Raw genomic sequence first — 72,089 nt, 5'->3', positions numbered from 1 at the left:
TATACAAGATAGGTATCTGGTGAAATAGTCACCAGCATAAACCTGTCGAGTAAATAAGTGATCCTTTCACTAGCTTAGATAGGATAGGTGTGTGATGACTAGTCACCAACATAACCTTCCTCATGACCATAGAGTCATAACCCTGGAACATCATTCCCTAGCCATGTGACAAGCAGTCACCTAGGCCTTAGGCCTTGGCTTTGAGTAACTAGTCCTAGACTAGCCAAGCGCTTATAAGATTCATCGACCTTAGGGTCGGTCCAGCATTAATACCCCATATGAGTCATTCAACACTGATATCGATTAGATCTAATCTTCATTCGGCCCTGCGTTCAGGACGCTTATGCCGTTTCTGACTCTTAGGTCAGTATCCCTGACTAGTCAGTACCATAGACAAGTAAGCAATGCCACCAAACATATGTCATATATCCAATATTTGAATACCAGGCATTCAACATGCTTACTTAACAATTACCAGCACAATTAGGACCATGCATAAACACAGAGGCTCAAGCTCTGAACATTCTCATATTCAATAATCATAGCATGCCCTAATCACAAATTTCTCGTGCATCACATGCATCATATTTAACCACTTGACATGCCTCAATCATAATCATGCATGTCACATAAACACAGGGTGCAGTTTTCTTACCTCAGATTCGAGCTAGAATCAATATAAGAATGACCCTTGAGAACGATCAACCTTTAAGCCCTTAGCGGTCACCTAGTCATAACCAAATATGGGACACCATCAATAAAAATGAGCAACATAGGTTCCCAAACCAATATCTAGCCTCCGAGACATTAATCCAAACTAATCCAAGTAGTAGGAACAATCCCGAGGCCTAAAACTATATTCCCGGGGTCAAAACACACAAACGGGCTCAACCCTGCTCAAGGGCCGCGGCCCTAGCACCCTAGGCCGCGGCCCCCAGCAAAACCTGAAACAAGGGCCGCGGCGCCCAACACCAAGGGTCGTGGCGCCTAGCAGGCACAAAATTGCTCCACCTGCTTCTTCGAGCTAAGGCCGCGACCCTCAACCCAGAGCCATCCCCAAACATGATTTCCAACATCCCAAAGCCTCCAAAATCATGCCTAAACATTATCAAATCATCAAATCAAAGTTCCCAAGCTTCCCAATGATCCAAAACCATCAAATTCCAAGGCTTGAACAAACCAAAAACTCAACGATTCACAAAAGCCAATTCTAAGCTTAGAAACTCTAAAAACTCAAAACTTAAACTTAGATTACCTTCAATTGGGTTGTTTTTCGTCGAATCCTTCGGTTAAGAAGCTTCTAATATTTCCTAGGATCGCTATGCCTCGATCCTCGCTTGATTCCGACTCCTAGAACTCGAGATTTCTTCAAAAAGGCTTCTAACGGTAAAATGAGCTAACGAAGGAGAGAGGAAATGTTTTCTAACGTACATTCTATCTGACAAGCTACTTCAAGCTTAAGTAACCTCAAATAAAACCAAGTGCTCGGGGTCCCGAAAACACCCCCGAGGACATTATAGTCAAAACTTCCAGAATTTCATCCTGACCTCAAATACTCCCAATTTATCATCAAATAAACATTCTTATTACCCAATATTTGACCCTGTTATGAAAAAACCGCTAACTCATAATATAAGATCGTCTCATGCTGATGGCTCGAATATATCTCCATAATAATGAAATCTCATTCACAAATTACGATATGCACCCAATTTACAAATATGCCATCAACAGACCAAATTACCAATATGCCCTTATAATTATAAATACCCCTATATGCATGCATTTATCATCATATAATAATATAATTCACATTAACATGCATATGATCATTTAATATCATAATAAATCAATTATGGCCCTCCCGGCCTCCTAATCAAGGTCCTAACCCTTATTAGGAAATTCGGGGCATTACAATCTTGGAAAGGCCAATGTGGTGGCCGACGCACTAAGTCGGAAGGGCCCAGGACAGTTATACAGTTTGAGGAAGATATCATATATATTAGCTAAAGAGATGACCATAGCAGGTATTGAGTTGGTAGTTGGACAGCTAGCCAACATCACTCTTCAGTCTACGCTCCTTGAGAGGATCAAGGAAGCACAGGGGGAAGATCCCTAGTTGAGGGAACACACAGAGGGAGTCTTAGTCAAAGCGGCTAAGGACTTTTCTATTTCAGAAATGGGTTTGTTGATGTATAAAGGTCGAATTTGCGTTCCGATGGACTCCGGTATCCGGCGAGAGATTTTAGACGAGTCTCGTACCACTTCCTATCCCTTACATCCAGGTACGACAAATATGTACCAAGATTTGAGAACGTTGTATTGGTGGTTGAGAATGAAGAGGGGTGTGGTGGATTATGTGGCCAAGTGTTTGACTTGTTAGCAGGTAAAGGCTGAACATCAGAGGCCAGCAGGGTTGTATTGGTGGTTGAGAATGAAGAGGGATGTGGTGGATTATGTGGCCAAGTGTTTGACTTGTCAGCAGGTAAAGGCTGAACATCAGAAGCCAGCAGGGTTGCTGTAGCCTCTAGGGATCTCGAAGTGGAAATGAGAAGATATCACCATGGACTTTGTGGTTGGATTACCGAAGACTCTGGGACAACATGATTCAGTGTGGGTGATTGTGGATAGGTACACCAAGTCAACCCACTTTTTGCCTGTTAGGACAATTTATACAGTGGAGCAGTATGCTAAACTGTATGTGAAGGAAATTGTGCGACTACATGGGGCTCTAAGGTCGATAGTATCCGATAGGGACCCCACCTTCACTTCCAAGTTTTGGGAGAGCCTGCAGAAGGCTATGGGTAAATAGTTGCGGTTTAGTACCACTTATCATCCTCAGACGGATGGATAGTTTGAGAGGAAGATTTAGATACTAGAGGATATGTTGCGAGCCTGTGTACTTGATTTTGGGGGATCTTGGAGTAAGTATCTCCCTTTGATTGAGTTTTCATACCATAACAGTTATCAGGCAACTATCAGAGTGGCTCTGTATGAGATGTATATGGGAGGAAGTGTAGATTACCCATCCATTAGGATGAGACGGGTGAGAGGAGGTATTTAGGTCCTGAGGCTTTTCAGAGGACCAATGAGACGATTGAGAAAATTAGAGCTCAAATGCTCGCCTCCCAGAGTCGGCAGAAGAGTTATTCTGACTTGAGACGCAGAAGCATAGAGTTTCTAGCCGGTGATCACGTGTTTCTTAGAGTTTCTCCCTTGAGAGGGGTGAAACAGTTTGGAGTAAGGGGCAAGTTGATCCCTAGGTTTGTTGGCCCATTTGAGATTTTAGAACGGGTTGGAGAGGTAGCTTACAGATTGGTGATGCCTCCAGCTCTATTAGGGTTCACAATGTGTTTCATGTATCCATGCTCCAGAAGTATGTGTCAGATTCTACGCATGTGCTGAGTTATGAGAACCTAGAGTTGGATCAATATTTATTGTATGAAGAAAAGCCGGTTCAGATTCTAGACCGAAAAGATAAAGTATTGCGGAGCAGGACCATCGGCTTAGTGAAAATGATGTGGAGGAACAACAGAGTGGAAGAGGCGACTTGGGAGCTTGAGACAGATATGCGGGATCGGTATCCCGAGTTGTTCTGGTAATTTCGAGGATGAAATTTTTGTAAGGAAAGGATAGTTGTTGTAACGCCCCAATTCCTGGGACAGTTACGGTGTGCCTTGTAAACAGTGCTAAACTCGCTAATCGAGTCATTTGGCCAAAATCGTGAACTAAGTACGATTAGCGGTTTAGGGATTAAACATTTTGGATAAGATGTAACGTTTCACTAGAACGTTTAATATATACATTGGGATCCCGAAAATATAATTTCAGAGTTTATTACAGAAAATATTTACAACAGGCCATTCTAAGCGGCAAAACAGGGTTCAACCCTAGTTCCACTTTAAACCTCGGCCGTGGCGGACGAGCAGCTGCATATGTACACGTCGTCACCTGAGCTCTCCAACTCAAGGATGGTCCAACTTCCTTTTGCCTTTACCTGCACCACGTAGCACCCGTGAGCCGAAGCCCAGCAAGAAAACATAATATATCATGATATAATATCAAAAATAACCAAAGTAACCATTCAGAACCAACGGTCCATACAGATGGGTGACAATAGCCAAAAGTCACAATAATGAGCATCGCTCCCTCTAGCCATGTGACGATAGGGTCACCAGGGCTCAACTGATAAGTGATTCTTTCATAAGCTTGGTTAGGACAGGTGCAAGGTGATTAGTCACCAACATAACCTTCCTCACGACTCTAGAGTCGAAACTATGGACAACGTCCCTTAGCCATGTGACAAACAGTCACCGGGGTCATATACCTTGGCTATAGTCATCTGGTCGTAGACCAGGCAAGCACTTATAGTTCTCATTGACCTTCCGGTCGGTCCAGCACTAATACCCCATATGAGTCATTCAATGCCGACCTCGATTAGATCTAATCTTTATTTGGCCCGGCGTTCACAACGCACTGCCACCTCTGACCCTTAGGTCGGTAAAACACGACCAATGCTCAGCCCGTGGTGAACTTAACTAATAAGTCACAGCTTCACAGACGAATCTGACACCATTGTCGATTCTGACTAATAATTCAGCGCCATACACAGGTAAGCCATGCCACCAAACATATATCACATGTCCAATATCCATAAACAAGGTATTCAGCATGCTTACTTAACAGATATTAGTACAATTAGGACTATGTATTAACACAGAGGCTCAAGCTCTGAATGATATCACACCCAGTATACAAAGCATGTCCTAATCACATGTTTCTTATGCATCATATGCAATATATTCAACAATCCAACATGCACCAATAACAGCCATGCATGTCACGTTTAATAGTCAGCCTACATGCATCAAGAATAGCCATGCATGTCATACATAACAATCAGCCGACATGCATCAATAATAACCACGCATGTCATACCCAGTAATCAACCAACATGCATCATAATAGCCATGCATGTCACATATACCAGGGTGCAGTTTTCTTACCTCAAATCCGAGCTAGAACCAATATAAGAACGACCCTTGAGAACAGTCAACCTTTAAGCCCTTAGCGGTCACCTAATCATAACCAAACATGGAACACCATCAATAACATGATAACCAAAGGTTTTCAAACCAATATCTAGCCTCCAAGAGATCAATCCAAACTAATCCAAGTAGTAGGGACACTCCCGAGGCCCATAGCTAAGTTCCCGGGGTCAAAACGAGCAAACGGGGTGAAAACAGGGCAAGGGATGCGGCCCTAGCACCTTGGGCCGCGGCCCCCCATAATTTCCAGAGGCAAGAGCCGCGGCGCCCCACACAAGGGCCGCGGCGCCCAGCGAAACAGAAATGCCACCTGCTAACTCGAGCTAGGGCCGCGGCGCCCAAGAACAGGGCCGCGACGCCCAACCCAGAACCATTCTCCCACGTGTTTTCAACACTTCAAAGTCCCCAAAAACACACCTAAACATTCCCCAATCATCAAAACAAAGTTCCCAAGCTTCCCAATACCTCAAAACCCTCAAAACCCAAGGTTCAAACAAACCGAAAACTCAACGATTCACAAAATCAATTCAAAGCTTAGAAACTCGAAATGACTCAGAACTTAAACTTCAATTACCTTTGATTGGGTTGTTTTCCGTCAAATCCTTCGGCTAAGAAGCTTCTATTCTTTCCTAGGATCGCTATGCCTCGACCCTCGCTTGATTCCGACTCCTAGAACTCAAGATATCTTCGAAAACGCTCAAACGGTAAAACGGACCGTCGAGAGAGAGAACGAGAGGTTTCCTAACGTACGTTCTTATCTGACAAGCTACTTCAAGCTTAAGTAACCTCAAATAAAACCTAGTGCTCGGGGTCCCGAAAACACCCCTGGGGACCTTATAGTCAAAACTTCCAGAATTCCATCATGATCTCAAATACTCCCAATCCACCACCAAATAAACATTTCTATTACCCCGAAATTGACCCCGTTATGACAAAACCGCTAATCCACTATACATGACCGTCTCATGTCGAATAGCTCGAATATATCTCCATAATAATAAAATCTCATTCACAATTTACAATATGCACCCAATTTACAAATATGCCCTTAACAGGCCAAATTACCAAAATGCCCTCATAACTAAAAATACTCCCATATGCATGCATTCACCATCATATAATAATATAATTCACGTAAACATGCATATAATCATTAAATACTATAATAAATCAATTATGGCTCTCCCGGCCTCCTAATCAAGGTCCTAAACCTTATTAGGAAATTTGGGGCATTACAGTTGTAGCGTCCCAAATTTGTTAATAAGGCTTAGGGCCTTGGTTAGCGTGTTAGGAGGGCAATAATTGATTTAATTATGCTAATATGTGAATTAAATGATTATGTGATTAAAAATACATGTTTAGTTGAATTAAATATGCATGTGGGCCCCATCTAATTATTAGGGGCATATTTGTAATTTTAGCTCGTTGAGGTTATAAATGTGATATATGTGTGTATATTGTGATCGATACCACGAGTGAGTGGCGAGATATTTGTGATGCACAATCCGAGACGGTCCTAGGGAGCAGTTTAGCTAAATAGTCACTACGGGGTTGAATACCCGGCTCGGGAGGAGCCTAGGGGTATTTTGGGAATATTATATGTGTTCGGGAATTATTGGGTAATAGATAGTAATGTAACAATTATTTGGGCATGTCGAGATTAAATGGAGATTATAGGAACACTTGAGGAATTAGCGAGATATGGAAATTGATGGGATTGCCCTTAGCGGTATCAAGGATTTAAGATTTACCTTAGGGGTAATTGGGTCATTTTGTACTAAGAAATGGTTTAGTCAAGGCTGAGTAACTTTAAGAAACCACTGGAATTAGGAAAACAGTAGAAGGAAACATAAGTCTCAGCAGTCTCTCTCTATCTCTTGGTTCTCTCTCTCCTTCTCTTTAAGGCTTAAGCAATCTTTGAGAAACCAAGTTTTCGATGCCAAATCGATGCAAAATCGATAATGTTTTGATATTCTTGCGATGCAATCATGAAAACTTAATTTTTGGTCAAAATGATGAAAAATCGATGCAAAATCGATGTTCTGCGCTAAAATTTGATAAAAACTTTGGAAGTTCGTATCTTTTCACTCAAATGTCCGTTTCAATTTTTTTTTAGTTTTGGTATTTTTTCAAGATCTACAAAATTAGATCATGTAAAATCTTAAATTTTATATGTAGAATATATAATTTAGAGAGAGAAATAAAGAATGTTAATAGGAGGGACAATTTGGCCAAATAATTACAAAATGTCATATTTTGTAGTGAGATAGTTATAAAGGCATATATAATAATTAGTAAATATTATTATGCATAATATCTGATATTTCACTTCTACAATCGTGATTGGGTAGAATAACTTGATTAAACTATAAGAGACATGCCTGCCATTGCTATAAAAAAAACCTATAAGAGATATATATACTTATTTATTAATTTTTTTTAAAAAAAAAATCATACTTAAAGTGAATAAATATTGAGGTGGCCAAAATCAAAATGTGAAAAAGGGCGAGGAGACCGTTTTATTTAATTAAGTGACATATGTTAATTGTTAACAAGCCAACCAACCAGGCATGACCCATTTTAGGTATTAAATAACAACTCAACCGGCCAAATGATCAAATCATATAATAACTTTTTTTCCTTTTTCTTTTCTTAATGTGTGCATTGGATATAGGAAGGATTAAATGATGTTACATCATCCTATTTTATTCTAAAATAATGTAATTAATAAGAGTGTGGCCGTTGTCTACAACTTTCACCAACTGGACAGACACCCGTTGACAGCGTCAACAACACTGCTGGATATTCGACATATACTGCCGTTAAAGTGTGGGCTGGGCTGGGGCTACTTTAGTCATTTTCATCACCCAACTTTTATACCGCCCGTTGCTTAACAATTATTTAGGTGAAAACTTATTAATATTTATAGAGAAAATATTATTTCCATAATCTGCTTTTTACATAATATTTAGACTCAATATTTTACAAAATATATCAAAATGATCACTTAAATTCGATTCCGGTCAAAATATTTTTAATTTTAAAATCAATTCTTAGGTCTTTGGTAATGTGCAAACTTCAAATAAACAGAGAAGGTAATCGAAGAGTTAAGAATGAAAAATTATATTTGAAAATATTTTAACAAAAATCATGTCTATAGTACTATTTTAATTTATTTTGTAAAACACAAAATATAAATTATCATTTAACAAAACACAAAATTGATCAAACTGATATTTTCGCATGTTAATATCATATATTTCTTCTCATTTTATTTAGTGGACCACACCAACCAACTTCATAATAGAAAATTAGTAATGATTAAAATATATTTAAATTGCACACACTAACACACAATATATAATCAATCTCAACCATATAATTAAAAATGGCATAGTCTCTACTTAAAATTATTTATATTTAAAATTTAGTGCGCATCATTGTGTATAAAAATATGTGCAATTTAAATACGTGTCTAGCATTACTCAATAGAAAATAATCATTTCATTTTTTTTTAACATGACAAGCTCTACTCCTTGTATTAATTTTTTTTTGTTTTTATGGTCGGAATATACTGATAGATGAAGTAAAAACTCTCACTTATGATTTATTTTGTAATTTACATTATCCATTTGTTTTTGTTAGCTAGGATATGTGATGACTTGTTTATAAAGCCAGATTGTTTCTCTAGCAGATATTATATACCAATTTTCTTGCTTTATGAGAAACAAACTCTTTTTAAAAAGATAACACAATTGATTATTATTTTTTAAACAACATTATTATAATAAGCTTATAAATGTCGGTACCATGTCCCTCTCTGCCTTTCTTTCCCTATTATATTGAAATTAGTTTTTATTTTATTTTTTCCTATATTATTTAATTACAGGAGATTCAATCACAACAAAAGATAACAACATAACAGAGTAAAACTGAAATTACCTTTACGTCCCTGCTCCTTTTAATTGGTTTTATAGCACTAGAGAGACTAGACTTTCTCAAATTCCAAAAACACCCCTCTTCTTCATAGTTTGTCACTCTTCTTTATGAGAAAACCAAGGCACCGTTATCTTCCCCCAAGTCCCAACACTGTATTAGACTGTTGTATTCATATAACGTCTATATATGTATATATATATATGACTGAAACTCAAGAGCCATTTCCCATCTATATATAACCAAAGCCTAGAGAGAGAGCGAGAGCGAGAGAGAGAGAGAGTGATATCTGTGATTATTATTAATGGGAATGATGAAGGCATTGTCGTTAAAGAAGATGCTGAGCAAAGAGCTATGGCCATGGAGATTCTCGGGGTTCAAATGGAAAGGAAAGGAGTCTCAGTCTCAGGCTCAGGCTCAGCTAAACATCTTAGACGACGTCGTTTTCAAGATATTATATGTCGTTGAAGCTGTCGTTCTTGTCTCCACACTCTGTTTTTTCTTCCTCTGTTGTGGCTGCCACTTCTGACTTCTCTGAAACTGTTAATTCATTCCTCATTCCTCAATCCTCACATCTAATTTTCTTATTCGGCTTAAACAAGCTTGTAACAACTCCATTTTTTTTAGCAATTAAACTAGGACTTGGGAGATTTATATATTTATTTTATTATTTTGATTCTCTTAATTTTGTAATTCAATGAGTGAAACAATTTAAAAATATTTTTATGTTTTCTGTTTTTGCTTCAACTTTTGATCAAGAGCTTCCTGCTTGGAAAAACCTCTGAAATAAGCTTTGTCGTTTATTGAGTTAAACGACATGCTTTTTGATGCGGTAAACCTTATGTCGTATCCGCGTAAACTTTGTCGTTTAACAAACATTATCATAACCACTGTCGTTGAAGCTATCTTCATGGGCTAAAGGCACTTCCACTCATAAGTATTCTATTCTATCATTTAAAAATATTTTATTACAATTTTATTTTTTCTGATTTATCTCAAATTTTTACATTACACTATAAATTAAATTATTTATATTTTTTCTATATCATTTAAATATATTTTATTAATTAAAATAAAATAATTGAATATATATATACATTATATGGGAAAGGAGAAAGCTTATAAAAAAAATATTAAAAAATTATATAAATAATATGTAAATGTAGTTATTGTTTAATTGAAGTTTGTGTATAACTATTATAAATATATGTATAAAAAAGCTCGTAGAAATTTTTTGTGCTAGCTAAATATTATAAAGAATTTGTATTATGAAGACAAAATTGGGGGTGCTCTAATTACCCTCTTATAAGGGTTAATGTCAATAAAGTTTAATCATTGTTTTAAAAGGGGAATCAAGTTTAATCTTAACTGCTTTTATTAGCCTTAAGTATTAAAAACAAGTTCATTTGAAAAAAAATAAACATAAAGCCATCAAATTAAGAAGTAGAAAGTCATAATTTAGGTACCCAAATGAAATTATACATACTCCTTACTTATTTGGAAAGAATTATATTGTAATTTTTTTTTCAAAATAAAAGCAAAGATTTTAATACTTATGAAAAAAGGAGATAATTTTAGTACTATCCCATAATTATGGTGCTGTATTTTACTGTTTTAGGCCTCAAATTCCTTTTTTTTTTGTTGGTGTATTTTGTTTTTGCTTTCTAGTTTTTATGTTTTAAGCTTTAATAAAATTATTGAATGATTTTTGGCTTTTACCTATTGTTTGAATTTTGAGTTAGTATGTCAATACTCATCTTTTAGCTATTGTTTACATTGCTCCATACAAAAGAGAAGTTTGGTTGCTTAGGCCTCTATAGATTTTTAAGTTTTTGTATTTTTTCTTTAGAGTTTTAGACATTATAAACAGTTTGGTATATTAATATTGGACATTTTTTTTTGGGATATTTATCGGATCCAATATTTTTAATCCTCAATTTAATCCAGTTAAAAGTTGAATGTTGGAAATCATCATCCAATCCAATCCAATTTGATCTCAAAATTCAATCTAATCCAATCCATTTGTAATTGGTCAAATTTGACCTCAAAATCCAATCTAATCCAATTGTAATTTGATTGTAATTGGATTGGATCATTTATTTTATATTTGAACCTATATTTTAATATAAAAAGATTAATAAATAAATAAAAACATACAAAAAATTAAACATTATTTAGTAATAATACTAAATTAAGTCATTACAATTACCACATTAAGTCCTTGAACTACTAAGTTTACAACACAACCATTCAAATTAAAAACTAATGTCTCAAATAAACTAATGACTAAAGTATTTAAATAGTAACGAAACAAGAACACAACAACAACATCTCCAAAGTGCTAACATAACATCCAAAAACAACAACAATCCAATGATATACATATATATATATATATAAGTTTATACTTTTTTGGACCTTGTGTTTTGTCCCATTACCTGTTTAGACCATGTGTTTTGACAAATTATTTTTTTGACCATATGTTTTGTAAAAATGGTTCAAATAGAACATTAAACTCGATTTTGGTCAAAGTTTTCTCAACTAAAATCACAAATAATTCATCAAACTAACAATTCAGAACAAAAATAAAATAATTCTGCTTAAAATCTGTGTTGTTATATTTAATTTTTTCTTCATCAAAATTGAATTTAGGGGTCTATTTGAACCATTTTATAAAATATAGGGTCCAAAAATATATTTTTTAAAACACAGAGTCCAAATAGATAATCGAAAAAAACACAGGATCCATAAAAGTATAAACCCTATATATAATATATATATATATAATATTTTAATTGTAATTAGATTGGATCTGTTCCTGATTAGATTTTCACAGTCCAATCCGCCAACTAATCCAATCCAATTAATATCTAACTTTTCAAATTCAATTCAATCCAATCCAATTGTATTTGGATTGGTTTGGGGCAATTGAATTAGTTTGGATCCCGAACACTCTTAATATTTATATTTATTTTTTGAGCATTTTGGACTTGTACAGGACTATGTTTGATTAATTTATTAATAAAAAAATTTCTTTATAAATTGTATAAGATAATATTTTTAATTAATTAATTTTTTTAATATTAAAAAATAATTATTAATTCATTAACTAAACTTATATTAGAAGTATTTTGGTTATAATAAAAAATATGTTGGTTTTATTTTTATAAAGAACGTAGGAAGGTCCAAATTAGTGTAAATAAAATATAAGAGAACCAAATTGTATAAACTCTTTTAAATATCTTCTATATAACAAGTGTTTAGATAACGAAAATGATTGGTTTTAACGGTTTATTTTTAAAACTAATTAAAAATAAATATTTGTTAATTATATTAATATAAATTCAAATATTATAAAATATCATTAGATATTATAAATTTAAATGTTATAAATATCATTATTATAATAATATTTATTACTAGACTAGATATATATTAATTATAGCCATATAAATTCAAGTGTAATAAAATATTATTATTATAATAATATATAATATATAATATTTAATCATAATTTTTATAAATTTTTGCTAGAATAATATTTAGTAAGTATATTAATATAAATTTAAATATTATAAAATATTATTATAATAATATTTAATACAAAACTAAATATTTAATAATTATATTAATATAAATTCACATGTTATAAAATATTATTATTACAATAATATATAATACATAATAAATACATTATATATAAGTTTGTGTACAAATAGTATGCATGTATAACTAAATAAGAAATTAAAATAATATTTATCTTCTATCAAGAATAAAGAAATTTATTCTCTAATCATATGATTTGAATAATATTATGAATGCGTTGTACTAAATAGGGTAGTTTGTGATCTAAATGATTATTATTTTAAAAAAAAAACCATAAATAATATTTTGGTTTTATTATTTTAAAATATATTTATGTTATATTTTATATATAATATTGTTTATTTATTAAAAATTTATATGATAATCATAAAAATTTAATAAAAATAATTTATAAATTTTATAAATAAAATTAAGTCTTGCATGTAGTTACAAAATGTATAAACTTATTATAATATTATCTTCAAAACGCGCAGTCGTTTTCCAGTATTCCTACAAACGACACTCGATGACTGGTTCAGCAAAAACTAAAACTCGGATAGGCATTTTGGACAATTAGTTGTGTCCGATCCGAGGAGAGCCTAAAGAGGCCCAAACCTCCAACAAACTACCACGACCACCGTCTCTGGTCTGGTTTAAACCATCGCCAAACTCTCCTATGGCGTCGTCGGCGGTACCCATGCAACGATCTCCCACTTCTTCCTCTTCCCCTCTCCAACGTCTCTCTACCTTCAAAAACGCATCCACCCCCACAACCACTACTACTACCGTCACTGCCGCATCTCCGCTCGATTCCTTCGCCTCAGACCCAATTTTCTCAGCTTTTCTGTCATCGGACTTTTCTTCTACCTCCTTTTCATCCGCCGCTCTCTCTTCCGGCTCGCCAGCCTCCACCGCCGAGAAGCTTCACCAAGCCATCCGCCTGCTCGAGTCCCAGCTTCGCTCCGAGGTCCTCTCCCGCCATGGTGAACTTCTCTCCCAGCTCTCTTCTCTCCAGCACGCCGATCACACTCTCGCCACTGTCCGATCCGCCGTCTCCTCCCTCCAGGCTTCACTCCGTCGCGTTCGATCTGAGCTCTCCGATCCTCTCAAATCCATCCAGACACAAACGATCCAACTCTCCAATCTCCACCGCTCGACAGAACTCCTCCAGCATTCTATTCGCGCACTTCGCCTCTCGAAGAAGCTCCGTGATCTAATCTCCGTGTCCGCGGCCGATCCCGATAAGCTCGATCTCGCCAAGGCCGCTCAGCTACATTGTGAGATCTTGACACTCTATAATGAGTACGATCTCGTGGGCATTGATGTGGTTGACGAAGAGCTCAAATGGGTCAGAGAGACTGGTGACAAATTGAGGAGCGAGGCCATGAAACTGCTAAACAGGGGAATGGAGGGTTTAAATCAAGCCGAGGTTGGTACTGGTTTGCAGGTTTTCTACAATCTGGGTGAACTAAGAGCCACTGTGGAGCAGCTGATCGAGAAGTACAAGGGTATAGGATTGAAGAGCGTGAGTACGACATTAGATATGAAGGCAATTTCAGCCTCTGCTGGAGGTGGCAGCGGGTACGGGCCCGGAGGGATTAGGGGAAGCGGAATGCCGCAGATTGGAGGTGGACCGAAGGCTAGGGAGGCTCTTTGGCAGAGGATGGCGGGCTGTATGGAACAGCTACATTCGGTTTTGGTGGCGGTTTGGCATTTGCAGAGGGTCTTGTCGAAGAAGCGCGACCCTTTCACGCATGTGCTGCTGCTTGATGAGGTTAACCAGGTCAGTGAAATTTGCATTTTGGGTACATGTAATAATTGTTTAGCGTACTCTTATTTGTTTGATTTGTGTATGGATCATAATGAAAGAAGCTAAATGACACTTGTGAAATGTTTAATTTCATTGTCTGGCATAGTGGGCTGAAGAGTCAAATTAGCGATTTCGTTTGTGTAGACTTGAGCTGACAGAACAATTACACAAACTAGTTATATTTTAGTCTAAAATATGATTATGTGAGCAGTGGTATTTTTACCACTTGAACTGAGCTCTTTAGTAAATATGTCGATATTATAGTTCACTGACTGATGATGCTAATTTGTTTTATCAGTGTTATTTGTTTACATTTGGAAATCATTTTTTTCCCTTTAGCTTACATCTACTTTTACTTGCTTAGGAAGGTGACACTATGTTAACAGATCGAGTCTGGGAAGCCATTGTGAAGGCATTTGCTAATCAAATGAAGTCTGCTTTCACTGCTTCAAGTTTTGTGAAAGAAATTTTCACCATGGGGTACCCAAAACTCTTTTCAATGATAGAGAATCTTCTTGAAAGAATTTCACGTGATACAGATGTCAAAGGAGTTTTGCCAGCTATTAGTTTGGAGGGGAAAGATAAAATGATTGCAGCTGTTGAAATATTCCAGACTGCGTTCTTGACGCTTTGCTTGAGCCGCCTTTCAGATCTCGTGAATTCTATATTTCCAATGACCAGCCGTGGTAGTGTCCCCTCCAAAGAACAAATCTCAAGAATCATATCACGTATTCAGGAAGAGATCGAAGCTGTGCAGTTGGATGGACGGCTGACTCTTCTTGTATTGCGTGAAATTGGAAAGGTTCTCCTCCTTCTGGCACAACGAGCTGAATACCAGGTAACTTTATGTTGTTCACTTGGGAAAAAAATAATTTATTTTAAAGATATAGTTTTTAGTCAAGTATATATTATAATATTATGGGACTTTATGAAAGAATCATGCACTTGTAAAACTCATGTCTTCACTTTTTGCCCAGCTTGAAGGTACTCTAAGTGCATTGAGTTTCATTTTATGAAATATGAAATCTATAGTGTCGAGATGTTAGTTGTAGATTGGGTGCAACCATTGGATTTTTAGTTTTAGAATCTAATCCAATCCAATCATTTGTTTATATCCCATCTAACCTTATTCTGACTTACTAAAAGTTTGTACATTGAAAAATATTCTATGACAAAGCTGAATGTAGAGGGTTATTCATTGGAAAAATAACATAAGAGTGTGAGAAGCTAAATGAAGAGGGTTATTCATTGGAAAAATAACATAGGAGTGTGAGCAAGGTTTTAAAAGGCGAAATCGCGAGGCGAGGCGTTTTCTCTTAGTACCGCAAGGCGTAAGCCTCGAGGCGCAACGAGGCATACGCCTCAACTATAAGAACAAATAAAATTTTAAAAATATAATAAAATTCATAAAATATCCTAAAATTCATGAAATTCCATAAAATTCATAGAATTCATAACAAAGAACACATAAGTCCATATTAAAGTCATAAAAGTACTAGTTATATAAGTCTTAAAATCATATAGATAAAATGCATTAATCGGTAGATGCTGCTGTGAGATGATGGTAGAGAAGAAAAGTGTGAGGGAGAGAGCATAAAATGCATAAAATGAGTGAGGAGTGAGCTTCTTGCGTGAAAAGGAGAGAAATGAAGAGTGTGAGGGAGAGCTGAGATGAGATGATGGAGAGATGCTGCTGTGAGATGATGGAGAGGGGAGAAATTAGGGGAGATGCTGCTGTGAGATGATGGTAGAGAAGAAAAAAGGGGATTGCCGTGAGAAGGTTAGGAAGAAATTAGGTTTTTTTTAACTTAAAATCTGATAAAATAAGGCCAAACTTTAAGCCTATTTAGTTAAAAGAAAAGCCCAAAACACTATTTTAAGAAAGTCCCACGTGTGAGGCAATAAAACAGCCAAAAAGTGCAGAAACATGAGGCATACGCCTCAGCCCGCCTCGCCTCAGAATCGTCCACCTCACTCATGTGAGGCGTGCGCCTCACTGCCACTCTATGAGGCGGCGCCTCAGAGGCGTTTTTTTACTGCCTCGCCTCAAGGCGCGCCTCGAGGCGTACGCCTCAACCATTGAGTGTGAGAAGCTAAATGAAGAGGGTATTCTATTAGAAAATAAATAGCAAGTGTAGGTTTAAGTGGTGTTTGAGAGTAACGCTTACAATACTTAACATGTTGACTGTAAGTGGTGTTGAAGAGTTGAAGGTATAGAGTGATGTGTATGGTGGACTTTAATACCATTTTATTGAGAAATATAGCATGTAATAAACTATATGTTAATATTAGTAAATTAACTTGTAATAGAATTATATTTTTCAAATCACGCTGGCTTGGATGGGGTTGTATTGGAATTTTAAAACTTTTATCCAATCCAATCATTCACAGAGTTTTCAACATTGGATATCCTATTCTTTTCTTGATTAGATTGATGGGTAATCCAATTGATTTGTATAACTTGTGCACATGTGATAATTTATCACTTAAAATTGAATTGTGAATAGGCAATTAGATGTTTACAAATTTAGGGAGAGAAAGTTCTTTGGTACATGTAATATGTTCTGCCATAAAATTTATGCATAATTTGTCTCTGAAAATTACACGGGCAATATAAAAAATACTAATGTTATTGTCTAGTAAGTAATTTTTACACTAGTGTTGAGTTTGATTCATATTGTAATATATCTTACTGTACAGATATCTACTGGTCCTGAAGCTCGGCAAGTCAGTGGTCCTGCAACTTCAGCGCAACTCAAAAACTTTGCACTGTGTCAGCACCTGCAAGAAATTCATGCACGTGTGTCGACTATGATTACAGGACTGCCTTCTATTGCTGCAGATGTGCTGTCTCCCTCTTTAGGTGCAATATATGGGGTTGCCTGTGACTCAGTGACATCCCTATTCCAAGCTATGGTTGATCGTCTTGAGTCTTGCATCTTGCAAATTCATGAACAGAATTTTGGTGCGCTTGGTATGGATGCTGCAATGGATAACAATGCATCATCTTATATGGACGAGTTGCAAAGCTGTATTCTTCACTTCCGAAGTGAATTCTTATTTAGGCTCTTGCCTCCAAAAAATGCTGCCAACGTCGGGGTAGAAAATATATGTACTAGGCTTGTTAGGAGCATGGCTTCAAGGGTTCTAATATTCTTTATCAGACATGCTTCTCTTATCAGACCCCTTTCAGAATCAGGAAAGCTAAGGATGGCTAGGGATATGGCTGAGCTTGAATTAGCTGTGGGCCAAAATTTGTTTCCCGTAGAACAACTCGGTGCACCATACAGAGCCCTTCGAGCATTCCGCCCTCTTATTTTCCTGGAAACATCTCAACTGGCATCATCTCCTCTCCTTCAAGACCTGCCACCAAGTATCATACTTCACCATCTCTACACCCGAGGTCCCGAAGAATTGCAGTCGCCACTTCAGAGGAACGGACTTACCCCACAGCAATATTCGTTGTGGCTAGATTCTCAAGGAGAAGATCAGGTCTGGAAAGGTATAAAAGCAACTCTGGATGATTATGCATCCAGAGTGAGGGCCAGAGGAGACAAGGAGTTTAGTCCTGTATATCCTCTTATGCTTCAATTAGGTTCATCCTTGACAGAAAATGCTCTTGCACCCCAAAAGCAGAAGCATTGATGGCTGCTGGTATATCTGTAGAGTGCTATTGTGGAAAGGGACTGCCAATTTCAAGTTCTTATATTTAGGAAGATTTTTTTGTTGAGAGTAGCAGATAGATGGGCTAGTTCTATTGGCAGCTTTTGAGGTACATGACTAGTCCTTTCACATTTCAGTTCACTTTTCTCCATTTAAATTTGTTTTGCAGCTGAAATTACTTCTTATAATCTTGTCAGGTTTGTGGTTAATTTTAACCATGTATTGATACCCTATCACCTACGCGGTCGATGTTTGCTGTGGACGAAAGAAAGAGAGTCGTATGCTATGCTCACTGAAAATTTAAATTTTGTCTTTTGTTTTTTTAATTTCATCGACTGAGACTTTCTCTTCTCATTTGTTGGGATATTGTCCCAATTTGCATATATTTACATATAGCATAGCAATAAAGGTTTTTATGTTCATTATCCGAAAGTTTATCTTCTTATAAACTTGTATTTCCTTTTACTTTACTAACAAAATGGCAAACAAAATAATTGTTAAAATCTTATAGTTGCTACCTTCTTCAATTCTGAATATTGGCACTTTTAGTTCAAACAATGGAATAGAATAATTTGTGATTGTAATCTTATTTGAATGTCGGACTATTAGTAGTTCTTATGTTTTAGTGTTCCAAGCATGTATTTTTATTTTTATAGTTAGGTTTTTACATTTTTATTATTATTAACAACATCATAATAATGAGGTGCGTTACCAGTGTTATTAACTTAGCAACCACGTTGGCGGCGCATTTCACCATTTATATGCAAAATATTATTTTCGTTTTAATAAAAAATATTTGCTTTTTTATTGTTGCAATTATTTATAATCTTGTAAATGTCATATTGATCTGTCAAAAAACGAAAACAAAAACAAAATTATTGTTTTTGCTCGACTAACAAGTAGGTCTATTCTTGGAATTGAATCTCCTTTTTGATTGGGGCATGTCATCGCTTCTAGTTATGAAAACATTTTGAATTGGACTTGATCAAGCAAATATTTTAAATTACCAAAAATAAAGCTCAAACACGTTACCTTCCACGTGCATAAAAATAAACAGTCACATGTGCAACAAACTATTTGAACTTTGTTTTCTAAACTATAAATTATTCAAAATTTTCTAAAAAATTTGTAGGATGCTCTAAATAATTATAATATACACATTAATAAAAAAAATTTGCGTTGAAAATACTTCCCGAACCAAAAACTAAATGGAGAACCGGCGTGTCCCTTTTTGGGTTGCACCAGAGAACTACCCAATATATTATTATCTATGTTATACTTAATGAAAAGTCACATTTTGACTAAACTATCAGATGTTGTATGTCATTTTCACACTTAGTTGAACATTTTATATGTGATATATGAAATACGTTTTAAATTCAACAAAATATCAAATGTCATTTCATGTGGCGTTGATCACCTTAGAATTAATGTGTCTTATATTGTTAGCATACTTAGACTTTATGTTGAAGCCATATTAACAAAAATAGTTTCTTCCTTCTTTTTGTCCCAATTAGTTCGAGAATGTCTTGTCTATTTACCTTTAATTTTATTATCTTGTTGTCTCAATTGTGTGCAACAAAAGGCCCCTATCATGGGCTCCTAAGAACGTAGCTTTTCGGCAAACAGTGAATGCATGCCATTATATGCGAAATCGACAGCCACTGCCAAAAACCAAGATTTTGATGTGATTTAAAAACATTAAATCATGTACTCTAATATTAGATGGATGAGAAATTGTTAAGTAAAATTATATATTATGATTATCATAATACGCGAGTGCCTCATTATTAAACATATAAATATGTTATTGATAAAATAATGTTTTCAGTTGGAAAGGACAGCAACAAAAAGCAAAATATTATGATATTATAATAAAATCCCAAATGGTAACAAGTAATAACGTGCCTTAAATGTCCTTCTACCTCAAATGAGGTCAAACATAAGTACTATTTTTTAAAGTTTTATCTTGAATTGACCAATATTTCATGTGCACACAAATCTTAGCATCTTCCTAATTAATAAATGTGTTAAAACTTTGAAAACGAGAGAGAGAGAGAGAGGAAGAGTGTGCGTGTGTGAGTGATTTAGGCTTCTGATTTTGGATTCTTATTTTTGAACTTTCTTATCTTTCCATACATAATCAACATCATTTTCAGCATCTTTATGTCTTAGTGGCCTTTTCTATCAACAGTTTCCACCACACTCAAACACTTGTCTCCTTTCTTAATCTTCATATATATACTTCTTCCTTAGAATCCTCCGCTAAGCCAAATCTTGGGAGATTATACCTAAGCCAAAGTGAATATTTTCTTTTTCTACTAATATGGGGAAGAAAGCAAGTCAATCAACATCTGTGAAAACTCCTAAGAACAACGAAAAGAAGGACTTCAACAGTTGGATAAAAGTCCTTAAACCAAAAGTCTACATCACTGATAGCTCAAGCTTCAAGCAGCTTGTACAAGAACTCACTGGCAATGGCAATGGCAATGGAACTACTTCTTCCTCATACACCTCCCAACCCCTTACAAAACCCCAAGAGATCAAGAAAGTTCCGGTCATAGAAATCGACGAGGATGATCAAGAAAGAGAGCCCGAAAGCAGTGTGGAAGCAGCTTCATTTTCCTTTGATGCTGCCACAGATTCACCAGAGTTCTGCAACCAAGTTTTTGTGGACCAAGACTTTAATCAAGTGTATGATGAGATATGTTTGGAGGATATAAACTTGGAAAACTCAGTAGCAAATCAACCGGTGGACTTGTTAGCTTATTGGGATATTGAGAAATGGCTTCTTGATTATGATTCACATGGTTCATTATACAATGGTTATGGTACAATTGAGCAAGATGTCAGCATATATGATTATGAGCTATCTGGGGTGATATGAGAATTCTTTGTCTGTTTTCCTCTGCTTCATGTTGTTGATTTTTCCTCTTGTTTCGTATATAATAAACCTTTAGTATATATATCTAGAGAATGTATGTACATCATTTGTATTCTTTGTATAAATTCTCTATTTTACTAGATTGTAATTCTTTCTAATTGTCATCCATGCTTTCTTAAGATACAAGTAAATATATTGACATAGATGTCTGTATACTTAGCATTGTGGTAATATAAACTTTGTGATCAACTTTTTCTTTCTTCAATATTAATTAATTACCAAACTAATTAGTCACCACTTGAGATTCTTCAAAATCAGTTAACCAATTCAAAAGACTTACCAAATCAGTATCTTAGCCAACATAGATGGCAATATTGTTAATATGAAGATTATCAAACACTTGATTTAACAAGATCATAACGCACCAAATAATACTTAAACTTTTAATATTATCTTTTCGTTCCTACTCCTGATAGATTTGATTATAGTTCATCTAATGGATTTTACATTAATTAAAGCAGTGTCCACATCAAAATTGTATTTTTATACATATAATTCCAAACAATGCCAAATTGTAAAGACATTGTCTGCTTATAATAAATTAAGTCCTTTGCATGAATTCCCTATATTAAGTTTCTAATTATAGATTAGAAAAAGACAACACCTGAATAGTAAGCTGCGTGCCCTTCATGTCTTTCTACCTCATCATTTAATCGTTCCATTATTATATTATTACTTATTATCTTTGAAAACAACTTAAGGAATTATATTGAGCAACTCTACATTTCTTGTGTGAAAACAACAAACCTTAGCATTTTCTTTAACCCCATCTCTCTCTCTCTCTCTCTCAAAAATATTCCATAATTGAGCTTGATATAGTGTATGGGTATTATACACTATATTCCACCATTGAAAGAGTGAGACACTTTCAATTTACACACAAATTTAATGATTGAGACACTTTTAATTTTCAAACAAAAATTATGCACTATTTGATTTTAATCATATTTTTAAGTGAGAACTGCATCATCTTTAATTGTATGGTTGAGATTAATTACACATTATAGTGTAATTTTTGTGTGCAATTTAAAAGTGTGCCTAAGATTACTCTATTATTTTTTAAAGAATAATAATATGTGCACCAAAACATTATACTAACTGACGTGATATTATTTTTTAAAACTGTCATGTTATTTAGTGGGGTGTTTTGATGTATAATTTTAGTGAAATGATATGAAATAAATCAAGTTAAGATTTTTTTTTATTTTAATAAAAAGGGTAATACAATTTTACCCCTACATTTTGCTTAAATACCAACCTATATCCTTATGGTTTTAAAAATACTAAATTAGTTCCAATATACATTTACATCCATGTAGTTCCAATAATGCCAAGTCCCTATGTTTTACCAAACAATACAAAACACCCAGGTTCGCAAGCAAAAACCATAATTCTTCCAAATGCCTGAGCTAAGGGCAATTTCATCTTTGTTGATACATTACATCTTCATAATATCATTTTCGCATTTGAACCACTGCCAAGATTGGAAACGAAATTAGGGATTTCACAATTGATCCTTAACTTGCTTGTCATGTGCTACACTTGGTCTTATAAAAAAACATAAAGTAGAGAAGAAGATAAGATTTTTGAATAATCATTCCCCGAACCTATTAGATTATAGTCTCACGTGAAAAATATTTCAGAATATTGAACTATATACACAGAAGTAAACTCATTAATATCTAATTGGTTTTTAGATAGAACCCTATTCTTATTATAATATCACGAACTTTAACCCTAAATAGTCTGGAATTCGGTGATTCTTCCCGAATGGAAAATGTTTGAGAATTTCCACAGACTTAAACATTGAAAAACTCTTGCTAGTAACCATCAGGATTTCAATCAATATTTAACACAATCACCTCACTATTATTCACCGATCTTTCAATCATGCCAAATTCAATATTTCAAGAATCATGCACATTAATTACTTTTCATATCCACTCTTACAAATTATAAAAAATAAATAAAATTTTTAATTTTTTTTTGGATCTAACACATAGAAGTCGTTTAGTATGCAGGAATCTGGACATGGAAATGAGAATTTGAACACTTTCCCATGTTTGGTACTGGGTTTGAGTTTTTCTAACCTGGGAATCTGTACTCCAGGGGTCTTAACTTTTCCTGATTCTAGGTTAAAGTGAAACCAATCTGACAAGTGGTTTTCAGATACCCAGGAATGTGAAACACTTCAAAATTATTATTATTATTTTAAAAAAAAATCTTAAACCAATAATTTTTTAGTTAATAACTTATTTTATTTTTGAAGCTTATAACAAATATACATATATCAAACTATAAAATGATAAATAATATTTGTTTATTTAAAAAAATTGATTTATAAAGCCTTTATATTATTACATTAGTTTAAAATAACAAATGAAATATTATTAAAAATAAAATAAGGGTATTTTTGTAATTTTAAAAACTATACTTGATTCTAGTATTCAATATATGTATTTTTTTAATTCTATTAAAAAATATTTCATGAGTAAAATTGTTTATAAATTATTTTGATGAAATATATTATTATATTAATTTTATGAAAATATGAAAACTTAACAGATTCATATGCACAACCAAATACAGAAAGTGATATTCCGATAAATCATAGATAAGATTACAGTGCACAACCAAACACAATGATGTAAGTTTCCAGACTATCAGATTACCCTCTTCAACTTTTCCAGTAATATGAAAATTGTGAACTCCTCATACCAAACGGCCTCATAGTACTATCTTGTTCCCTTTCCACCAAAGAAGTTCACTCACTTCTCTTTCTTCATTCTATTTATAATTATGTTCCTTTTTTTTTTTGGATCTGCTCCTTACTCATTTGACACTTGTCTTGTATCAATATTCACCCAATTTTTCCAAACCTTATTCAATTACATAGTTTGAGTTCTTGGAATAATTTTTTAAACAAGTATTAACAATTTATTTAATAAAGGGTGAAGAAAATCAAAATTAAAAATTAATTTAGTTTCTTTCCATAGGGTATTATAAGGGCATCTCCAACCCATAATATTATATACGGTGTTGCACCAACACCAAAACTAAAGAATCTCAGCACCATATTTTCTTTACATTCCAACCACAACACCAAAAATTGCACCAAAAAGTATATTATTTATTATTATATTATTTTTAATAAAATAGAATATTCTTTTTATTATTATATTATATATTTATTTAATTAATCCATTAAGTAAAAATGTTATTATTAATTACATAAAATTTATATCATAAATATTAAAACTTGACAAATTATAATAACACATTACATTTTCCTATTTAAATATTACACTACTAAAATAAAATACATTCAATTAATTCTAAAACATAACACACCTATGAAATATTAATTAAATTAAACTAATTTTTCGAGTTAGTATATTCGTCTCACAAGTGTTCAATTAATGCATTTTGAAGTTCAATGTAAGCATCCTTATCTTAGATTTCGAAGTTCAATGTGAGCCAGAAATTCTTGAAACCGAGCATCGTCATTACCCTTGACATTTCGAGTCATTATTCAATTGGTGCATTAACGTCGCGTTCATCTTCTATTATCATATTATGCATAATAATACGTGAAGTCATTATATCATGTAATATCCTCTTGTTCCATAGACGCACTGATTCTGCCACAATGACAAATTTTGATTGCAATACTCCGAACACACGTTCTACATCTTTTCTACATGCTTCTTGTTTTCGAGCAGATAATTGTTTCTTCGGGCCAAGTGGCTCACGAATGGTTTGAACAGTAGCAGAACATTTTGGATATATACCATCGGCTAAATAATAACCCATATTATACTCTTTCCCTTTAATGACATAATTAGCAAGTGGAGCAATACCCGCAACAAGATCAGCAAAAAGATGGGACGCCTCCAACACGTTAATATCATTGTTAGATCCAAGTAGACCAAAATATGCATGCCATATCCAAAGATCATAAGTTAGCTAAAGCTTCAAGAATAATAGTCGGAGATCCACTGCGACCAGCGTATTATCCTCCCCAAGTCGTAGGGCAGTTTTTACATTTCCAATGCATACAAATTAAACTGCCCAACATTCCTGGAAAACCTCGACGTTCACCAATGTGTAGTCGCCTTGCAACATCATCAACGTTAGGTAATCGGAGATAGCGGGTTCCAAAGACCTCGATAACAGCACGACAAAATCGTTTCAAACTTTCCAAAGCAATAATAGATTCTTCTATTTTGATGTACTCGTCGATAGCATCTGCCAATACACCATATGCCAACATTCGAAATACGACTATTACCCGATAACCCGAGCTTACCGAGTCCATATCTTCGTTGGACGAAGTAATTGTGTAACGCCCCACGTCACTATGACTACTTCCTGGAATGATGAATAGCCCTACAAACCAACACAAGTCTTTCTAGCGTGCTTTGTCCTCACTCGCACACTTCCTAGTAAAACTTCCCAGGAGGTCACCCATCATGAGACTACTTCAGGTCAAACACGCTTAACTTTGGAGTTCTCAAGTGATAGACTACCGAAAAGAAGATACATCTTGTTGGCATAGATAATATCCATCAATCCATTTGACATACCACTTGCTTTTCTAGATCATCACAATAATCATCATCATCTGAAGAAGAAGACGATGCCAAATACGATGAGCTGCCATAATGAGAATTGTTGCGATATTTTAAGCTATGCAAGTGCACACAGTCGCAATTTGTAATAATATGGTAAAGAAACCAAGTATCGTCCTCAAGGACTGAATTATCAATTACCAGTCAATTAATTTCTCTTTCTATTTGATAAATTTAAAATTCTTGATTTTTGTAGACACAGCAAAAGAAACTATAAAGTTCAGAAACAATAATTGAAAATTAAATGGAATAACAACTAATAGTAAAACCTTTGATTTAACCACTGAAGAAATAATTAGGATGTTTAATCTCATCAACTATCCTCCCTATCATTCCCTAATGCAAAGTACTGAGTTCTTCTTCTTTTTGCCTAATTCAATTAACAAGTTGATACAGCAGCCTATAATCATACTATGAATTATAAACTCAACCTAGGTGACAATTTCCTATATTTCTATGGTAAATTGAACCACAAAGGTAGCATTAATCTTGACAACTTAATAACAGTTACACAATTAATATGGATACTTTCGTTCCAAATTAGAATTATGTCCAATATAACCACAGCAGATTCAAATCTCACTTCTCAGATTTTGATTTAAAAAACATATATATATGACTATAGATGGCCAATCAATAATCAATCTATAAGAACAGGTTATATGGAATTGAAGAAGAAGAAAATTGAAATTGCATTAGTTCATAATAGGGATTCAAGTGATTCAATTAAAAATCCTAAATAGAAAATTAGTTCATAATCATTATACTAATCACAACGAAAATTAAAGATAACATCAGAAAGTAGAAGAAAAACATGTAGATAGAATACTCCAAGCCTTCAGCCTTCAAGCAAAAACCACTCCCAAATCCGTACGTCCCTTTTCTTCTCTCTTTTTCGCCTTATAAAAACCTAGAATTCAATTTTTAAAAGAGGCGGGCCGCGGCTCTACATGCACCATGCCGCGGCCCGTGTATAAATTTCTGGGCGAATTGTTCTCTCCATGCCGCGGCCCTAGTCAGCCATGCCGCGGCCCGCGTCTAAGATTTCTGGGTTGATGCCCATCTATGCCGCAACCCTCTTTAGCCATGTCGCGGCCCGTGGTTCTCCTTCAAAACAGTGGTTCTGTTTCACCACCTAGCCGCGACTCTACTCTGCTCATGCCGTGGCTCTTAAGGGATTTCTCAATTTTTCAAGTTTTCATCCCAAAAATTCACCAACACTTCCAAATCATGTTGAGATCCATCATTTCTCAAAATATGTTGAAAAACATGGTTATTTCTTCCATTTCTTTGACATTTTCCTCCAAGTACTCAATTCTTGCTGATATTCACAAAGACAAACAAACAAAGCATAAATCCGCACTAAATGAAAGAAAAACGAAATAAAAGACTACTTAAAACATCACCTAAACATGACAAAAACTAAACTCAACAAAATCCCCTAAACTTAACCTTTACTTGCTCTCGAGTAAAGACCAAGTTAAACTAACAAAAAGAAACAAACACAAAACGAACAAGCTAAACCATCATTACCATCTACACTGCTTTGCCAAAACTCATGAAATCTCAATTGCAATAATAATAACCAAAATTTCAGCTCAATGTTCAATTAGGGAAATCAATAATATATCACGAAAATGACTACAACACTTGGACTCTATCATATATGCTCAGCTCATTCCAGACAAGTCCACAAACCAATTTTTCAATATGCTTGCATTACTTGACCTTCTCCACTAATGTCAATAACGCGTGTTTTGAAATCAAAAGGACTTTCACAGGTTATAGCGTTAGGCCAGGGTAGATGAAATTGTCATTTAGACTCAAAATTACCATAAGCATATAAACTTTACACCCAATCTTGATATTCACAACACAATTTAACACAACCCAAAGATCCTCTTTATTTCCAAAAATTGAGAAATTTAAACACTAGATTTTTTTTTTTCATACTACACTTCCCCCAAACTTATGCATTTTAATGGGAACATCAAAAGAAAAGAAGTTTCTCTCAAATCTTTTTTTTTTTTTCTTCTTTCTCAATCTTTTCTTGAATTTCTCTATTGCCAACACCAATACACAAGAGTAACCCATTATAAATCAATCCCCTTTTATATTTTATAAGCGCATGTTACAAATCTAAGAACTAAAAAATATTAAGGTATTCGGTTAAGCTCAAAACAAGTGTTTAACAATAAAAGGTAGACTTTTAGGCTCAAAGAGGGTATCTAGGGAAAATTAAATCAAGGTTGGCTTGAAAAGCACAATCGATCCAATAAAATTGCCTAAATCACTTTTCAAAGCACAAGTCATCAAGGATTTCGCCTCAAAGGCCAAATAATGCAAGTTCTATCAAATTCAAATTGTCATACCACCAACCCTAGTCAAACATATATAATAAAATCCAAAATGTTGCATTTTCAAAACATATTAAAAATTTCCCACAAAACCTTTAAATTAAAATCTAAAACAATTGAACCAAGCACACAGTTGAATTCAATTTCCTTTTCACGAGCAAAGACAAAGCAACAACAGACAAGAATGATGGCTTAACAGTTACACTAAACAAACAACAGAAAATAACACAAGAGACCAAAAGCTAAACTAAACAACGCACAAAATAAAAATAACACAAAATAAGCTTCCCCCCCCCCCCCCCCCCCCCAAAACTTAAGATGCACATTGTCCCCAATGTGATAAAGAAAAGAACAAAAGAAGAGAACTTACCTGACGCCACATCAGTATGGCGGAGGAGGTGGCGGTGGTGGCCACTGGTATGGAGAGTATTGCGGCGGAGGAGTGAAGTAATTCTCATCAGCAGAGCTCATAGTCCACCTTGTTACTAAGGCATTCAACTCCTCTATGTGAACCGCCCATATTCATTTTGTTGCACCATGAAGTCATTGTAATGCTGATTTTGCGCATGATGCGATTGGATTAAGTATTGATTTTGCCGAATAAGATAATCCAAGCGATCATGCGTGCGCTGCGTGTGCTCATCAATAGGCAGTTTTCAGCTGGTGTTGCCCATGGTAGTTTTCAGCTGCGTGTGCTCATCAATAGGCAGTTTTCAGAAAGCAATACCTCAGAGGCTTAGAAAGACTACACTGGATAAACAGTTTTCCAAGTTTTTAGAGGTGTTTAAAAAGCTGCACATAAACATTCCTTTTGCTGAGGCCTTGGAGCAGATGCCCAGCTATGTGAAATTCATGAAGGAGATTTTGTCCAAGAAAAGGAAGATGGAAGACTATGAGACTGTAGCACTCACTGAAGAGTGCAGCGCGATATTACAGAGGAAGTTACCCCAAAAGCTGAGAGATCCGGGGAGCTTTACCATACCATGCACCATTGGCAAGTTTGAATGCAAACACGCTTTATGTGATCTGGGGGCAAGTATTAATCTGATGCCCTTATCTGTGTTTAGAAGACTTGGCTTGGGGGAGGCAAAACCAACAACTGTCACTCTACAACTAGCAGACCGATCGGTGACACATCCACGGGGTATTATTGAAGATGTTCTTGTGAAGGTGGATAAGTTTATATTTCCAGCTGACTTTATCGTTCTGGACATGGAGGAGGATACAAATGTACCAATTATTCTTGGTAGGCCATTTCTAGCCACAGGCCAAGCTCTTATTGATGTTCACAAAGGAGAGCTTAAGCTTAGAGTTCAAGGAGATGAGGTGGTCTTTAATGTCTTCAAGGCCATGAAGTATCCGGTGGCTAGTGACAGTTGCTATAGTGTGGATGTGATAGAGAAGGCAGTCTCGAAGAGAAGGATGAATAGTGATGCCTTAGAGGCAGTATTATTGGGTGATGAGGTCGACGATGAGGATACTGAGATAAGAGATTGTGTAAACTGGATCAATTCCTTCTTGCCATACTGGAAGAAGTTTCAAGAATTAGCAGACGCGCCTGATAAACCGCTAACATCCATTCAGTAGCCACCGCAGCTGGAATTGAAGGTTCTTCCAGATCATTTGCGATATGCATACTTGGGAGAGAATGAAACTTTACCTGTCATTGTGTCAGCTGACCTGTCAAAGATAGAATTGGAGAAACTGTTGAGGGTTTTAAGGGAGCTACCATAATGAGAATTCATCTTTAATCCACATTGATTTGTATGTGTTGTTGGTCTACATGAAACCCATGTTTTATAGTGTAGATATCCATTGTCTTCGGATTTCAAATTATTGAAGATAAGAAAAGATACACGTTGTAGAGATATCCGCCATCACATCTTGTTATTGCAGTTGTCTTACTAAACGTACACTTATTGATAATGGCAGTTCAGCTAACATTTTGTTTTTAAGTGCTCTCAGGGAAATGAGGATAGATGAATCAAAGATCATAAAGAAGACTACAATCCCCATCGGTTTCAGTGGAGAACAAAAGAACACACTAGGAGAGATTGAGCTACCTGTCTATGCTGAAGGAGTCAATTTGTGCACAAGATAGTAGACTCTCCGTCTGTTTACAACGTGATACTAGGACGACCATGGATACATGAAATGGAGGCAGCCCCCTATCACAACCATTTTTTTTTACATATACTACAAACAGATCAATAACAAATCTAAGTATAAATTAACTAACTAACTTTATACTTAGATTGGGGGAATAAGATATTAATACTCTATAAGTCATTCAGCCAACCGACATTCGATACAACAACTTAAAGAACACTAACATAAGCTACAATACTACATAAGAAAAAGTCCATACAACAACTAAAAATACATAAAATGAGACAAACTCAGTCATCCCTCAACAGTGAACTTGAACAAAAGAGGAATCAGTCATCCGCAACTAGATCATGAGTAGTCATGATGCCAAAAGAAGTGGCTAACTCTTCGGCCCGGGTCGTCTCTTCAGCCCTCATCCTCTCCAATTCCTCAAAATCTGCAATGTATTTAGGAACATCCTAGCTATCAATCTTACCATCCTGAAACTCACTGGCCATTACACCACGACATTGGATCTCAGCCTCCAGCCCAATCACTAACATCTGATTCTCCAACGAAGCTACCTCGGTTTCAAGACATCAACTTGACCAAGAGTCACCCTCAGCTTCTCGGCATCAGCTTCCTTGGATTCTAGTTGAATCTTTAAGTCGGCTATAAGTTGATCAGACTCCCTCTTGGAATCTTTCAACTGACCAACTTCACCTCGAAGATCATTTCTTTGACCTCTTACTTCCTTTAGAGTTGCCATTAAGGACTTGATTTTCTTCTTCAGCCAAATGACCCCTTGCAAACCCTGAAACATTGAAAAAATATAAGACAACTTGAGATATCAGCTAGTCGACACAAACAAAACTAAAGGAAGTCTCCGTACCTGAAACAAATGGGAAACAGTATTGTCAACTGACCCATCCATACCGACTTGCTCCGTCCTTTGATCATCTTCGGGCCACAATAGCTTATCAATCTCTCCTAAGTGAGGCCCAATCTCACTATAAGCGGCAGCATTGGAGGGGAATGAAAGGGCAACGATGTCGCTAACCAGGTCGGAAGAATCAGCCTACACAACCTTGTTCTTCTTTCTCATCTGACTCCGCGTCAAAACGGGAGGCGCGATGACCTCTCTATCAGCATCTGAGCTCCCAACAGATGATTTATTCGCTTGACGCAAACGTTCCAAGGCATTGGAACCAGTTAGAGGAAGTGTAAAGGGTCGAGACATAGCTATGTCTGCAAACAATTGCTCACTTGTCGTCAACTCAATCAAAAAATTATCCCAAGACTTCTCTTGATAAACATAATACGAGGATTATCAGGACTCTGGAGAACGCCACAAAGAACTCTGACGGAGACTCGATTCAGACAACAAATCACTCCACTCACGCTCCGCTTCTGGAATAGTAAGAATACTCTTGAGCCGACCGAAAGACTCCCTCGAATCCCAAAGGTACTCAACTTGAAGTCTACCTGCAAAATAATAGAAGTATCAGCAAAAAAAACAAGCATAAGCAAATAAACGAATTAATAGGCAAGCATAAAAGACTCACACGCAGGAGACCATGAACAATGTATCCTACTATCAGCAGGTAACCCCAACGAGACAAGAGGGACGAAGAAGTAACAGTTCTTCCACCTCTTATCTCCACTCTTCAAACTAATAATTAGAGGATGGTCCTTCCCCCTGGTTGTTAACTGGTACCTACCCTTGTCATATAGATGTGCCTTCAAATAGTAAGCTCTCAACAAGTCAGCCACCTCAAGCGTTATGTTGTGTCTTTCACAGAGGACTTCGAGAGACATCAAAACCCGCCATGAATTTGGTATTAGTTGTCCAGGCGAAATCTCATGGTATTCACACAACTCAACCACTAATCGGGGGATAGGAAACTGAAACCCTTCCCCCTAAAGGAAAGTTCATACAGACACACCCAACCAGGTAAGTGCCAGTCAGGCCACTCCGCCTTAGCAGAAGCATGCAGACTGATAGTATCAGGAATCTCATAATGACGACTTAGATAGGAAAATTCACCTAAACTTATCAAAGACCTAGGATTGGAACTAAGCATACTACCAGAACCCGACATACCGCAATTGTAGATTAGATGTGATTTGAAATACGATATCAGCTACCGCAATTGCGATATGCCGGGTTCTGGTAGTATGCTTAGTTCCAATCCTAGGTCTTCGATAAGTTTAGGTGAATTGCCCCATCTTCGTTGTCATTATGAGATTCCTGATACCATCAGTCTGCATGCTCCTGCTAAGGCGGAGCGGCCTGACTGGCACTTACCTTATTGGGTGTGTCTGTATGAACTTCCCTTTAGGGAAGGGTTTCAGTTTCCTATCCCCCGATTAGTGGTTGAGTTGTGTGAATACCATGAGATTTCGCCTGGACAACTAATGCCAAATTCATGGCGGGTTTTGATGTCTCTCGAAGTCCTCTGTGAAAGACACAACATAATGCTTGGGGTGGCTGACTTGTTGAGAGCTTACTATTTGAAGGCACATCTATATGACAAGGGTAGGTACCAGTTAACGACCAGGGGGAAGGACCCTCCTCTAATTATTAGTTTGAAGAGTGGAGATAAGAGGTGGAAGAACCGTTACTTCTTCGTCCCTTTCGTCTCGTTGGGGTTACCTGCTGATAGTAGGATACCTTGTTCATGGTCTCCTGCGTGTGAGTCTTTTATGCTTGCCTATTAATCCGTTTCTTTGCATATGCTTGTTTTTTTTTTTTTGCAGATACTTCTATTATTTTGCAGGTAGACTTCGAGTTGAGTACCTTTGGGATTCGAGGGAGTCTTCCGGTCGGCTCAAGAGTATTCTTGCTATTCCAGAGGCAGAGCGTGATTGGAGTGATTTGTTGTCTGAATCGAGTCTCCGTTAGAGTTCTTTGTGGCGTTCTGTTGAAAAACTCCATGAAGGTATTCCTCTTCTCCAGAGTCCTGATAATCCTCGTATTGTGTTTATCAAGAGAAGATATACTCCCAATTTTTTGATTGAGTTGACGACAAGTGAGCAATTGTTTGCAGACATAGCTATGTCTCAACCCTTTACACTTCCTCTAACTGGTTCCAATGCCTTGGAACGTTTGCGTCAAGCGAAGAAATCATTCGTTGGGAGCTCAGATGCTGATAGAGAGGTCGTCGCGCCTCCTGCTGATCCTCCTGTTTTGATGCGGAGTCAAACGAGAAAGAGGAAGAAGGCTGTGCAGGCTGATTCTTCCGACCTGTTTAGCGACATTGTTGCCCTTTCATTCCCCTCCAATGCTGCCGCTTATAGTGAGATTGGGCCTCACTTAGGAGAGATTGATAAGCTGTTGTGGCCCGAAGATGATCAAAGGATGGAAGAAGAAGGCTGTGTAGGCTGATTCTTTCGACCTGTTTAGCAACATCGTTGCCCTTTCATTCCCCTCCAATGCTGCTGCTTATAGTGAGATTGGGCCTCACTTAGGAGAGATTGATAAGCTATTGTGGCCCGAAGATGATCAAATGATGGAGCAAGTCGGTATGGATGGGTCAGTTAACCTATTGTTTCCCATTTGTTTCAGGTACGGAGACTTCCTTTAGTTTTGTTTGTGTCGACTAGCTGATATCTCATGTCGTCTTATATTTTTTCAATGTTTCAGGGTTTGCAAGGGGTCATTTGGCTGAAGAAGAAAATCAAGTCCTTAATGGCAACTCTAAAGAAAGTAATAGGTCAAAGAAATGATCTTCGGGGTGAAGTTGGTCGGCTGAAAGATTCCAAGAGGGAGTCTGATCAACTTATAGCCGACTTAAAGATTCAACTAGAATCCAAGGAAGCTGAGTGTGACTCTTGGTCAAGTTGATGGCTTGAAACCGAGGTAGCTTCGTTGGAGAATCATATGTTAGTGATTGGGCTGGAGGCTGAGATCCAATGTTGTAGTGTAATGGCCAGTGAGTTTCAGGATGGTAAGACTGATAACTGGGATGTTCCTAAATACTAACACAAGTTACAACCAGTCAGAATACAACAAAACTAGGTCAGTTAGGTCAGGATACAATACTACATAAGAAAAAGTCCATACAACAACTAAAAATACATAAAATGAGACAAACTCAGTCATCCCCCAACAGTTAACTTGAACAAAAGAGGAATCAGTCATCCGCAAAAATGGTTGTTGTATCGAATGCCGGTTGGCTGAATGACTTATGGAGTATTAGTATCTTATTCCCCATAATCTAAGTATAAAGTTACTTAGTCAATTTATACTTAGATTTGTTATTGATATGTTCGTAGTATATGTAAAAAAATGGTTGTGATAGGGGGCTGCGCTCCATGGAGCTGCCTACATACCCTTTGCAGGGATCAAGCCCAAATGTAGTTCTGACACTTCCTGCATGACAGTGTCAGTATGTTGCTTGAATGAAGATCTCGTGAGATCATTGATGAAAGAAAATGAAAGAATACTAGATTGAGTTAAAAGTGATACTGTTTTAAGTGGATAGTGTTCCAGCTGTTGTTGATTTCGCGTCCCTCTTTAGTTTGTAGCTTGTATGCTCCATGTCCAACTACCTTTGTGATCAGGTAGGGACCTTCCCATGTCGGGGCGAGCTTACCTGCTCCTGCTTCCTTAGTGTTCTGGAACACTCTTCGTAGTACCCAATCTCCTATTTTGAATGTCCGAGTGCGGATGTTCTTGTTGTAATGTCTGGCTATGCTTCGTTGATAGGCTGAGATTCTTAAGAGTGCTTTGTCCCTTCTTTTGTCGATGGTGTCGAGTTCATGGCACATGTTTTCCCAATTTACTTCGTCTGTCGTCAGCTCATATCTGACTGTCAGAACATCACTCTCGGTAGGGATGACTGCCTCCATCCCGTAGGCTAACGAGAAAGGTGTCTCTCCCGTCGAAGTCCTTGTTGTGGTTCGGTAGGACCAAAGGACTCCTGGCAACTCGTCAGCCCATCTTCCCTTAGCTTTTTCAAGGCGCTTCTTGATGTTGTTCATGATAGTCTTGTTGGATGACTCTGCTTGTCCATTTGCTTGGGGATATCTTGGCATGGAGAAGCTGAGCTTGATATTCCAGAATTTGTAGAAGTCTTGGAAGTCAAAACTGATGAATTGAGAGCCATTGTCTGTTACGATCTCTTTCGGTACTCCATACCTGCAGATTACATTATTCCAAATGAAGCCTTTTACTTCTTTGTCTTTGACTTGGTGGAACGAGTCCGCTTCGATCCACTTGCTGAAGTATTCAGTTACTGCAAGCATGTACACCTTCTGTCCTGGTGCGGTTGGAAGCTTGCCAACTATGTCCATCCCCCATTTCATGAATGACCAAAGGGGATGTGATTGAGATAAGACGCTCTAAAGGTTGGTGGGATATTTGAGCGAACCGTTGGCATTTTTCGCATCGTCTTACATAGTCGGGGGAGTCGGCTCTCATAGTTGGCCAGTAGTAGCCTTGTGTTAGGGCGCGGTGCGCCAAGCTTCGTCCCCCGGAGTGGTTGCCGCACTCTCCTTCATGCAACTCAGCCAGTACGTATTTGGCCTCTGCAGGGTTAATGCATTTCAAATATGGACCAGAAAATGAACGTTTATAGAGTTTACCTCGTATAATAGTGAAGCGGGCTGCTTGAGCCCTGTCCCGATGTGCTTCGTTCCTATCTTCAGGAAGTATGTCCTGCTCCAAGTACTTGACTATTGGAGTCATCCATGTTCGGTTGTTGGAGATGTCACTAACTTGCTCTTCTTCATCTTTCCAAATAGCTGGCCATTGGAGATAAACTACAGGTACAGCTGGCCATCCGCATAACTGTTCTCCCCTCTTGGTACTTAGTTGATAGTGAACTCGTCGAAGACCGGCTACAACTCTTTAGTCTTGTTGAGGTAGGCTGTCATCTTGTTATCCCGGGCCTGGTAGCTACCTTGCATATTTGGTTGACTACCAATTGAGAATCACTGAAGACCACGATCCTTTTGACTCCCATGTCTTTGGCTAGTTCGAGTCCATTTGAAATCAATTGGGAAATCACATCTTCAGTCGATGTTGTCCAAATTGTAGATGTGATTTCCTACAATTGATTTGATTAGACGAGCACCAGCAACCTATCAAGAACAAAGAGAGAGACGATAGTTCAATTGGGAGCACTGGTGAGGTGTCAGCCAAAGGGACTCCGACGCTCAAGTTAGTCGGGCTGTAACGAAAGATGATTGAAAGCAATAAAACTAAGATGTAAATAATGAAGTAGTAACGGATGGATGAGTAATGGAATGGTTTGAGTGACGATGGTGATGACGGCGGGACTGAACGGCTGGGTCAAGTCTGGTGAGGTCAGATCAGACTGCCTAATTGGACCTGCTTGACTGGATTGTCCAGAGAGAGAATAACCTCGTTTCAATAAGAAAGTAAAAAGAGAGTCAAGTGATTGTTCGATCCCCCCTTCTCAACCCCTGAGGGTCTTCTTTATAGTCGTTTTCTTCTTTCCGTTCTCCCTTCGTCTATCTCACCCATTCGACTCGTTCTTAGTGGTTCCCTCCGATTTTTATGAGAGGAGGGGTGTGCATTTTGACTACTTCAATGTCCCTGACTGACTGAATGCACCTGGACTCGGGTCTGGGTACCAGCTAGCTCGTTTTGGATGGCCAAGCCCATTAACATAGGTTTTGAGCCTTGCTTGCTTATTGGGCTTAGCAAGCTAGTCTGGCTGATTAGATGAGCTTTAATTGTAAACAATTTTTGTCCACTACACCCGTAACATTGTATTGTCACATTTTATTTTGTCTTAAGAAAAGATACACATAGCATTGTATTGTCACATCGTATTTTATCTTAAGAAAATATACCCATAGCATTGTATTGTCACATCGTATTTTGTCTTCAGATTTCAAATTATTTTGTCTTAAGAAAAGATACTCGTAGCATTGTATTGTCACATCGTGTTTTGTCTTCAAATTATTGAAGATAAGAAAAGATACCCATAGCATTGTATTGTCACATCGTATTCTGTCTTCAGATTTTAAATTATTTTGTTTTCTACTATTTTTCCAAATTATTGAAGATATAAAATCTAACTTTTACATCCCTATATAATGACATATTTTTCACATAAGATGACCACACATTTTCAACATATTTCTAAACCAACTAATTTCTCTTTCAAAGTGACTTCAATTCGAACTTCTTCATACTCAATTGAAGAAGATGTGATGTGCACTTGTGTCATGTGTATTTTGACATTTCTCAAAATCCAATTATAGAAATTAACCAATCCAAAAATCAGTTGTGGGCAAGAGTTGAATCAGCGTATCACTCTGAACAATTTAATAGTCAACCTCGACCGAGAAGATCTTTGCACACTCAATGACGACCATTCTTGCGACAGTTTCAAAATTAAGGGGATGTGTTAACCAAATTGAAAATAAAAATCCAAGTGATGCTTCGTAAGAAGATATTGTGAGTATATTTGTTATAGTTTGTTCTTGGTTAGTAACTTGTTTTTAAATTTTATTTACAACATTTATTTATTATTCAACAGTTGAATCAAGCGAAGATGCTATTAGCACAAGATTCAAAGTATAGAAGAAGGTTCAAATTTGATCATGTGTGGTCCATTCTTAAAGATTGTGAGAAATTTACAAATGACAACACCAATTCACCAGCTATATTCCAACAACAATGTCGTAATTTTAATTCCCCCAATCTTGTTCTCCTGGCTTCGAATCACCGACATTGGTATGAGTTCATTTGATCTTAATATGAATGATGAGGAAGTTCCTATTAATTTATCTGAAAGACCCATCCGTGTGAAAATAGCAAAAGGAAAACAAAAAAGTGATGAACAATTTAATAAATTAATGGATCAAAGTAAAAAACTTGTTAACATTGTAGAAAAGAGTAACTTTGATCTTAGACAAAAGGTTGATGTGGCTAGAATGAGAGAAGAGAATAAAATTTTATTTACAGATTTGAATTCCATATCCGATTTAGAGTTTCGCCAATTTATTCAAAGCGAACGAGAAAATACAGGTCAAGAGCACAAACATCCGGACATGGAGAACAAAGAGAAATATCTCAATATTAGGGTTCTCAATATCTAGCATCTCAGTTCCAAGGATCTCAATATGAAGAGGAACAAGGAGAAGTAGCTGAAGATGAACATCAACGATCTCAAAATCATTCACAAGATTATAGTCAATATTATGACTATCTTGGCAGAACTGGGAATAGTTTTTAAAATTATTGTGTAATATAGAACACAAGACAAACTAATATAGAACACAAGACAAACTAAGACATACTTCTAATAATTTTAAAAATTATCCCTAGTTCCACCAAGATAGTCATAATATTAACTATAATCTTGTGAATGATTTTGAGATCGTTGATGTTCATCTTCAAGTCCTTCTCCTTGTTCTTATTCATATTGATATCCTTGGAACAGAGATGCTCGATATTAAGATCCCTGATTTTGAGATCAGTCTCCTTGTTCTCCATGTCCGGATGTTTGTGCTCTTGATCTGTAATTTTTTCTCTTTTCACTTTGAATAAATTGGCGAAACTCTGGATCAGATGTAAAATTTAAATCCGTAAATATAATTTTATTCTCTTCTCTCATTCTAGCCACATCAACCTTTGTCTCAGAAGTTCATTTCTTTCAAAGTTGTCATTTTCTATAATGTTAACAAGTTTTTGACTTTGATCCATTAATTTCTTAAATTGTTCATCACTTTTTTGTTTTTCTTTTGCTTTTTTCACACCGATAGGTCTTTCAGATAAATTAATAGGAACTTCCTCATCATTCATATTAAGATCAAATGAACTCATACCGCTGGGTGCCGATGTCGGAGATTCGAAACCATGAGAACAAGAATGGGGGGAATTGAAATTACGACCTTGTTGTTGGAATCTAGTTGGTGAATTGGTGTTGTCATTTGTAAATTTCTCACAATCTTTAAGAATGGACCACACGTGATCAAATTTGAGCCATCTTCTATACTTTAGATCTTGTACTAATAGCATCTTCGCTTGATTTAACTGTTGAATAATAAATAAATGTTGTCAATAAAATTTAAAAACAAGTTCCTAACTAAAAATAAACTATAACAATATATACTCACAATATCTTCTTACGAAGCACCACTAAGATTTTTATTTTCAATTTGGTTAACGCGATCCCCTTAATTTTGAAACTGCCGCAAAAATGATCGTCATTCGAGTTTGCAAAGATCTTCTCGGTCGAGGTTGACTACTAAACTGTTCAGAGTGATACGCTAATTCAACTCTTGCCCACAACTGATCTTTGGATTGGTTAATTCCTATGATTGGATTTTGAGAAATGCCAAGATACACATGACACAAGTGCGCACATCTTCTTCAATTGAGTATGAAGAAGTTCGAATTGAAGTCATTTTGAAAGAGAAAGAAGTTGGTTTAGAACTATGTTGAAGATGTGTGGTCATCTTATGTGAAAAATATGCCATTATATAGGGATGTAAAAGTTAGATTTCTTATCTTTAATAATTTGGGAAAAGAATAAAAGACAAAATAATTTAAAATCTGAAGACAAAATACGATGTGACAATACAATACTACATGTATTTTTTCTTATCTTCAATAATTTGAAATTTGAAGACAAAATACGATGTGACAATATAATGTTACGGGTATCTTTTCTTATCTTCAGTAATTTGAAATCTGAAGATAAAATACGATGCTACGTATATCTTTTCTTAAGACAAAATAATTTGAAATATGAAGACAAAATACGATGTGACAATACAATGCTATGTGTATCTACACTATAAGACATGGGCTTCATGTAGACCAACAACACAAACAAATCAACATGGTTGGTTATAGATGAATTCTCATTATGGTAGTTCATCTTATTTGGCATCGTCCTCTTCTCTTCTTCTTCAGATGATGATTATTATGATGATCTAGAAAAGCAAATTACTGTTAACAGCAATTTTTACATCGCTCAACACCAAAATAACGAAGGGTCACACAAAAATTACTGTTAACAACAATTCATGGTCATATAGTAGTCAACCGTGACTGAGAAAATGTTGATCACAATCTCTTCAACGACTATTTTGCAGGGAACCCTCGATTTTCTGCCTCGATGTTGCGTCGAAGATTCCAAATGGGACGCGCTTTATTCCTTCATATTTATGATGTATTTCGAATGTTGGCGTATGGTGTATCGGCAGATGCTACCAACGAGTATATCAAAATAGGAGAATCTACTGCTTTGGAAAGTTTGAAACGATTTTGTCATGCTGTTATCGAGGTCTTTGGAACGCGCTATCTTCGATCACCTAACGCTGATTATGTTGCAAGGCTACTACACATTGGTGAACGTCGAGGTTTTCTAGGAATGTTGGGTAGTTTAATTGCCCTATGGCTTGGGGAGGATAATACGTCGGTCGCAGTGGATCTCTGACTATTATTCTTGAAGCTGTAGCTGACTATGATCTTTGGATATGACATGCATATTTTGGTCTACTTGGATCTAACCATCTTTTTGTTGTTCTTGCTGTGAGTATTGCTCCACCCGCTAATTATGTCATTAAAGGGAAAGAGCGACGGTATATATCCAAAATGGTCTGCTATTGTTCAAACCATTCGTGAGCCACTTGGCCCGAAGAAACAATTATCTGCTCGAAAACAAGAAGCATGTAGAAAAGATGTAGAACGTGTGTTTGGAGTATTGCAATCAAAATTTGCCATTGTGGCAGGATCAGCGCGTCTATGGAACAAGATGATATTACATGATATAATGACTTCACGTATTATTATGCATAATATGATAATAGAAGATGAACGTGACGTTAATGCACCAATTGAAGAACGACTCGAAATCCAGAAGGTGAGATGGTGGGTAATGACGATGCTCGGTTTCAAGAATTTCTGGCTCACATTGAACTTCGAAATCAAAGATAAGGGATGCTCACATTGAACTTCGAAATGCATTAATTGAACACTTGTGGGACACGAATATACTAACTCGAAAAATTAGTTTAATTTATTTAATATTTCATGGGTGTGTTATGTTTTAGAGTTAATTGAATGTATTTTATTTTAGTAGTATAATATTTAAATAGGAAAATGTAATTTATTATTATAATTTGTCAAGTTTTAATATTTATGATATAAGTTTTATGTAGTTAATAATAACATTTTTACTTAATGGATTAATTAAAGAATATAATAATAAAAAAATATTCTATTTTATTAAAAAATAATATAATAATAAAGAATAAAGTTTTTGGTGTAATTTTGGTTTTATGGTTGGAATGGAAAAAAATATATGGTACTAAGATTTCCTTAGTTTTGGTGTTGGTGCAACACCATATATAGTGTTATGGGTTGGAGATACCCTCACAATATATGGTGCTAAGATTCTTTAATTTTGGTGTTGGTGCAACACCATATATAGTATTATGGGTTGGAGATGCCCTCACAATACCCATGGAAAACTTTAGAGAATTTTGATTTTGTTTAGTGCAATCACCACAAAAGGCTTGATGTGACAAGTGTTTTGTTGCAAAAAAAACTCTTAAATGAGTGCAAAACGCTATGGTAAATGGTGTGAAGTCTCCACATTGAGTATTTACCGACAATATAAAGTTTAAGCAAAGTATCTACTGTATATATTCATTATCAAGATGATGAAAGGTAAACATCGTTAACAGAGAAAGATAAAATAATAATAAAAAAAATAAAGTAAAACAATTGCAGACACACAATAGACACAAGACACAGAGAGGAGAAAATGAGTTATTTTTAACAATTGTAAGAACAGCCAAACCTTCTTATTTATTGTTAGGCGAGGGCTTCCCTGTGTTTGTTTGTGGAGCTGGATTTGGAAGACTATACAAGGATTTCAGCTGCCTGCTTATGAGTTTACTGTTGTGAAGAGCCAAATTAAGTTCTAAGTCATCAGACCACCATTGCTCCAACCCATGTGCTTCAAGAAACTTCTGGTTTCCCTTCGACATCACAAACAGCTTAGCCGCCATTTGCCCGGTTCTAGGCCTCAAATTCTCTTTATCAATGTTGCTCTTGTTTTCCTCTTCTGTTGTTCCATCAGGGTCAGTATAAGAGCAACAAATGTAGTCACTGTTATTTACATACAAATGAGGTACCCATTTCCCCAAAGCCAGGCCCGGGTTCTTCAAACCATACAAATTTGACACCCATTTCCAACTATTATTATTACTTGTTTCTCCCTCTTCACTGTTGACTTGAGTCTCACTGATTGAAGAAGGAAGCATTGACTTGAATCTCTTCCAAACAAAACCGGCTTTTTCTCCAATGTTTCTTAAGCTCATGGCAAGTGAAACAGAAGGTGGATTGAACAAATGGGTGTCTACATATATTCCTTCTTTGGCTAATGTTTTTCCCACTTGGAGAGCAAAACCAGCCCCTAGAGAGTGGCCTGCAACACACACATTACTACTTCCATACTTTTCAGCCACTGATTTCAATGCCTCCAAAGCCACTTTGAATCTGATTGAGCCTTTCAAGCTTTCCCAAGCCAAAAACCGGAGATCATCTTCAATGTCTCTTCGGAATGTTAAGCTCTTCAGGAGTGTTCCTCTGAGTGCTAATACAGCTCTTGGTGCACCACTCGGTCTGATGAGGATTAACTCAGAAAGGGCAGCAGACCTATCCCATTCTAGTATTGCTCCGAAAATCGATCCATCTCTTTCATCAACCAAGGTCTGAACTAGCTTGTATTTAAAGGGTATCCACCATTTTGGGGCTAGAGCATTTTCTTCACTTCTGTTCTCTTGTCTGTCAAGTTCAAGCAGATAAACTGCCTGTATAAAACAAGCAATTACTGTTCTTTTGTAGTTTCCATCCTTCCTGAGAAAACATAAAGAAGACGTTCATTTATCAATTGGGATACACAAATTTATCCTATTTTTTCCCTTAAATAAGCGAAGTAATTTCCAAACACAACATAACTAGTCAACTAACAATAAAACTAATAATTTGAGAAACAAAATATATTCAAAATGAGACGAGATCTAGGAGGAAATCTTATGTCTTAACTACATTTAAATTAATAATGGTTTTGATTTTCAAGTTACCTTACTTTCTATACACACATATATATATATACAATTTTTTGTGAAAGAAGACAGCCAAACAAACAAAATCAATAATACATAAAAAATTACCAAAAAGGAACCCTGATCAAACCAATCGTATCCAGCTTAATAATAGCAATCACAGTACTAAATTTTCCTAGCAATTCAACACTAACTGATAACTGGACTTGGTCAATATTCACAAACAAACAAAAAAGGAAAGTTCCAAGTGAAATTGCAAGAAAGGTAAGTTATGAATTTGGACACAGAACAATCACTAAATTAACTTCCATGATGGGCTCTCCGCTCAACATATATAACAACTTAAAAAGGAAAGTTCTTTGAAATCTGAATGACATGATTTATTAATCGAGTTATTCAGATCAAAGTTGCATGATAGATTAACCACGATCAAAAGCGGTATGCTTAATCTTACTCTACATAGAGTAGTTTTCAAATACCTAAAATTTAGTATAACATCTATTAAACTATCAAATTCTCCTTTCATGCCATATATAATTTACAATTTTGGATCTTACAGTCCTCGAGCTTCTCTTTAGAAACTTTCCTCTAGGAAACAAACCCAACTCGACTGAAAAATCTATGAACTTTTTCTGATTTCAACACTTCCCAATAAGTTTATAATAAAAGACTCGAATTAGAAACCTACTCCGAAATCTGCCTAGAAAAATTAAAAGCTTCATTATTATTGTAAACAAAACATTCTAGCCACAATTCAAATATTCTATCATATACCAAATCAACCAAACTCACATAACATTCAAGAAATAATCAAATCCAACATAAAAACTCCATTGATATATAACAATCAAAGAGAGTGAAGAAATGGGTACCGACCAACTAGAATTTATAAGCTCTCTCCAATTAAGAGAAGACACATTTCGAGGTCCAGACACATGAAACGCATACGGGTGAGCCTCTTTTTCTTGTACCGCTTCGTTGGTGATTTCCTCAGCGCCACGCTTCGCCATTAACGAAATGAACTACACCAAAACTTCCACCTTTTCCTCTGCTTTCTTCTTCTTCTTCTTTCCTTTTTGGGTTTCTTAGATTGTTAGAGGAAGAAAAATGAGAGAGAAAGAGTGTTTCTCATATGGAAAGGTTTAGTAATGTGAAGACTGTTACTTTTGGTATCTGATTCGAAGAAAGTAGAAAGTATTTATTGGTTTGAAACGTTTTGTTTTGTAGATCTCTTCCAACGGTCATATTTCTTTCGTGGTGTCGGGCTTTGAAGTGATATTACTACATTACCCTTTTCCATTGAACAAGAATTGAATATCCGAAAGGGCAATAAATACAAGGTTATTTTGGTCATTAAAAGCGTCGTGAACTTTGTTTTTTTTTTTTTTGGCTACCACGCGTCGTTAAGCATTATTGGATTACAAGTTGGCTTCAGCAAGTTCTGTTCTGCCCAATGAAGTAATCTTTTTTTTGTTGGTAAACTCTTATTCTTGGTAGTTGTAGAAAAATATGAGTAATAACATGTGACATAAAATACACATCTATATCTATTAGAGAAAAATGGATAGGAAGTTCACCTGCTTATTTTATATATTTTTTATTTTTGTTTTCTTTTTAAGTTGTTTACTACATAATTTATGTGTCTTTTACACCGCCACATAAAAATATTATATAAATTTCTAAATCTCACACTTTCTATTATTACCTTCTTCTTTCTTCACTATTTTACTAATTTCTATTTTTTCTCCTTTTACTAGAACCGTCTTTCATTTATCTTTTAGAAATATCATATTCATAACAATAATATATATTGTAGATCTCACCCTTTCTATTATCTTATTCTTTATTCACTTTTTCACCATTTTTTAGTTTTTTTACCTCTTCTATATACAAAATGTGTAGATAACAAATTTTTTTTATTTTAACATTTGTATGGTTAATTTTAGTGCAAAATATTTAACAAAATATACATTTAAAATTAGCTAAAAATAGATATTTATTAATTATATTAATATAAATTTAATAATCATAAAATATCATTATTTTATTAATATTTAATATAAAACTACATATATAATAATTATATTAATGACATTTACTCATTTGGTATCCTGTATTTTTGCAAAATATCATTTTGGTACCTTTTTTATTTTAATAATGCTCATATAATACCTTGTATTTTAAAATCATACATATTTGGTACCTTAGACTCGAATTCGATAAATAAAATTTCATCAATATGACCAAAGTGCCACAAATTTTATGTAATTAAGTAGTTAAATTTGAATTTAGAACTCATATAATTGATAGCAGTTTGATTAAATTGGAAAAAAATATTAATTAAATTTGAGTTTAGGATACCAAATATGTAGGATTTCAAAATATAGGGTATAAAATATGTACAATTTCAAAATACAAGGTACCAAATGAGAATTATTGTAAATGATACTTTATAAAAACATAGGACACCAAATGGTTACTTGCCCTTATATTAATATAAATTCAAATGTTATAAAATATCATTATTATAATAATATATAATACAGATATTTAATAATAATATTAATATAAATTTAAATAAAATAAAATAAAATATTATTATGATAATAATATAGGAAATTTCTTTGGTAAGGCCTTCAAAAAGAGCTCTACTGTAGGGCTCTTTTGTGTTCTCAACTTTGAACAGTTTTCGGCGCGATTTTTTTTTATGACCGTGTATATTGTAGTTATTTAGAGCATCCTGCAAATTTTCAGAAAATTCTGAATAATTTACAGTGCCGAAAACTAAGTTCAAACATGCTATTTTCCACTCACATAAAAAAAATAAGTTACGCGTGCAATAATCTGTTTTCGGCATTGTAAATTATTCGGAATTTTCTGAAAATTTGCAGGATGCTCTAAATAACTACAATATACATGGTCATAAAAAAAATCGCGTTGAAAACTATTCATGGATTGAGAACACAAAAGAGTCCTACGGTAGGGCTCTTTTTGAAGGCCCTACCATAGAATTATCCAATAATATAATCCTATTTTTTAATATTATGATAATATTATTATTATAATAATAATATTTAATATAAAATTAGATATTTAATACTTATATTGATATAAATTTAAATATAATAATATATAATACATAATCTTAATTTATATTAAAAAAATTATCATTTATGTTTAAAAATATTATCACATATTATGTATATATATATAATTATAAACAATATTTTGTTTTAATTTTTCATTTAATATATGTTTATGTTATTTTTTATTTATTTGAAATTTATATAACAATGATACAAATTTAATAAATATAACTAATAGATTCTATAAATAAAACTAAGCAAACGTGCATTGCACGTTGCTTATATCCAGTAAATATATATATATATATTTGGAAGACTTTTTAATGGTTACTACCCATAGATGTTGTAATGCCCCAAATTTCCTAATAAGGTTTAGAACCTTGATTAGGAGGTTGGGAGGGCCATAATTGATTTATTATGATATTTAATGATTATATGCATGTTTACGTGAATTATATTAGTATATGATGGTGAATGCATACATATGGGTGTATTTATACTTATAAGGGCATTTTGGTAATTTGGCATGTTGAGGGCATGTTTGTAAATTGGGTGCATACTGTAATTTGTGAATGAGATTTCATTATTATAGAGATATATTCGAGCTATTCGGCATGAGACGGTCATATATAATGGATTAGCGGTTTCTTCATAACGGGGTCAATTTTGGGGTAATAGAAATGTTTATTTGATGATAGATTGGGAATATTTGAGATCAGGGTGAAATTCTGGAAGTTTTGACTATAGTGTCCCCGGGGATGTTTTCGGGACCCCGAGCACTATGTTTTATTTGAGGTTACTTAAGCTTGAAGTAGCTTGTCAGATAAGAACGTACATTAGAAAACCTTTTGTTTTCTCTCTGACGGTCTGTTATACCGTTTGAGCATTTTTGAGGAAATCTTGAGTTCTAGGAGTCGGAATCAAGCGAGGGTCGAGGCATAGCGATCCTAGGAAAGATTAGGAGCTTCTTAACCGAAGGATTTGACGAAAAACAACCCAATCAAAGGTAATCTAAGTTTGAAGTTTGAAGTTTTTAAAGTTTCTAAGCTTAGAATTGGACTTTGTTAATTGTTGAGTTTTTGGTCGGTTTGAGCCTTGGGTTTTGAGGGTTTTGGAGTATTGGGAAGCTTGGGAACATTGATTTGATGATTGGGGAATGTTTGGGTATGTTTTTGGAGGATTTGGAGTGCTTAAAACACGTTTGGGAATGGCCCAGGGTTGGGGGCCGCGGCCCTGTTCTTGAGCGCCGCGGCCCTAGTTCGATGAAGCAGGTGTCAGGAAATTGGCCTTGCTGGGCGCCGCGGCCCTTTATGGAGGGCGTCGCGGCCCTTGCCTCAGAGAACCCTGGGGGCCGTGGCCCAAGGTGCTAGGGCCGCAGCCCTTGCCCTATTTTCACCCCGTTTGCTCGTTTTGACCCCGGGAACTTAGCTATGGGCCTCGGGAGTGTCCCTACTTCTTGGATTAGTTTGGATTGGTCTCTTGGAGGCTAGATATTGGTGTGGAAACCTTTGATTATCATGTTATTGATTATGTTCCGTATTTGGTTATGATTAGGTGACTGCTAAGGGCTTAAAGGTTGATCGTTCTCAAGGGTCGTTCTTATATTGGTTCTAGCTCGAATCTGAGGTAAGAAAACTGCACCCTGTGTATATGTGACATGCATGGTTATTATCGAGGCATGTTGGTTGATTATTGAGTATGACATGCATGGTTATTATTGATGCATGCCGGTTGATTATTATGTATGACATGCATGGCTATTCTTGATGCATGTTGGTTGACGATTAAACGTGACATGCATGGCTGTTATTGGTGCATGTTGGATTGCTGGATATATTGCATATGATGCATGAGAAACTTGTGATTAGGACATGCTTCGTATATTGAGTATGATATTATTCAGAGCTTGTGCCTCTGTGGTTGTGCATGGTTCTAATTATACTAATACCTGTTAGTAAGCATGTTGAATACCTTGTCTATGGATATGGAACATGTGATATATGATTGGCGGCCTGACTTACTTGTGTATGACACTGACTAGTCAGGGATCGACTCTAAAGTCGAGAATCACACATTGAATGGCTCTATGGCATTAATGCTAGATCGACCCTAAGGTCGATGAATCATGCATTGAATGGCTCCATGGCATTAATGCTGGACCGACTCTAAAGTCGAGAATCGTGCATTGAGTGGCTCTAAGGCACTAATGCCAGACCGACCCTAAGGTCGATGATCACGCATTGAATAGCTCCATGGCATTAGTGCGAGACCGACCCTAAGGTCGAAGAACTTATAAGCGCTTGCCTGGTCTATTACCATATGTTTATAGCCAAGGTATATGACCCCGGTGACTGTTTGTCACATGGCTAGGGGACGCTGTCCATAGCACGACTCTAGAGTCGGGAGGAAGGTTATGTTGGTGACCATTCACCATGCACCTTTCCTGATCAAACCTATGAAAGAATCACCTATCAGTTAAGCCCTGGTGACCCTATCGTCACATGGCTAGAGGGGAGCTATGCTCATTACTGTGACTTTTGGCTATTGTCACCTATTTGCTTGGACTGATATTCCTGAACGGTTATTATGATCGTTGTTGATATTATATCATGTTTTGTTGTGTTTTCTTGCTGGGCTTTAGCTCACAGGTGCTACGTGGTGCAAGTAAAGGCAAGAGGAAGTCGGACCATCCTTGAGTTGAAGAGCTTAGGTGATGATGTGTACATATGCAGCTGCTCGTCCACCACGGCCGAGGTTTAAAGTGGAACTAGGGTTGAACCCTGTTTTGCCACTTAGAACGGCCTGTTGTAAATATTTTCTATAATAGACTCTGAAACTTTATTTTCGGGATCCCAATGTGTATATTAAACGTTCTAGTGAAACGTTACATCCTAACCAAAGTTTTTAATCCCTAAACCGCTAATCATACTTAGTTCACGATTTTGGCCAAATGACTCGATTAGCGAGTTTAGCACTGTTTACAAGGCACACCGTAACGGTCCCTGGAGTTTGGGGCGTTACAGATGTGTACTAACAATTATGATGATGTGGCAATATAGTGACTTGGTATAACAAGTCACCAACAAGTAATTATTTTTTGGGTACATTAATTTTGAATTTAATTATTTTTTTTTGTAATAATTAATCTTTATATAGAAATATTATTATTTATATAGAAATTTGTTATACCTTTAATTCTTTTTTTCAAATTTTGTATTTGTTATAGTATATATGCATTTATTTCATGTAATGTCTAATAAGTAAAATGCATATTTATTGCCTAAATTATTAATGTGCATATTTAATTAATACGAACAATATATTTTCACAACACCAAATAACTAATGCATATTTTTTCAACAAAATTTTCTCTATATTTATTACACAATATCATTAACAAATCAACTATTCAAAGTGTGAATCATTTTTTTAAATTTATGATAATAATACAATACTTAATGTTTGAAAATTATATATATTGCAAAATAAAAAATTGTAAAATCTCAAAAACAATGATTACAATATGGAGTCTAGAAAAATAGTTTACATCCTTACTTCGTAAAATAATTAGTATTTTCTTCTTCAACCATCAATCTTCATTTACTTGAATCAACAAAGTTCGAAAAGGTAAACGTTTTGATATCCTTTGGTTCACATATAATATTACTGTATCTTTTCATTTTACGCTTTTGATCATGTGTATGTCTTTCATCTTTTACTTTTAATCTTTTTGTGTTACTTTTAATATTTTTTGTAGATGTCTATCAACAAAGATTTGATGCCTACATCCGAACAAATATTTGATCTTCCTCGAATAATGAGCTTGGTGAACAACAAATAATGAGCTAGCATGCATGTGTTTCTATCTCTCAATTATTCTAACAACTCAATCTATCTATATACTTATATAAAGCTGAGCTTAAAGAAGGTGTCGTGGCAGCTTGTATGACCTTTTTTTAACTATTCTTTGCTTTCTCAATTTTTTGATTTGTTAAATTTTAAATTATATTTATCTAATAATAATTTAGTTGACACAGGTGTAACTTGCTAACTAGCGGTTTCCTTTATTTATGTTATTATATTAATTATTAATTAATATTAACAATGGTAATAATAATTATTCCCTATCATTGTTACAAAACCCTAGAAATCAATTTCATTTATAAATCCTTAAAATGGTACTGTTACAAAACATGATGATGATGGTAGAGTTTATAAATCAGTTAAAGTTACATTGTCACGATAGTATTACTTTCTATATTATTTAAAAATTAATTAAAACAAAAAATATGTAATTGTTGGCTCTTGTATTTTTATAAAGTAAGAATATAATTTTTACCACAATAACATTAATCTAAAATCAAATAAATAACATTTCCAATTCATTTCATGGTTCATATCCAATAATTTTAGACATATTCTGTCTAATCCAATTATTAATTGAATGTTTAATTTTTACAACCAATTAGTAGATTATATTGGATTTTTACACATATCATTCATCAATCGACTAATCTCATTTAGATCTTCCAAAATTAGATCAAATCCAATTTTCTGCGGTCAATTTTAATTTTTTTTATTGATTTTACACATCCCTACTCATCGATATTTTTCTTTCTGTAATGCCCCAAATTTCCTAATAAGGTTTAAAACCTTGATTAGGAGGCCGGGAGGGCCATAATTGATTTATTGTGTTATTAAATGATAATATGCATGTTTAGGTGTATTAAATATGCATGTGAACTCATTTCTGAGTAATTTGGTGATTTTCATATTTTGGTCATTTCGGGCATATTTGGCATATATGTGATATGTGTGTGGTGCTTTATTATTATTTGGTTATGCCAGGGTTACCCAGCACAAGAAGATCCTAGAAGATAAGTTAGTGGGAAAGTCACAACGGAATTTATTCTTGACTCGGAGTAAGTCAAGGGGTATTTAGAGCATTACCGGGTTATTGGGTAATGGGAATAAATATTTGGTGATAAATTGGGAGTTAGTAAGATCAGGGGGAAATTCTTGATGTTTTGACTATTTTTGTAGAGTCCAAGAACTTTACTTAGCTAATTGTTTAGTAGTATTATAGTATGTTTAGTGTTATCATTGTTACTTTGGATTTTTGGTTCAGACCGGGAGTTATTTGGACACTCATAGTAGTACTTATAGATTTTCTAAGTTTAACCTATAGTTTAAGAATATTAAGTATAACCTAAGGTTTGATTAATGTGTCTGATATTAAGGATCATATTATTATATTATAAGGTTTAGACATCAACCAATAGGATTTTAAGCACATGTTTTGAATGGTAATTAAGGATTAAGTATTTTTGAGGATTAAATTAAATAAGGGTAAAAGTTTGAATGTATAGGGTCAGTCAGCAGCTTTGAGCACGTTGAGGGCTTAGTCAAGGCTGTTTACTCCATTCAAACTCAGCTAAAAATGTGTAAATTCGTGTTTAAATATTCAGCGTATGCCGATATATCGCAGCTATAGGGGGCGATATATCGCAGCACGTAGATACGGAAAACACGAATCGATGCACGGTCGCCTCGGGAACAAAGGTCCAGGCGATATATCGCCTATAGGGGGCGATATATCGCCTCCACCAGCATGAATTCAAATACATTTGAATTCTTTTCCCTTCAGCCATTCAAACTTCTTCAACAGTCCAGCATCTTCTGAACGAGTCTTCAGCCTCTGCTGAACGATTATTCAAATGATTTTCACCTAAAAAGCCATTATTTTTATTCAAGTAAAATCAAGATATTTTCATTCCCAAACTCTATAAATAGGACCTAGTACCCAGCCATTATTCACCATTTGCTCTAAGTTCAGAAGCTGCTAGTGTTAAGTGAGTGTGAGAGTGTAAACACTTGGTTTGGGGAAAAACTATAAGCTTAAACATCATAAGCTTATCAAACACTTTGGGAAGTAAGTGAGTGCTATAGTATTTCGGTGGATGTTAGATTGATCTTGCAATCTTTGAGGTAAACCCAAAACTCTAGTTCTTTTCTGTATTTTATGTTATTTCCTTTCTCAAAACCTTCTACTCAGTCCCCTAACCTTATTCTTATTTTGGTTAGGGAATCCAAGCTTTTAAGCATATAAGTTGGTAAGTATGTTTTCTATGGTTTAGTCTTCCCATCTCTTTCATTTCATCTCCTTTCTTTAGACTTACTCTTTTTTTTATGGTTTTAGGAGTGTTCCAACAATCCCAACTCAGTCCATAATCTCGGTAACTTTGGTAAGGAAAATAGGCTAGAATCTACATGTTTATGATTATGCTATTTTATGTGTTATGTTTTCATATGTTATATGTTATTGATGTGTATGTTGTAGGCTTGGGCATATGCCTATTTGACTAACAAGACCCCAAAAGGATTGTGGGCATAAGCCTATTTAGCTGGTAGGACCCCACTAATCTCATGGGCATAAGCTTGTTTAGTCTATGGGACCCCAAGTAATAATGGCCATTATAATAAGTGAATTATGTGTTATGATATGTCTTTATGTTTTCTTATGAAATTATGTATATGACTATGTGTTAGGTTTTCCTTGCTGGGCATTAGGCTCACTCCTTTCTGTTTATGTGCAGGAAAATAAGTTTAGAGGCGGTAAGATTCGTGACGCTTGGAGGATGTGTATCGATGATGAATGGAGTCAAGGGGCCGAGCGTTATTCGATTCGAGGATATAGTCTCCTTTTATGTTTTTATGGTTTTTATGTGTATTTTCCACATTATTATGTAATGTCTTTTATTTTAAATCATGTTTTGTTTTAAAAACAATGGGATCCCATAATCCTTCTTAGTATTCTGTTTCTTTGTAAATAACTCTTATTTTTCAAGTTACTCAATAAATTATGGTATTTTTGTAAAAATGTAAGTTTTATGTATAGTTTCGATAATGGTCCAATTAGTCTAGATTAGTGGGTCAGTACAATTTTGTCCATGGGAGTGTTTTCGGGACCCTGAGCGTTAGGATTTGGTTGAGACTACTTAAGTTTGAAGTAACATTTTAAAAGAATAAAAGAACGTTGTGTACGTTCTCTCTCCCTCAAAGTTCCATTTCCGTCTCCCGATCGCATTTTTGAAGGTAACTTAAGTTCTAGGACTCAGAATCAAGCGAGGATCGAGGCATAGCGATCCTAGGAAAGATTAGAAGCTTATTAGCCGGAGGGTTTAGTTGGAAACAACTCAATCAGAGGTAATTCAAGTTTTAAGTTTTTAAGCTTGAATTGGACTTTGTGTTTTGATGAGTTTTTGTTAGATTTGAAGCTTGGGTTTTATGGGTTTTGGATCATGGGGATATTTGGGAACTTTGATTTTTGGATTTGGAGGTGTTTAGGTATGTTTTTGGGAGGTTTTAAAAGGTTGAAATCGGGGTTATGGCCAGCGACGGAGCAACTCTTGGCTGATTGTAGGCTTAAGCCTACACTGAATTTTTAAGAAAATGGTTTCATCACTATGATTATCTTCTTGGATTTCTTTATTCGTTGCTGTATTTTGAAGGCTTCTCTAATTGAGTCATTGTTTTATCTAATTGAGTCAATGTTTATTGTCCTAGATTCCCAGCAAAAGAATCAATAAATACGTTTTAGACTTAGGATATTTGTACACCCAATAAATTTATATTAATATAATATAAATTTATATGTGTTATACATATTGCAGATGTCTCTTTTATATAAAATAGTGTGAATATAACGGAAATTATTGTTTGTTTTGTTAACTTTAACGGAATATTCAAAATATTTAATAGAATATATCTTTACTATAAATTTAAATGTTATAAAATATTATTATGATAATAATATATAATTATAAATTTTTTACTAATTAATACAATACTAGATATTTAATACTTATATTAATATAAATTTAAATATTATAAAATATCATTATAATAATAACATATAATACATATTCTTAATTTTTATTCAAAAAAATTATCATTTATGTTTAAAAAGATTATCATATTACATATGTATATTTTTATAAAAAATCATAAACAATATTTTTGTTTAATTTTTCATTTAATATGTTTATGTCTTTTTTTTTTTGTATATAATATTGTGTATTTATTTGAAATTTATATGACAATGATACAAATTCTATAAAAAAAATTAATAAATTGTATAAATAAAACTAAGCAAACATGCAATTTACGTTGCATGTATCTAGTAATACTAATAACTGATAAGATCAAATGGTGGTTTAACTGGTCTAATCTATTTTTTCTACTCTATGATGATTTTTGTAAATATCTATTTATGATATTTAGGCAAGATAAAAGTAGCGTACTATCTAGCTAGTACTCTTATGTTATTAGTTAAAATATTTGTTTATTATAAATAAAAAATAGAAAATATTTACTTAAAACTCATCAAGTTTCATTCTAAAAATTTCTTAACTTTATATTTAGCCCACACTGTGTAAAATTCCTGACTTCGTCATTGGTTATGGTTGGTTCTGGGCTGGGGGTCGCGGCCCTAGTTCGAAGAAGCTGGTGGGGGCTTGTTGGCCTTGCTGGGCGCCACGGCCCTGTGTGTGGGGCGTCGCGGCCCTTGCTCCTGGGATGGCTGGGGGTCGCAGCTCAAGGTGTTAGGGCCGCGGCTCAGGCAGGTTTTTGAGCCCGTTTGGGTGTTTTGACCTCGGGAACTTGGTTTTAGGCCTCGAGATCATTCCTACTATCCGGATTGGTGGGGTTTGATGTCTTGGAGGCTAGGTTTTGGTTCTGGGATTGGTTTTAGAACTTGAACTCATTGGATCACCGTTTGTGGTTGTGACTAGGTTATCATTAGAGGCTTGGAATCGGGATCGTGCTTGTGGCTCGTTTATTGGTAACCTGTGCTTGGACCAAATGTAAGAAAACTGCGCCCTGTGTATATATGACATGCATGGTTATTCTTGATGCATGTTGGTTGATTAAATGTGACATGCATGGTTATGATTGAGGCATGTCAAGTGATTAAATGTGATGTATGTGCTGCACGAGAAACATGTGATTAGGGCATGCTGATGGACCCAAAACGGGTATGTTTTAATATTTAAACTCGCAAGTGCACGAATCGTTTCGGAATATAATGTTCATGTAAGTACGAGGTCGAACCCATGGGAGTTGACTAACATCAAAAGAAACTATTTCAAACAAAGCAATAATATTCTAACCTAGTTCCAAATATTTGATGAGATTTTGTTTTAGAATAAAGAAAGAAAATACTAAAAAAAATTAAAATAAATAAACTAAAAAGATTTGTTTTTAATAGTTATTTATAAAATTATTAAGATTTTAGAATCCACAAAATATAAATAATAATATTTATTAATATGTTGACTTCCCAATTTTTAGTGATAATTGAAATCAATCTAATTACCTTTTCCAAAACATTATACTTCCTTTAAGCTCTCTTTAATTCAAAAATATAGAATTTCCTTCACTTCAATAGTATAACTTCAAAGCATTAGTTGTGAATCAATTTAATGAAACTACAAAAAAATCAAATAATGTTATTTCTAAAGCAAAATATAGTATTTTTATTCTAAGCATTGAATGTGAACAATTTAATGACACATCTTAATCAAATAATACTATATTTTTGCATAATTAAGAACCAAGTAAAATATGTTCTAACAATCTAAAATACATGATATTATAGATGAAAGAAATATTTAGAAGAAGAAAAATCATAAACTTTATTGCTCATTTTGGGAGGTCAACATAAAATAAACACTATATAGTTATATCTTGGTTCATCCTCCACCTTAATAATTTTAAGTGGATTAGAAACCCATAACTATCAAAAACAAAATAAAAATTACACAATAAATAAGAAAATTTGGAGGAGGAACCTCCAAATTATTCCTCTAGAAATACATAAAAACTAATCTAAGAAAAGAAAAAGATGGAGAGAATAGAGAGATGGAAGAAGTGGTGTAAGAGAAGGTGTGCTTGAAATGGTGAAATGAGACTCCTATCTATAGATAAATTCTTTGGTAAAGGATAACACTCCTATTGGTCTAAAAAAAAAGCACATGGATTCATGTTCAAAATTGTCATCTTTTCCTATAGTTACAAATCCAATGGTGGAGAAAGAAGCACATGGATTGATGACATGGCATTGTCAAGAATTGGATTGGGCCTTTCATTTTGGGCTTGATTTCTTCATTTCTTTATACCAACATTTTATCAACATTTCATTTGCCCCAACAAATACACCTACATAAAGAAATTAAACACACATAAATTAGTAGCAACATAATTAAACAAAATAAATACAAAAAATAAATAAAAATACGTAAAATCAAAATAAAACTAATAAATTCAAAATTACTTAAAAAGATTGATAAATTAATTAAAAACTCAAGAACTAAGCAATAATTGGCTTATAAAATGTGGTAAAATAACTCTATTTTGTAGAGTTATCACATGCTATGAGTATTGAATATGAGATTGTTCAGAGCTTGAGTCTCTGTGTTTATGCATGGTCCTAATTATGCTAGCAGTTGTTAAGTAAGCATGTTGAATGCCCTATATTCGGATATTTGACATATGATATATGTTTGGTAGCATTGCTTGCTTGTGTGTGGCGCCAACTGTTCGAGATCAGCATTGGTCGTGTATTACTGACCTGAGAGTCAATAACGGCATAAGCGTCGAGGACGCAGGGCCAAATGAAGATTAGATGTAATCGATATCAGCATTGAATGGCTCTAGGAGCATTAATGCTGGACCGACCCGAAGGTCGATGAAAATTATAAGCGCTTGGCTAGTCTAGGACTAGTTACTCAGAGCCAGGGCCTAAGGCCTAGGTGACTGCTTGTCACATGGCTAGGGAACAGTGTTCCATAATTATGACTCTAGGGTCATGAGGAAGGTTATGTTGGTGACTAATCATCATGCACCTATCCTGTTCAAACTAGTGAAATGATCACTTATTTATAAAGGGAACAGAACCCACCTTAGTGACTTGCACCACTGTCACTCTTTTATTTAGGGCTATCAGCCCGATATGGTTATCGGAACAACCAGTGATAAACCACTTTATCTTATTGTGATTAACTTGATAGTCATCCAATCAGGAGGGCAGGATTCCTTATCCTGGATACCCATCATTACATGGATTTGTTTGCCTGCTTTACTAGGGTTGTTTCTGCTAGACATGTGCTTTATGATTTGATGACATGTTATTACTGTTCATGAGCATATTGAGTTTTCTTGCTGAGCTTCGACTCACGGGTGCTATGTGGTGCAGGTAAAGGCAAAAGAAAGTTGGACCATCCTTGAGTTGGAGAGCTTAGGTGATGATGCTTGACCACCACGACCGATGTTTGAAGAGGAACTAGGGTTAAACCCTGTTTTGCCGCTTAGATCGGCTGGTTGTAAATATTTTCTTGTAATAGACCTCTAAATTATATTTTTGGGATCCCAATGTATATAATTGAACTTTATATCTTAACCAAAATTTTTAATCCCTAAACTGCTAATCATACTTAGTTACACGATTTCAGCCAAATGACTCGATTATCGAGTTTAGCACTGTTTATAAGGCACACCGTAGCGGTCCTTGGAGTTTAGGGCGTTACACTTTCGTTTCCTTTACAATTTCTTTCTCATTAACATTTTTTTATCACTCATATTTTCTTTTATCTCTACCAAACATAGGGTAAAACATTTTATTATATTGTTGCATGTATATAAAAATTCGTAAAAAAAAAAAATCAGAAATATTTTCGTCAATTCAGGAAAATTGAACATTGGCAATAATCCAAGATATTATTAAAATGTAAAGAATTAATAGACATCATTGAAGTAAAGTACTTTTATCCTTATTATTATTTTTATTATTTTTTAAATGTTTGTGATGGTTCTGCTAAAAATAGAAATTAGGGTGAGTTTGGTACAGTGAAAGAGGAGAATTGTTTAATATGAGCTGGTGATAATATATATTATCATACTAACATGATTAATATATTTTATATCAATGTTGTTTTTTTTTGTGATTTTAAACAAGATCTTTCCTCATTTTTTTTGTCACATTTACTTTTAAACTCAGTCAAGGGCAAAAACGATGAGTTATATATATAATGCTTATTTATAATGCAAATTTTCTATTTAATGTTTAGATAATATTTTTTTAATTCATTAATTTAATAATTATGTGACCTACATATCATGAGATAACTCTTCTAAAAATTTGAAAAATTCACAATTTATTTTTAAAAGTTTTAATTAAAAACTATAAATATAGATCATTGATCTTAATCCAATAATTAATATCAAAATAACTATTTATTTATAGGTAGTAAACATTATCCACTTAAAATTACAAAACAAAAGCTATAAAAGAAACGCAACTAATATTTTTACTTTTCTTTCATCTGTTGCCTCTTATACTTCTTAAGAAATTCTATTATCATTTTGGTCTATTTATACTTTCACTGTTATATTTTTTTCTATCTCTTTTCTTCAAAAGTTTTAATCTCATTATCCACTTCTGCAAATATATTTCAATTCTTACTTTCAATTTGCTTCTTTTTTGTTTGTTTTTTTAACTGAAATAACTCAAATTATGGTCAGAAATTTCAACCTTATCAAAGAAATAAGTCCTGGAGAGAGAAAATGGACTACTAAAATCATAGTTGTTGAGAAAGGAATACCAAAACTATATGGCTATAGATCTCAAAAGTATGAAAGTTTAATATTCTGTGACTTAAAGGTAAGGCAGATGATTTTTTATCTGATAAATTATTATTTTCACTATACACTTTATTAAATTTTAATTTTCAATGTTTTCCAATTTTATATATATATATTTCAATCTTCAAAGAAAGCTTAAAGACTTCATAAAAATATTATGTCTCAAATGCAACAGTAGAGCAAGCAAACCACAATTTAGAGTGATTGAGAATGAATTTGAATGGATTATAAATAAATCTACGTTGATAGAAGAAATTCCCACAGCTGAAACATTAAACATATCTCCATGTTATATAATTTCACTGCATTTGCTGATTTTCAAGAACACATGGATCGTCCCGACTCTATCGGCAAATTAAAAAAAATTAATTTCTCTTTAATTTAATTTAATTCCATTTTATCTTATGAAATGAAAATATATACTTTAATGTATTCTATAGATCTCTCTGTTGCAGATATTATTGCAGTTGCAATATGTCTTCGCCCTAAAAAATCGATACACACAAGAAATGGATGCCAAGACAAGAGATACATGAGGCTCCTGCTATCATTATCGATAAAGAGTATTCTCCTTTTGTTTTCTTTTTCAACATATATGTTTAATTGAACGACAGTGATAGACTTTTAAGCTTGTGATCGTGACCTTTGAGATAAAGATCAGAGATTTTGTGGCTAAGAAACAACATGTGATGACTGATTACTACTGACATTGAGCTGATTTGATATGTTAGTAGGCTATAATATAGGGGTATCTATACATAGCCCGTGACACCATCATCTCCTTCCATTGGACACAATAAACAAATAAAAATCTATTATTATTCTTCACATCAATCAGTAAAATATTTGGATTGGTCTTGGACTTGACACTTTATTTTAGTTTGGGGCATGGTGCAAAATTATTATTGTATAAAAGTAAGTAAATATACATATTTTTAATTTTGTAGTAAAATAGTTTAAATATTTATTTAATATCATATATTATCAAATACATCATTTAATAAATTACTATTTTATTATAAATATTTTAATATTATGGTATATGTATATTAATTTTTATTTTAAAGTTATTTTGATTTTTTTTTCGTTTTTTATGAGTTGTTGAATGATATATCATACCATAAAATATATATACTGAGTTGAAAAATAATATACTATCAAAACTTACAAAATTATTACTAAAAAATGTATATACTATGCTAACAAAGTTATATACTACCGTTAAAATGTATATACCATGATACAAAATTATATATTGTCATTATGTATAATAAAAAAAAAATTAAGTATCGCAAAAAAAAAATTATATACCATACCACAAAACACATATACACTAATTGAAAAATAATATACCAACAACCTATAAAAAAACTTAAAAAAATCAATATAACTTTAAAATAAAAACTAATTAAACAAAACTAATATACATATACCACTATATTAAAGTCATACAGTCCTAAATAAATAAATAAATTATAAAAAAAGACAATTTAGGTAATCAACAATGTAAAATTGTCATTTATCTACAATTTTAAAAATGAGGACATTAACTTCTTGATGGCTTTATTTTTGGTCATTTCCTATAATTTCTCTTTTAGTTTAGGTCTCACTTTCGCTTCTTTCATATGGCTTATTACATGATAATGTTAACTAAAATTTAATTAATTTACAACTTTAAAAATAATAATTGTGCATTTTAGAACATTTATCACTTTCAAGGGTCCACGTGTAATGAGACGATTTTGGGCACTAAAAAGAGCTATAGGACAAGATCAACCACATGATTCGCCTCCTATCACTTGGATTGCATATCGCACCACTTAGACAAGTAAACTGTTGATTTTCTAAGGTCAACGGATCACATAAGCTACTTTGTTCACCAAATGGAAATTTATCGTCTAATCATCCCTTGATCCATCGTAAAAGAGCATCTATAAAAGAGCAACACTAAAAGTGATTTAAATTGTCCTATCATAATTTTTTTAATAAACCTAACCAATAAAAAAAAAAAATTTATAAAAAACAAATACGAAAGTAACGTTGCCATTGTTGGGCAACATTGCCAGTTTCCTTTTAAAACAATATCATTCACCTTATCTACCTACCCTACCACTGACAAGCAATCCTCTAAGTAACTCCTATTGGAGTTGTTCTAAGGTGCATATTAGGGACAAAATGGACCATATGATTGTCAAATCATTCGTTGTAACTTATGCTTGTACATGGTCTTGAAATAATATTTAGTACATGATTTACTGTGTGTTTTTTAAGATTTTATTTTGAGCAGGGTCTGGTTCTATTTGAATATTTTTTTTGTTAGAGTTAAATTACATTTAGTGTTCTAAAAATTAGTCGGACTAAGCGACAAAAATGACATATAATATGGTTAAAGAACTTCGTACCAAGTCAAAATATTTAAAAATATATATATATATAGATATGTACTCACACCTCTAAGCTAATCTCTAACAATTTGAAAACTAATTTAGTAACAATCTACTAATTAGGTTACTATTATGATATTTAGAAGAATTAACAGTGTCTAGTGTTGCCATATAGTACTAAAATTTTCTAATATCCCATTTAGTCACTTGAGAGCCCTATTATAATGGGGAAATCACATCATTTGTACTCATAAATCGCAATCTCCAAGCTAATCTCTCACAATTTGTGAACAAATTTGGTAACCATGCACTAATTATGTTACTTGTTGTGATATTTGGAAGAATTAACGGTGTCTAGTGTTACTATATAGTAATAACATTCCCTAATATCCCACTTAGTCACTTGAGAGCCCTACTAATGAGGATTGCAACCTCCAAGCTAATCTCTCACAATATGATAACAAATTTGGTAACCATCCACTAATTAGGTTACTTGTTGTGATATTTGAAAGAATTAACCGTGTCTAAAGTTACTATATAGTATTAACATTCCTAATATCCAATTTAGTCACTCGACATCCCTACTAATGTTGAAACCACGTCGTTTCTACTCAAAATCGCAACCTCCAAGCTAATTCCCACAATTTGAGAACTAATATGATAATCATCCACTAATTAGGTTACTTTTTGTGATATTTGGAAGAATTAACTGTGTCTGGTGTTACTATATAGTATTAACATTCCTTAATATCCAGCTTAGTCACTCGACAGTCCTAGTAATGTGGAAACCACTTAGTCACATGACAGTCCTAGGTTACTTGTTGTGATACTTGAGAATTAATTTGGTAAAAATCTATTAATTATGTTACTGGTTATGATATTTGGAAGAATTGATTGTGTTTAGTGTTACTTATGGTACTAACATCCCCTAATATCTCATTTAGTCACTCGACAACCCTACTAATGAAACAAACCATATAATTTGTACTCACAATTTGCAACCCTTGAGCTAATCTATCATAATTTGATAACTAATTTGGTAATTATCCACTAATTACATTAGTAGGCATGAGATTTAGAATTTTTTGACTATGTCTAGTGTCACTAATATCACAAATATCCTATAATATCCCACATAGTCCCTCACTAGCCATACTAATGAGATAACCATATCATTGTCATTCGCAATTCACAACCTTTAAGATAATTTCTCATTATTTGAGAAGTAATTTTAAACCATTCACTGATTAGGTTACTAGGTCTGAAATTTGTAACATTTGACCATGTCTAGTGTGAATGATAGTACCAACATCCTCAAATATCCCACATAGTCACTTGGGAGTCCTACTAACGAGAGAACCACATCATTCGTACTCACAAATTGTAACCTCCAAATAGATATCTCACAATTTTAGAACTAATTTGGTAACCACTCACTAATTAGGTTACTAGGTGTGATATTGGGAACATTTGACTATGTCTAGAGTCACTAATAATACTGACAAACCCTTAATATCTCACTTAGTCACTCAGGATCCCTATCAATGAAGAAATCACATAACTTGTACTAAAAAAATACAACCTCCAAGCTAATCCCTTACTATTTGAGAACTAACTTAGGTAACCATTCACTAATTAGGTTCCTAGGAGTGAGATTTGAACATTTGACTATGTCTAGTGTCACTAAGAGCACTAACATTCCTTAATATCCCACTTAGTTAATGGGGATCCCCACTCAAGAGGAAACCACTTCATTTATATTTATATTTTTCAACCAAAAGTTCATCTCTCTTTATTTCATAATTAAGGAATGCCAAAAAGGTGGCATATTATTATATTTAGCACATTTTAGCAAAATTATTACTCCAATGGTGTTATAAAAAGTGTGTCAAATTTGGCACATGCTAAAAGTTGTGCCAAATTTGGCACAAGAAATAGCACGGGCCAAATTTGGCAAAACAATAAATGTCACTTATTTATTTAGCATATTGCCACTAATTTAATAATTAATAATTAATGACTATTTTTTTAAAATAAAAAATGAAAAAAAATTAGTATTATCAATAAACATTAAATGAATTATTGACTTTTTTTTAGTTAATTTGTATTTTGTGTATTGGAGTACAATTGTAAATATTGAGCTAATTATAGCATTGATTCATTTTTGTAAAAATTACACAGGGTACCCATTTTAAGTGACTATCTCTTATTTGTAGCCATATTTTGAAATTTTTTCCTTTTATATCCAATATTTTAGTTGCTATTACTGTTATACCTTTTTTTTTTTCTCAAACACTCATAACACAATGTACTTTTCAAGTGGTACTATGATATTATAAAAATGAGTAATATTATACTAAATATATTTAGTGACTAATTTTGGTTGATTAATCTTAAAGGTGGGCACTTTTCAAATTATCACTTATTTTTTGTGCCAAATTTGACACAAAATTTACATATTGCATTAGATATGGTCTAATAAGGTGTGATATTTGGAACATTTGACCATGTTTAGTGTTACTAATTATATTAACATCTTGTAATATTTCTCTTAATAGGTCTAGAGCTCTCCTAATAAGAAAACCACTTCAAATTAATAAAATATTTTGTGTTATTAACAACAAAAGTTTAAACTTGTGTTAAAAATTACATCTTAACAATTTGAATCTACAAAAAAATTATTTGGTGATGATATATTTTCGTTTCTCTCTTTTACTTTCTTCCAACAATTCTTCTCCTCGCATCCATCTCTCTTTCTCTGAGCAACTACAATAAAATTAATTTTAACTAATATTTTTATGAAATTAATGCTATGTATGCTTGTTTGAAAATATTATAGTTTTAAGTTATAAACATATTTGCTATACATATAAACCAATATTGTAAAATTAATTAAGCATTATTTTCTTGTTGATATTTTCTTACCTCACAATTTTCTCAATGTTATTATATATTTTTCTTGATTTATTTACTATTTTGACTCTCAAATAATTCATAAAAGGACCTCATATACATAACGATTGGTATAATAAGCTTGGTTATAAAATAAGGCAGTTTTTGGAAAAGCAAGTTAAACAATATTTTGTTTCATCATGAAAGAATTGTGCCTTCGCTACATGTTAATGTGTTCTTTGTCATTAGAACAAATCTGTCGCATCATTTTTTTACAAGGAAAATTACGAAAAGCCCTCACACAAAATGTTCTATTTACTTGATTTTCGTTGAAATTACAAGACTAACCTAACTCATATATCATTGTTTAGCTCAATATAAAGCACCCGGTAACTAAAACCGAGTGCAAAAGGTAATAAAAATGTTAGAATAGTTTGAAGTGGGTCCCAACCTATACAAATGTCAGGCCAATAATATTGTGATACAAACAGAGAAGAACAGTACATATGTACCTGTAGCAGCCAGGTGGCATGGGCGTGAGCCATTCCGCATCCGTACGAGGCGGGTTGTCATCCATGGCCTACTAATATATATACGACAACTTTTTATTTTTTTTTCAACTTAAAAAAAAAAGTGTGAGAGAAAATGTTTGAAAGAGTATAAAATATGACATTTAATACCCGTGTTTTATTTTATTGCGATTTAAAAAAAAACGCAGTGTAAAGTTTGAAGGGTGGGGGAGGCGAGGACTTTTCTCCGCAATTCTTTAGCAAGAACCAATGAGAAAAGTTTACTACTTTTCTCCGCAGTTATATAACAAAAATCTCGGAGAAAAGTACACTTTTCTCCGCGGTTTTTGCTATATAATCCCGGAGAAAACCCCTTCTCCTCTGTAAAACAACCTGAGACCCTAACTTCTCCTCATTTCCCACATTTGAAACACGAGAAGATATCAAGGAGCGACTCCACCTTCGTCCCCAACCACGGGTAAGTTTCATTTTCACCATTTTACTTTGTTTTTTTTCTTCATTTTCTTGCATATTAATGCTTTAAATCATGTAAATATACATAATATTGATTTATTTTGAAGTTTTAGGGAAAAATGAAGAAATATTGAGTGAGTTTAATAGGGTTTCAATGTATGTCTATATGGTGATTTCAAGTTTTTTTTCTAACATTTTTGAAAGTTTATATAAGATTAGAAGACATTTTCATTGTTTAAAACATGTATTGATCACTAAAACTTTATTTTTATTTTTAATATATATTTCAGTATTTGGGTATTTTTTTTTATATTATTTACCTAATTTAGTTATTTTTTAATAAAGTCAATATTAATTATGTTAAATCTTTAGAATGTATTGTATTTTACATAATTTTTTATTGTAATTCCCCGAATTTCCTAATAAGGGTTAGGACTTTGATTAGGAGCCGGGAGGGCCATAATTGAATTATGATGCTATTTAATGATCATATGCATGTTCATGTGAATTATATTATTATATGATGGTAAATGCATGTATATGGGTGTATTTATGATCATAAGGGTATTTTGGTAATTTGGCTGCTGTGGGCGTAATTGTGTATTTTGGGTGCATGGTTGTGATTAATTAATTTAGCCACATCATAAGGTGGATTGGTTCGAGTTATTCGACATGAGACGATCATGAGATGTAAGTGTTCGGTCTAGTCATAACGGGTTTAAGTTCGGGGCTCGGGGTGAGTCTAGGGGTCATTTTGATGACTAGAACATTACCGGGAACAAAAGGGTAATGGGATATGATTTATTGGTATTCGAGATTATTGAGAATAGCGGGAATTGGAGAGCGTTAATTATAATTAACGAGATAGGCGGGAAATGACGGTTTTGCCCTTGGGGTGGCTTTAGGAACCTTAAATGACCTAGGGGCATTTTGGTCATTTAGCTTGGATTTATATGAGGGTTAGTAGGCTGTGGAAAATAGAGCCCCATCCTCATCTTCTTCTTCTCTCCCGTACATGTTTTTCCCCCTTTGCTTTTCTTTGAATTTTGAGAGCCCAAATTGAGGAGTTAAGCTAAGAGATCAAAGGTGGGAGCTTAGGAACTTGATTCAGCCATTAAAGGGGATTCAAAATCAAGTTTGAGGTAAGTTCCAGCCATTAGTTTCATGGTATACTCTGTTTTTGCTTTAAACTTTCAGCTTGTGATTTCTTGGTAAATAGTTGGAATTAATGGAAGTTTAGTTGATGTTTAACTTGGGTTTTGATGTGGGTGAGTTGTTGATAATGTTTAGTGGTTGAATTGGGTGTTAGGTTGAGGTTTGGGACTGGTTTGAAGGTTTGGTTTCGGGGAGAAACGCAGGGGAAGCAAGCTGGTGGCTTGCTGGTTTGCGTAATGTGCCGCGACCTGTCTATTGTGTGCCGCGGCCTAAGTGTGTTTCTGGGAAGAATTATGCTTCTGTCTGAGGGTGAGTCGCGGCCCATCAGGGCATTTTTGGCCAAAAGTGAGTTTTTCACTCGGGGATGCTAGCCATAGGCCTCGGGGTCGATCCTACTACCCGGTTAAGTGTGGATTGATGTTCCGGAGGCTAGATATTGGTTTGGGAACCTATGTTGATCATTTTTATTGACGGTATCCTATATTTGGTTATGACTAGGTAACCGCTAAAGGACTAAAAGTTGATCGTTCTCAAGGGTCGTTCTTTTAATCATTCTAGCTCAACTCTGAGGTAAGAGAACTGCACCCTGTATATATGTGACATGCATGGCTATTATTGATGCATGTTGGTTGATTATTAAACGTGACATGCATGGCTATTATTGGTGCATGTTGGACTGTTAAGTGTTATGCATATGATGCACGAGAAACATGTGATTAGGACATGCTTTGTTTACGGGGTATGATATCGTTCAGAGCTTGAATCTCTGTGTTTATGCATGATCCTAATTGTACTAGTACTTGTTTAGTAAGCATGTTGAATACCTTGTTTATGGATATTGAACATGTGATATATGTTTGGTGGCATAGCTTACTTGTGTATGGCACTGACTAGTCAGGGACACTGGCCTAAGAGTTAGGAATGGCATAGCGTCATGAACGCCGGGCCAAATGAAGATTAGATCTAATCGATATCAGCATTGAATGGCTCTATGGCATTAATGCTGGACCGACCCTAAAGTCGATGAACTTGCATTGAATGGCTTTATGGCATTAATACTGGACTGACCCTAAAGTCGATGAACTTGCATTGAATGGCTCTATGGCATTAATGCTGGACTGACCCTAGAGTCGATGAACCTATAAGCGCTTGCCTGGTCTAAGACCAGATGATCAAAGCCAGGGCATGTGGCCCCGGTGACTGTTTGTCACATGGCTAGGGAACGCTGCTCCAAGGTTATGACTCTATGGTCATGGGGAAATGTTATGTTGGTGACTATTCACCATACACCTATCCTGTTCAAACTTATGAAAGGTTCTCATATCAGTTAAGCCCTGGTGACCCTATCGTCACATGGCAAGAAGGAGCTGTACCCACTTTTGTGACTTTTGCTACTGTCACCTACTTATTTTGGGACTGAGAGTCCTGGATGATTATTATGATCATTGTTGATATTACATCATGTTATATTGTGTTTTCTTGCTGGGCTTCGGCTCACGGGTGCTTTGTGGTGCAGGTAAAGGCAAAAGGAAGCTGGACCATCCTTGAGTTTGAGAGCTTAGGTGATGACGTGTACATATGCAGCTGCTCGTCCGCCACGGCCGAGGTTTAAAGTGGAACTAGGGTTAAGCCCTGTTTTGCCGCATAGAACGGCCTGTTGTAAATATTTTCTTGTAGTAGACTTTAAAATTATATTTTTGGGATCCCAATGTATATATTAAACGTTTTAGTGAAACGTTACATCTTATCCAAAGTTTTTAATCCCTAAACCGCTAATCATACTTAGTTACACGATTTTGGCCAAATGACTCGATTAGCGAGTTTAACACTGTTTACAAGGCACACCGTAACGGTCCCTGGAGTTGGGGCGTTACATTTTTATTATAATATTATTTACATAATTTTTTATGGGAATGACTACAACGCATCCATTTTTTTTGCAACACTGGTGCATCCTTTTTCTATTTCGGCGCCTGGATAGATATAATCTCAAATTTTTTTATATGACGGTGTACATTGTAGATATTTATAATATCCTGCAAATTTTCAAAAAATTCTGAATAGTTTACGAAGCCGAAAACATAGTTCAAACTGTCAAATTTTACACGCGTACACAAAAAAACAGGCACGCGTGCAACAGACAGTTTATACCCTGTTTCGGTACCATAATTTATTCAGAATTTCTTGAAAATTTGTAGGATGTTCTAGATAGCTATAATGTACTCCATCATATAAATTTTTTTGGGATTATGACTATTCAGGTGCCGAAATAGAAAAAAGATGCACCGGTGTTGCAAAAAAAGGGGATGCATTATAGTTGCTCCCACTTTTTTATATTATTTACATAATTATTAATTTAAAAAGTTTATCTTTGTTAATTATTGTATTTTAGGATCAATTCAATTACCATATATTTACTAACCAATGTTTAAACTTTTATTGTAGGAAATATTTGTTTGAATTTTAGGTGTTTTGAAATTGTTGAAGATTAATTTTGAAGGTGAGTAATAATTACTACTTAATTTTTTTTTTTATTTTTGATATTTACAAACTATTGTTAGAGGAGTTTGAATATATTAGATATTCATCTATAGTGAAGTAGGTTTTGAGATAAAATTGTGTGCTGCGGAGATAACAGAAGGTTGAGAACATGTGTGTCTTAGTGAAGTAGGTTTTGTGAATTCTGTGTGTGCTGTGGTGGCTTATGGTTGAGAATATGCATGTTTTTTGTTGTATGTTTTGTTTATTTTGAATTTATAGGTAGTAATAACTTGGGATATGCTATAAAAACAGAGGAAACTCTGTCCAATTTTTTTTAAGATTAATATATTAATTGAACATGTTTTATAGGTTAATATATGTAATAATTATGTTTGTTTATGTTTAAATTGTAAATACATATGGATTTTAGGTATGTTATAGAAATAGAGGAAACTCTGCCCATTTTATTTTAGAATTTATTAATTGAACATATTTTTGTTCAATTACAATATTAATTTTCTTTTCATTATTGATTTAGGAACTAGGTAGATATTATCATTATGGATAAATCATGGATTCTTGAGAATAGAGAAACACAAAAATTTCAAGACGGATTCAACCAATTTTTAGAATTTTGCCAAACAAATTGTAGTGATTCATAAATAATTCGTTGTTCATGTATAGATTGTGGTAATGGATCAAAAGGAAATATTACCATGATAAAGAATCATGTATTTTGTTGGGGATTTAATACAAGTTATTGTACATGATATTAGCATGGGGAATCATTGAAAAATTAATCCATATCCATTTGGGAAGCGAGGGGTTGATGATTTGGATTATAGTGATTTTGACGATCATTGTGACGTCCCAAATTACCCAATAAGGCTTAGGGCCTTGATTAGGGGGCCATGATAGAAAATTACGTGATTATGTGATATATATGTGATATATATGTGTATCATTATATGATTATGTGAGCTATATTATAATATGACTTGATATGCATGTTTAGGTATATTAAATATACATGTGGGCCCATTTCTGATTAAAAGGAAAATTTTCGTAATTTGGCCCGTTATGAGTATATTTGGCATATATGGGATATATGTGTGGGTCCACATCATTATGTGAATATATATTTGGGTTACTCGGCACGAGACGATCCTAGCGAGCAAAGTAGTGGTTTAGTCACAACAGGGTCAATTACTGGGTTCGAGTTGAGCCTAGGGGTAATTTGGTAATTTAGTACATTACCGGGATCGGGTAATAGGGAAATTATTTGGTAATTATTTGAGGATATTGGAAGTAATGAGAATTGTGAGACGTTAATTATGATTAACGGGATAAGTGGCAAATGACAAAACTCCCCTCGAGGGCTTAAGAGGGCAAGGCTTAGGCTAAGGGCAATATAGTCATTTTGGTGCCAAACTAGTGGCTCATCACTCTTTCCCTCAGCAAAAGGAAACCTCACAGCAGCAAAACAGAGCACTCCCTCTTTACACGTTTCTCTCTTTCTCTCTAAAGTTCCTTGGGTGGTGCCTTGGAGTTCTTGAAATTTAGAAGCTTGGGACTAGGAATTGGTATAGAAGCAACATAAGGTTGTTTATAGCATCCAAGGTAATGATTTTAACTGTTGATTCTCTGAGTTTCTGGTGGTGTTCTTGGTGTTCTTGAGTTTCAAAAAACTCAAGTATTGATTTTGAGTTTTTGGTGGGTTTTTGATTAAGTGAAAACTTGGGTTTTTTTGAGGTTGGTGTATTGATGAGGTTTTGGAGTTATATTGTGAGCTTGGATGGTGTTTAGATGAGGTTTTGGTGATTGGAACTCATGGGAAAATTTAGGGGAAGAACCAGAAGGTTCTGGGCTGTGAGGATAGAGCCCCAACGCTGTTCTGGGTGCCCCAGCACTAGGCAGGGGAAAAATAGGGGTGGCTCCTGTAACGCCCCAACTCCAGGGACCGCTACAGTGCACATTGCAAACAGTGCTAAACTCGCTAATCGAGTCATTTGGCCATAAATGTGTAACTAAGTATGATTAGTGGTTTAGGGATTAAAAATTTTGGTTAAGATATAACGTTTCACTAGAGCGTTTACTGTATACATTGTGATCTAAAAAAAAAAAAAATTTCAGAGTCTATTACAAGAGAATATTTACAACAGGCCGTTCTAAGCGGCAAAACAGGGTTTAACCCTAGTTCCTCTTTCAAACCTTGCCCAAGTATTGGTCGAGTAGCTGCATATTACATGTCATCACCTAAGCTCTCCAACTCAAGGATGGTCCAGCTTCCTTTTGTTACCTGCACCACAAAGCACCCGTGAGCCAAAGCCCAGCAAGAAAACTCATATGCTCATGAACAATCATATCATGATATCAAATCGTATCTGGCATGCCTAGCAAACATAGCTATATTCAAGCATGCAAACGAGTTCAAACCAATGCTGGGGTATCGAGGATAAGAAATCCTGCCCTTCTGATTGGAGGACTATCAAGTCAATCCTAATCAGATGAGTGTCTCAACACTTGAGGTTCTGGTAAACCATACTGAGTGACTGACAAGCATGTCACTGTGGGGCCGGTGCCCATAGCCATGCATATGATGATCAAAATGATCATACAGAGCTCATAGCTCTAATCAGATGAGTGAATATCACTTGAGGTTCTGGTAAACCATACTAAGTGACTGACAAACAAGTCACTAGGGCCTCAGTGCCCATAGCCGTGTAACGACACCGTTACCTGGGCTTTCCTGCAATGGCTCTTATCAGATGAGTGACTAACAAGCACGTCACTGTGGGGCCGGTGCCCATAGCCATGTGACATAACAGTCACGGTGTAACGACCCAAAATCGCTAATAAGGCTTAAGGGCCTTGATTAGTGTGCCAGGAGGGCATTAATGGAATAATGGTGATTTAAATGAGTAATTATATGTTTAGTAATGTTTATATGATAGTTGATGATATTATGTGATAATATGAAATAAATATGTGATATATGTGAGAACCACATTATTATGTGGGTAGGTTCGCAGAGCACGACTTGAGACGATCCTAGGGTCAGATAGCGGGAAAAGTCACAACGAGATTTAAGATATGACTTTGGATAAGTCAGGGGTATTTTAGGTATCGGGTAGCGATTTGGACTATCGGGTCATGAAAATAAATATATGGAGATATATTTGAGGTTAGGATATCTAGGTGGGAATATTGGGGGATTTTACCATTTTGGCCTCGGGGACGATTCCGGCACCCCGAGCCTTAGGATTAACTTAACGAGTAAGA

At 34.7% G+C, this 72,089-nt stretch overlaps 3 protein-coding genes and 1 pseudogene across 3 annotated transcripts; 1 reads left to right on the top strand and 3 right to left on the bottom strand.

Moving 5' to 3' along the window:
- The first annotated feature begins 13,145 nt into the window (after positions 1-13,145).
- LOC133817279 (conserved oligomeric Golgi complex subunit 5) lies at positions 13,146-18,569 on the top strand. Its single transcript, XM_062249751.1, has 4 exons — positions 13,146-14,352; positions 14,744-15,217; positions 17,080-18,151; positions 18,240-18,569. Exons 1-3 carry the CDS (start codon positions 13,246-13,248, stop codon positions 18,022-18,024), a joined length of 2,526 nt encoding a protein of 841 aa, XP_062105735.1. The 5' UTR covers positions 13,146-13,245; the 3' UTR covers positions 18,025-18,151; positions 18,240-18,569.
- A 5,642-nt stretch (positions 18,570-24,211) lies between these two features.
- On the bottom strand, positions 24,212-25,589 carry LOC133815833 (uncharacterized; annotated as a pseudogene).
- Positions 25,590-38,655: 13,066 nt separating this feature from the next.
- On the bottom strand, positions 38,656-39,063 carry LOC133813910 (uncharacterized). The gene has a single exon (XM_062246940.1). The coding sequence runs from the start codon at positions 39,061-39,063 to the stop codon at positions 38,656-38,658; it is 408 nt and encodes a 135-aa protein (XP_062102924.1).
- Positions 39,064-41,676: 2,613 nt separating this feature from the next.
- Positions 41,677-44,319, bottom strand: LOC133817278 (GDSL esterase/lipase At4g10955). Its single transcript, XM_062249750.1, has 2 exons — positions 44,004-44,319; positions 41,677-42,918 (listed from the first exon to the last, which is right to left on the bottom strand). Exons 1-2 carry the CDS (start codon positions 44,135-44,137, stop codon positions 41,862-41,864), a joined length of 1,191 nt encoding a protein of 396 aa, XP_062105734.1. The 5' UTR covers positions 44,138-44,319; the 3' UTR covers positions 41,677-41,861.
- Positions 44,320-72,089: the final 27,770 nt, after the last annotated feature.

The sequence above is a fragment of the Humulus lupulus genome, chromosome 2, assembly GCF_963169125.1.
Source record: "Humulus lupulus chromosome 2, drHumLupu1.1, whole genome shotgun sequence".
NCBI classification, from domain to species: Eukaryota; Viridiplantae; Streptophyta; class Magnoliopsida; order Rosales; family Cannabaceae; genus Humulus; species Humulus lupulus.
Note: the sequence above shows the minus strand (reverse complement) of the source record. Positions and strands in the feature narration are given on the sequence as shown.

What these genes read in the sequence shown, in the direction of transcription:
- LOC133817278 (XM_062249750.1), bottom strand. Translation starts at nt 44,137, where the DNA reads ATGGCGAAGCGTGGCGCTGAGGAAATCACCAACGAAGCGGTACAAGAA. An exon ending in GAGCTTATAAATTCTAGTTG is followed by an intron (nt 42,919 to 44,003) that starts GTCGGTACCCAT and finishes ATGTTTTCTCAG; the next exon opens with GAAGGATGGAAACTACAAAA.
- LOC133817279 (XM_062249751.1), top strand. Translation starts at nt 13,246, where the DNA reads ATGGCGTCGTCGGCGGTACCCATGCAACGATCTCCCACTTCTTCCTCT. An exon ending in TGCTTGATGAGGTTAACCAG is followed by an intron (nt 14,353 to 14,743) that starts GTCAGTGAAATT and finishes TTACTTGCTTAG; the next exon opens with GAAGGTGACACTATGTTAAC. An exon ending in CACAACGAGCTGAATACCAG is followed by an intron (nt 15,218 to 17,079) that starts GTAACTTTATGT and finishes CTTACTGTACAG; the next exon opens with ATATCTACTGGTCCTGAAGC.
- LOC133813910 (XM_062246940.1), bottom strand. Translation starts at nt 39,063, where the DNA reads ATGCTATTAGTACAAGATCTAAAGTATAGAAGATGGCTCAAATTTGAT.